This window comes from Gobio gobio, assembly GCF_949357685.1.
Source record: "Gobio gobio genome assembly, chromosome: 5".
NCBI classification, from domain to species: domain Eukaryota; kingdom Metazoa; phylum Chordata; class Actinopteri; order Cypriniformes; family Gobionidae; genus Gobio; species Gobio gobio.
In genome coordinates, this window is record NC_137101.1 from 15,672,580 (window position 1) to 15,744,668 (window position 72,089).

Consider the following 72,089-nt stretch of genomic DNA (forward strand, 5'->3'; position numbering starts at 1 on the left):
TAAATACGTATAAATCCACTTGTATTCCATTTTAATTGATTTGAAGTAGTATTTCACCTAATATTAGTGTGAGCCGTGTATATGTATGCTTGTTAAAACATTGCTTTGTTGCTAAGGCAGATTTGTATGCGTCTTTCACAGATGAAATCCCCAAATTCAATGTAAAATATGTTCATTGAAATGTTTTCATCGAAGAAGGAGAAATTGAATTCATAAAAATGACTATTTTATCTGAAGTGTTTATTTATGCTTGTTTAAAGTATCGTGTTGTTAGCTTAGCAACATGCTAATGTCAAATTGTGTTGGAGTCGGTTGAATCTCGTGTGTGGAAAGCTGTTTTGCAAGTTGCCTCCATTTGAAGTGCTAATAAGGTTTCTAACATTTAATATTCTAACATATTATAAAATTACTTCTTGAAATGAATGTTTCATTGTTTCACAATTGCTAGCACAGTTAGCAAAACTAAGTGTTTTATGTGTGTCCCAATTTACATACTTAAGCATTATTCTATGCCATTTTGTACTATTAATAGTGTGAGTTATACATGCGTTCACATGGCAAATTCCAAAATGTACCTACATAGTGTACTATAGTGCATATAGTGTGTCATTGTGGACACAACTTTTGTAAACAAAACACTACCGTTGTGTGAAATGTTAATCTATAATAAAATAGGCAATGACAGTATTAGTGTTTTGTCGAGGACTGATAATGATCCTAACAAAAGTGCTCGAGTCTGCTGTTGCTGTGGTTACCTTAGCACCTATTTACCTTCAGACGAAAATGAGCCCTGACTAACTTTTGTGGTTACTGAAATGTTAGAAAAACCCAGCTGAAAGATACATAGATGCTTCTACGTGTACTTTTAAGATCCAGCCTTTTGTTTTGACTTTCTCTGAGGGGTTCAAGCCTTAAGTAGGGGATCGAACCCCTGGTATTTTAGTATCGGCAGAACTGAGCTATTGTTTCACATTCTGGGGGCATATTGTCCCCCCTGGAATCTCATTCTCTCACACTCTTCCTTTCCCCTTATCTCTTTCTCTCTCTTTATTTTTAGTGAGCATGACAGTGCTGGAGGTAACAACCTCCTCGCCATTCCACCGTCTCCCCAACAGAGAGAGAAATGCTCCCTGAAACAGTCTTTTGTCTGGCAACAAAGTGTGTATTTTTCACTGACAGCTCCAGAGGAGTCTCCAGAGACAATGCGAAGCTTTATGAAGAATATCCTCGGCTCAAACAGAACACAAAAATAGCAGGAAATCAACCCCTGTGGAAAGATGGTACCTTGGGGACAAGACAGAGGAGGATGAATGTTGTTCAGGATTAGCTAATAAAACACTGTGAGCTTTTTCCAGCTCATATATGTCATTATAGGTTCTTCTGTGTGTTATATGCAACCTCACAGGTTAGCACGGGAACCACTTGCCCTCTACACCATTATGCCCTGTTAATGAGCGTTAAAATGTCGTTTTCCCTGTGGACCCGCCAGCAATTAATGAAATATTCTCACCCGTTTCACTACGAAGAGGGCGAAAACTCCCAAATCTCCCTGCATCTAAGGCTGGATGCATTTTAGGAACACCTGCTCCGCTTGCGGGAAGAATAACGATGTCCTTGAAAGCACAGTAATCTAATGTGCTCCTCAATAACTCATGTTTTTGCAATCTGTAACATTTATTTTTAGCCACAGGCTGCCGAAAGCATTAGATATTCGTCTTAAGTATTCATGGTTGCATAGGCGATTTTTCCAGCCCCGGATCGTCAGTGGAATAGAGATGAATGCGTAAGTGCATGCTGGGATATGTGGATTCTGCTAAGGGCAATGCTATGTTCGGAAAGGAATATTAGTGGAGTGCTAGTGAGTACTATGCAGTATATTTTATAAATATATATATATGCGCCATTATGATCAAATAATGGGTCAAGGAGATGAAATAATAAACATTACAGGTTCATTGCTCACACTGGAAATGGAAGGTCAAGTCAAACACATTGAATTCTGGGATGCACTTTTCTCATTCTATAGTATTACTGCACCTTATCCCAAATATAGCAGCTCATCCCTCATTCCGTGCATACTGAAAATTAGCATATTGTGCCCTAGACACATACTGCAAAAATAGCACAAGTAGCCATTGTATTCTGTACCTCCATACTTGAGTATAAAACAATGTGCTGTACCAAACGGGTTTTAAAACGTACTGAAATGGCCCGTTTGACAGCCACAGTGGAAGAAGACACAATATTCCACCAATGTTTCTGCAACGAAAGTGCAATGGAAATCAAATAATTAAAGCACATTCTATAATTATAGATAAACAATGCAGAAGTCATTTGAGAGAAAATGATTTGTTCCCTTTTCACTGGAAGATAACGGATGTCAACTTCAGTCTATGCTGCTCCTTCATCCAAGAACTTGGAATGGAAAATGGTGGAGTAGATCATTAACCTTAATGGGATGAGTTAATTGAGCTTAATCACTCAGAGAAAATGAGAGCGAGAGACCCCGAGCATAGATGGGAGCCGAGCACTTCCCATTAAACGCGGGCCTCGACTCTATAAAGTGCAAACGCTAAACCATATAGATGTCTGGGTTTATTTGATATATAAATCAGGTTCAAATGTATCTGGTTGCATCCGCTGTACAATTATCACCGCTCTAAACTTCAAAAATAATGTTCGTTATATCTCTGCCATAACTATTTTTATGACGATTTAAAGCTTGCAGTAATATTTTAGATGGTGGCTTGCAAATATGATTTATAATCTCATATAAATACACTTATGAGATTATGATGTGTAAAGTTCTTCTATTTCAAGATTCATTCAGTCAGTCCAGTATTATTAACTGAAATGATAAAAAAAAAAAAAATGTTTTACTAAAAAACAGTATACACCGTTCAGGCATAACATCCAATATTGTGTTGGTCCCCCTTTTGCTGCCAAAAACAGCCCTGACCCGTCGATGCATGGATTCCACTAGACCTCTGAAGGTGTGCTGTGGTATCTGGCACCAAGATGTTAGCAGCAGATCCTTTAAGCCCTGTAAGTTGCAAGGTGGGGCCTCCATTGATCGGACTTGTTTGTTCAGCACATCCCACAGATGCTCGATTGGATTGAGATCTGGGAAATTTGGAGGCCAAGTCAACACCTCAAACTCGTGCTCCTTAAACCATTCCTGAACCATTTTTGCTTTGTGGTAGGGCGCATTATCCTGCTGAAAGAGGACACAGCCACCAGGGAATACCGTTTCCATGTGAATACACGTGTCAAAGTAACATCCACATGGATGGCAGGACCCAAGGTTTCCCAGAAAGAACATTAGTCAAAGCATCACACTGCCTCCACAGGCTTGCCTTCTTCCCATAGTGCATCCTGGTGCCATGTGTTCCCCAGGTAAGCGACGCACACGCACCCGGCCATCCACGTGATGTTAAAGAAACGTGATTCATCAGACCAGGCCACCTTCTTCCATTGCTCTGTTGTCCAGTTCTGATGTTCACGTGCCCATGTTGGCGCTTTCCACGGTGGACAGGGGTCAGCATGGGCACCCTGACTGGTCCGTGGCTATGCAGACACATACGCAATAAACTGCAATGTACATATGTATATATTTATATATATATATATATATATATATATATATATATATATATATATATATATATATATATATATATATATATATATATATATATATATATATATATATATATATATATATATATATAAATATTGTTGCCATGCAAGATACCTGAAAAAATGTTTATTGAAATCAACAAATTGCTAAAACTGAAATTATTTAGCCTGACATTGTCATACTCAATTCTATTAAGAATATGAGTCTGATACTGCTCCATTGGGCTGTGATTATGGGGCGTTATTTCAACCGAACCAGGAAAGATCTCAATTGGATAGACCTACAACCAATCAGAGCAACGGAGCGACGCATAACGTTAGTTGTCAAATGTCAACAGAACTCAACTGCAATGTGTTGCCAAAACCGCGGGTTGTTTTCCATGTCCGCGGGTGGAAATGATCCCAAATATGTGATATATAGACCCAGGAATGCGAATTTTAGCATGCAAACCTTCCAAAATAACACATATTCTACCCCCCAAACGCCATTTTTTTCCGAAGAACCCCATCCGGGAATCTACTGGGCTTGTTTTGGACTAGTTTTGAGTAGCAATTGGGCGGGTTTTGTTGTAAAAACTTGGCAACCCTGTCTGCACGCACACTGGAATAAGTAACGTTAGAAGAAAAAGATGAGTGTAAAAGATCTTTGCCAGTGTTGTAAAAAAGAATTTAGGGATACACAGAGTACTTACCAACACGATCATCATTTTTGAGAGAAATAGTGAAGGTGAATGAATATACGAACAAGTTCTCCGTTTAGGATTAGAGCGAATTCAACCCAAGCGCTCTTTGGTGACGTGGATGATTACGTTACTGTTTATCATCTGTCCATCATCGTATAAAGCCCGCCCTGACAATTTCATTGGTCCGAACAGCTTCTTTTCGGGCATAATTACTCCTCTACGGATCAAGTCCAGACCGAACTGCCCGAGCTCAAATGTTGTGGGCGGGGCTAAGTTCGGCTGGCATCCAGGCTAGAAATTATTATAAATTAAAGCTAATTAGAAATATGACTGAATCAGTTTTATTTTTAGTATTATATATAATAAGTATTTATTAATATTTTTGAAAGTTTATATTTTCAGTTTTCATTTTAATTGTATTTTAGACTAATAAAAATGACAATTTAATTTCAATAAAATGAAAACATAAAATATAAAAATAAAAGTATTAATGACTGCTATAATTGTATATAAATGATACTAAAACAGCAGTGATTCAATAAGAGTGTAGATATCTGAAAAGTCTGGATGTGTCAGATTCCACAAAGTATTAAGGATTTGATGGATTATGCTGTGGTCCGTGTGAACTGTCTCTTTTGTGTCTGAGCCGCACTCAAATTAGCACTAAACACATTCCCCAAGCCACTCCACTCCTCTGGATCATTTTGCTAGATATGCTTATGACATTTGCTGATATGACTTCTTTGGAGAAAGACCAGTGTTGGCAATTAGCTTTACAAAACTCTTAAACGGACACAAGTATCTAAACATTGTTAATTTATGTTGGATGTAAATAGTGCAGCTGCACCTTGTCATAATATTTTTGCTTATTAGCGCTCCACTATAGGACACACCAGGTGCTGGTGACCCCATGGTATTTGGGAGCACTGTGTAGAGGTCACAAGGTCCATGTCAGGCTAATTATGTCAGACAATGATGCATTACAGTGTGCACACTTTAATATAATGCCTATCTATGAGTCGTTGGAGATATATGGGGCCGTTCGTAATAGAGTGTGTGTATAATGTAATTGATTTTATTCATAAGGTTCAGCTTCAGATGTGGTAGGAGCCTGTTAATAAAAAGCTTTATTGCATGTAAATACATGTTTTATAGCTATCGGAGTTTGTTTTAAAAGATATCTATATATCAGCTAACAGATGCTTAAGTCTCATTCCATCTATCCCGTCAAACAACAGCCTCGTACCTAGGCAGATTTTGTGTGTGCGGATTATCAAATGACCTTTGGCCCACGAGTAACCCTGTTGGGATTTAGGGGTGAAGCTGAATCTGTTCCAGAAAGGACGAACAACATCTGGTCCATCCCTCCCATGGCATTCCGAACCCCCGACCATGACAAGGTCAAAATACCATTTTGAGATGACTCATCAGTTTTTCCTCAGTAACTCGTTCTCATTAGAATTGCTCACATTTATCAGCCTTTAATCAGCGTAAACACTTCCTTAGCAAAATTGTGTTTGCTTTGTATGAAAATGATATTGCTGAGTGCCTCAGTGTGTTTAATGAAACCAGATGTCTCTGGCTTAGGCAACATTACACTCCATTAGAGGAAATATCTCTGGAGGAATGAAAGGTCATATTGCCTCCAATAATTTCAGTGCATGTTATGGCTGTTTTTTTAAGTAAACCGATTCTAAATAGTCACAATAAGTTTGTCTGCATTTCATAAACCGCTTAAATGTCAGTATCCGTATAGTATACCAGATATGAATTGGTGCAACCCGAACCCCAGCAGGCTATGTTGGACATCGTATGCCAGAGGTGCCCATATGGTCCACTATTTGTGCTAATACATATCCCAGCATGGCTTTAGTTTAATATTACCCACAAGCCCTTGCATTATGGAAGAGGTGGAGTTTGTAGAATGCTACTGAAGCAAAATAAAATCAAAATTGACCAGTGCAAAACAAAAAACAAAACCCAATAGTTTGCTTGTAGTAACTTGCCTTATATGCGTTTTCACTTAATGAATTTAGCTATATGCTAACATTTGCATGCTAATACAAACAGCATGTAATATTAAAACAAATGTTTATAACACTGAAGTATGTTCCAATAATGTCCCAAAAAGTACTTTTATTGCATAAATACCATTTATGAATTGGTATTTAACTCTATTGTTATCAATGCTAATTGTGCTAACTATCTGATAGCATTATCAGCAATGCAGTTTCCTTCCCATTTTATGTAACTGTAGGACTTTAGGCTCAGTGTGGTCTCAGACATGTGAATTGATTTCCCATCTGTCTATCCTTACCTTTAGCCTAATTGTTAATGTTTGTGTGGTTAAAGCTGTACTTCATTCAGGAGATACTTCATTAGTTGCAAGTTTGTTGTTTGTTCTCAGGAGGCAGTCCAGACAGCTTCTTAGTAAAGACTAGCAGTCAGACTAACCATCTTGGAGGTGCTGTATTGAAAAGCAATGTCTTTCCGTCCAAGATCAATTGTTATCTTGGGTTCACTTTGTGCACATCCAGCTTCATTATTGTGAGTTTGTTGTGTATCCCGTTTTCAGTTAAAGACAAAGTAATTAGCCTATAGTGAAAGAGAAAAGCATCTGTGTTTGTTCTCAATAGCTGTCTTTTCCATTCCTCGTGAAAAATAAGACACCAGGTCCATTTTGAGGCAGGGAAGAGATGGTCTTTATGTTACCAGGACAATTATGCCTTCTGGTTCATGACTGAGTCTTCCTGTGTAAATAAGAGCACACACCTGCAATTACCTCCAGAGCAAAAATACTCAAAAGCCATTAGTGTAGCTGAAATCATGATTGCCTACCTTTCAGAATCTACAGTAAGATGTTTTTATCTGAAGAGAAGGATTCTGGACTCTTTGTTCACACATTTAAAAAAAAAAAATGTATATCTGACAAATAGTTTTATTATTTGTAGTCTGAACAGCCACATATATCTGTCTATCTATCCATCCATCCATCAATCCATACATCGCCCTGTTTGTCTGTCCATCCATCCATCTAACTATCCATCCATCCATCAGCCGGTCTCTCCACTCGTCCGTCCGTCCATCCATCCATCCATCCATCGGCCTGTCTATCTGTCCATTCATCCTTGCATCCAACTATCCATCCATCCATCATCCATCCATCCATCCATCGGCCTGTCCATCTATCTGTCCATCCAGCCTTCCATCCAACTATCCATCCATCCATCAGCCAGTCTCTCCACTCGTCTTTCCATCCATCCATCGATCCATCCATCCATCCATCGGCCTGTCTATCTATCTGTCCATCCATCCTTCCATCCAACTATCCATCCATCATCCATCCATCCTTCCATCCAACTATCCATCCATCATCCATCCATCGGCCTGTCTATCTATCTGTCCATCCATCCTTCCATCCAACTATCCATCCATCCATCAGCCGGTCTCTCCACTCATCCATCCATCCATCCATCCATCGGCCTGTCTATCTGTCTGTCCATCCATCCTTCCATCCAACTATCCATCCATCATCCATCAGCCGGTCTCTACACTCGTCCATCCATCCATCCATCCATCCATCCATCCATCCATCCATCCATTGGCCTGTCTATCTATCTGTCCATCCATCCTTCCATCCAACTATCCATCCATCCATCAGCCGGTCTCTCCACTTATCCATCCGTCCATCCATCCATCTATCCATCCATCAGCCTGTCTATCTATCTATCTGTCCATCCATCCTTCCATCCATCCATCCATCCATCAGCCGGTCTCTCCACTCATCCATCCATCCATCGGCCTGTCTATCTATCTGTCCATCCATCCTTCCATCCAACTATCCATCCATCCATCCACCCATCCGTCCGTCTGTCCATCTTTTTCATGTCTCAGAAATCTGTCAGATCAGATTTCAAGTTTTTTTTCTTTGGGTTCAAAGTGTCTGGTTCAACTGATTCATTAAAAAGATCTTAGTTCACAAACCTGGCATTGTTCTCATCTTCTCTTCTCATGAATGCTCCAAGTAGATGGAGGGTGACTCTTTTCCCTCCATTGACGATATTTTCCATCATTTATGACGGAAATCAAACGTTTCCCTGCCCTTGAGGTTTTCAAAACAACACCTGTTATCCTAATTTTGAGCCCACTGGTATGATTTTTTTGCTGTGTATTTTCTACCAATTGGTTCATCCAAGATTCACTGCTTTTCCAGCAGATAATCAGTGGATAATGCTTGTTGGGAAATAATCCCAAATTGCAGAGAACCAGCAGTCTTCACAATCAAACACAACACAGGCGGCGGTCCAAAGACACTTGCTCGTCTTCAAAGAATTGCGAGATGCCAATGCTTTATGCAAATCGTTTGATTTTGACCAACTTTGTTGACCACATCAAAGTCATGATTCCGAGCTTCTGGGTGACCTTTTTTTTTTTTTGCATCTGTGATTTTTGTTTGCGCTCGATGGGTGGTTACATGTGTCCGTGTGTGTTTGTGGGTTTCAGTGAAATCCAATTTTAGATAATGGAGACAGTAATTGAAATTTATTCTGCCACTGCAATTCAGACCTCCGTAATTTATCAAGCCTTCCGTAATGGATGCTGCTATGCTGTTAGCAAATGTGTCCAGTTAAAATTGCACCGGAAAAGTAACGATATAAAACATGCTTACACCCTTATACCCTCCTGTCTGTTTTTATTTGATGTGCGTTGCAATTATCGTCTTTAATGAGAGAAAAAATAAAACAGGGCTCTGTCGTTTGCCATAATCACCATCTTGCGTATTAAAGCAACTATATATCTGTTTGATATCACTGGAGACCATTGTTCCTGAGTGTCTAATATTTTAATTAGAATACTCTGAGATGGTGTTTTCCTTCCATATCTTAGTAATTAGGTATTGGAACTCTGTGAGTAGCCATAAAAGTTTGCCTCTTTATCATCTGACCAGCAGCAGGACTACAGTGATAGTGCCCTTCGATAACAGACACCCAGCCATAGACATGCACACAAATGGGGGCATTATCACCAAGGCTGAAAATTAAATTTAAAAGCCCAGTGCCTTTTGGAAATCAGGAATACTTTATCATGTACAACAGCTTTTGCTGTGTTGAAGCGGTCAGCTGAGACAAACTACTCAAGCAGACAAGAAGCAATGCCAAAACCAGGCTGGAAATTAAGGAATAAAGTAATTTACATTTCGATTTCAGTGTTTTAAACTGTCCATATACGTTTATTTCTTCATTTTCTGTTTTTAAAGGCACAATATGTAATTTTTTTGAATTCAAATATCCAAAAACCACTAGAACAATGTTATATATTTTGTTGACTTGTGTACTTGCATTATCCCAAATGTTTATATCCAGAGAAATAAGCAATTTTAACCAGGACACAGACAGTCTGTGTCTGTGCGTCGCCTATCAATGACATCACACCCGCGTTACCCTCAATTTCCGTAGAAATGTTTTGTAGAAACCATGGAAACCATATTATATTATGTGTTTTATTAGACAAGGGAACAACTGTTTGGATACATTTATAGACAGAAAACTAATTATTGTGCAGTAATACAGCATTTTCTCTGTCATACAATATGTTTTAAAATGAATTGCATGCCATTTAGCAACACATGCCATCTAGCATTTATTAATATGATATTCTAGTATCGATCTAGCTCACTGCAGTTTGCAACAAGTGTCTCATAGCAGCCGCGGAGCAAATGCACAGAGTAGTGTTATAACATAATTTTCAACACACTCAAATGTATAATGTGACAAATATGCCACCGTTACCACACTGTGGCAAAATAAAAGCTCTGTTGAGCCGTCCAATCGCTTCAGCGACCTCGTTGCGCTCCCACAACACTCGGCCCTGCCCTGCTTCATACTACAGTAACGTTATAGTGATAGTTCACCCTGAAATGAAAATAAAGCCATCTTTTACTCACCCTGCTGTTGTTCTAATGCTCTGTGTCCTTCTGTCTTTCTCGGACCTCAAAAGCCGAGATTTTAAAAATAGACCTGCACGCTCTCCTTCCTATAATGGCAGTGGATAGCGACCAGGCTAAAACATTACAAAAATGATACAAAAGTGTCACGCAATGATACAGTGAGATGCGCGCCATATATGGAAAGTGTTCATGAGGCATACTATCAGGTTTTGCGAGAAAGAAAACGTATTATTCAGTCAAAATACTGAGCTCGGCCGTTACTCTGAGCACGCTCTTGCTGTGCGCACTCCGAGCAGCCTCACGCAATGTTGTCATGACAACGTTACACAATATTCACTTCAGGAGGTTTTATTATTAGTGTTATTGTATTTTTTCTTATCATATACCTTATAGAAAAGACGAGAGTCGCGTTTGATTCTATTGAGCCTGAATTCTCAAAATGGTGCATGTGTGTGCTTATCCTGGGTACCATGACAACGTTTTAGCCTGGTCGCTATCCACTGCCATTATAGGAAGGAGCGTGTGCAGGACTGTTTTTTAAATTTCTGCTTTTGAGGTCCGAAAAAGACAGATGGACATAGGGCATTAGAACAACAGCAGGGTAAAATATGGCTTTATTTTCATTTCAGGGTGAACTATCCCTTTAATAATCTCATCCATGAACATGATTGCTGCTCGAGTCCCATCCCGATTCTTTTCCACCGGCTGTGAGGTGAAGACTACAACTCCCAATGTTCCTCGCTCAATCTCGGCGTCATCAAGCTACGCTTTTGTTTTGAACAGGCAACCTTTAGCGGCAAAAACTGCATAGTGTTTAGTGTGCCTTTAAAATGTGGATAATTTTCAAAATCTGAAATAAAACAATAAAGGAATAAAATTGTATTACTTTTTTTATTAAAACAGAAGATAAACTTTTTAATTTGATATTGTGATATATATATATTGATTTATTATTGAATTCTCTTTTATTGTTTAGTATATTTAAATTTATAGCTACTTACAATTGTCAATAATTTTTATATTTGCAAAATACACTCATTTTCAACAGTAAATATGTAAGATTTGCTTGGAGACACATGGCCAGAGCACGATCATGTCACTCACATGTTGGTTGTGGTAATTGATAAATGAGGGCTGTGTTTGTTACTGACAGCTGGCTTGCATGGCCTTTCTCCCCTTGCTAGCTCAACCTTCACGGCCCTGAAATAGCCAATTACTGCAGCTGCTATTGGACGTAACAGGCCAATGAGCAAATGGCTGTCCGGGGACCAAATCGAGGGGGTGGGCTGCAGGTGCACAAAAACCCATGTACAGTTCAGGCCGAAGCACCTGATCCCACAATTCTTTGTTCCATTACATATGTCATTCCAAGATCAGTGAGGTATTCACTTCCTGCTTGATGGGCGTCTCACTGACCGCCTCTGACCCTGGGACTTATGGTCTGTGAGGTCTCCAGCAATGTTATAAATCAGGTTTTAATTAGACACAAAGAATAGGAAGGCATATAATGCTCTCAAAAGGCAGTGGACTGAGTAAAATGAACCTTCTGGTGAGAGAAATTGATGAAATGGAGTTGCTACTGCATTGTACTTTCAATTGGTATTATCTTTCTTGAAATACGTCGCTGAACACTAAATACTAGTAAATACTATTTTACATTTAAGCCTCTGCTCTAAATGATTCATTTGACAAAGATGTTCATTCTCATTTTGATTAAAAGGTGCCTATAGATATTGAGGCGGCTTTCTCTGAATTGGAGGTTATGTGAAGGTAAAGGATGGCAAAATACCACTAAGCCTCCTACTGTATTTACTTTATCAGTTGCAGAATGGTTAGCAGTGGGCTGTGCATGAATGGGCACAGCTCTTTAGATCAAATGTCTGTTGAACTAGAGTTCTGTAATATGCGTCTGCACTGAGCCGTGTGATAACATGAAGTTGACCTGCTCTTACAGTGACAGCTTTTGTGAGGTTGCATGCCTTGTTGTCCTCCGGGTGATTGCTCGCCAGCTGAAACTCTTCTGAAGGTCTTTACAGGAAGAGCCTTCAATACAGTGAGTGAATAGGTGGTTTATGCTTGGTTAAACATGAACTTGATGGGTCATAAGTGATTCAGTGGCAGCCAGTAGTGGGAGAAATTAAGGTGTTATTTAAGCTATTAAGCAAGTTTTCTCACACTTTCTATGTGTTATAGAAATCGAGGTCACGTATGCTTGGAAGTGATACAAAGAGCATCAGAGGGCTTCTTCCTGTCTAATTATGTAGTTAATGGACTCAATAAACTGTAAAGTGGAACTAGACAAAAGAATAGACTGAAGGCCCATTCACACCAAGGACGATTACTATAAAGATAGCTATAACTATATTAGCATCCACACCATCGGTCATTAATGGTAAATGGACTGCATTTATATAGCGCTTTCAACAGACCCATGGCCATCCAAAGCGCTTTACATATTGCCTCACATTCACCCATTCAAGGCGCCATCCAGCTCGTCGGGAGCAGCTGGGGTTAGATGTCTTGCTCATTGACACCTCGACACTTGGTCAGGTGGAACCGGGGATTGAACCACCAACCTTCCGGTTTGTAGACAACCTACATGAACCACTGAGCCACTGCCGCTCCGTTAATGTTCTGATTATTATAAGCATCTGCTGCAGTTGTCATCTACCACTTTAGATGCTCAAGCTCTTTAAATTAATGTGGATTCTAAATGTGTTTTTGTCGTTCGTCAGCTGAAAAAAAAAATTTCTGAAAGTGATTCCAATGATATCGTTCCTCTGTGCTGTTATTGTTATAGCTGTGGTGTGGACTCTGCTATTCTTTTAAATTTTGAACGATTTTGAAAACTATATTTGTTTTGTTATTGTTGGAGTTGACACCTTGGTGTCAGCCTGTCAGACCATTTGGGGTCATTTCACAACTGAATATAAATATTTTGATTCTCCTGCTCTGAATCCAATACCCTGTAAAACCCCTGAGATGGTTCTTGCTCAAGCGGCAACCTCCCACGGTCTCTCTTGAAACCAACACAGAACTGACTTAAACGGCAATTACTTTACAGCCAAAATATGTTTACAACCTGGTGGTACTGGTTGGTCTATATAGCTAATTTTGCCCTTCATGACAACTGTTAGGGTGGTGAATTTTTTGTATCCATAATCCATCCATCCATCCATTGGCCGGTCTGTCCGCTCGTCCGTCCATCCATCTGTAATTTAATTTTGTTTAAATTATATTAAGCCTTAAAGTTCTGCATAAATAATGGCGTGGCCACTTGACAGTTGGATTGCCACTTTGGTCGAGCTAGGCAGGTGTAGTTTCAGCAGTGAGGCACCTCAGCTCCATCCACGTCCCACTTCTTTGCCCATTTTCAGTTATCCGAGTGATGCAAGCTGCCAAGATGGCAACGGCCCGGCTTTAGGCTTCAAAAATGCTCTTCAGAAACCTGACGTCAGAGACACTACGTCCATATTTTTTTAGTCTATGTTCTTGCTGTTGTTGGGATTCAAAGCACTGAATTCCTATGATATTAAAATATCACTGTACTTTATGTATGTATGTATGCATGTCTGCATGTATGTATGTACCTATGTACAGTATGTGTGTATGCATGAATGTATGTATGTATGTATGCATGTATGTTGGCATTTATGTGTGCATGTATGTATGTATGTATGTATGTATGTACATATATGTGCATGCCAGCATACATACAGTATGTACTGTATGCATGCATGTATACATGTACGTATGTATGTAGGTATGCATATCTGCATGTATGTTGGCATTTATGTATGAATGCATGTATGTATGTATGTATCATTCAAATTATTAAGCTAATAATATAATTATAACTTTTTATTAATAATGATATACCATTTTATTTATCTATAAAATTATGTTTGACGAAGTAGTTCTCATTAAAATTATGAACTTAATAATTTAAAATGTTTTAATATGATTTTATTAATTTATAAAATTATATTTGAAAAAGTAAAGTTCTCATTCAAAATTTTAAGCTAATAATACAATTGTATCTTGTGCTCCACTGTATGTGTGTATGAAAGTATTTATTTATTTAATATATATATATATAAAAGTCATTGGGCATTTTTTATTTTGATAGTGAACTATTTATCTGCGAATGTGATGTATTATATGGACAATAACAAACAAGTGCAGATGCACAGCAAACTTACTATTAAGTGGACTGTTGCTGATGGCACGTGCACAATGACATCTGTCTCGGTGACAATAAAACGAGGAGCAATCGCTACCTCAGAGATAAAACAACTGTCACTTACAGCCTTTATTCTGCTGTCTCTGGATCAGTCAACCTCTATACGCGCTTTTAGAAGGATAAAAGCTGCTCCTTTCATCAAGCGCTCCGTCCATCCATGGCATGTGAAGATGTGGCCATATAAGCATATGTCATCTGTCAGGCCTGTTTTAAATAAACGCATTCATGCTTTATGCAACGACCGCACTCGCAGGAACGCGAGGAGCACCGTTGCGGCTCCACAACCCATTTCTGAGATAAATCTCACCTCTCCACCTCTCTGTCACCAACTCCGTCATACAGCAGAGTTGCTATGACAACCGCAACAAGGCTGGGGGAACAATTTTAAAGAGGGAGAGAGAAAGAAAAATCATAACAGCCAGCACTCCATCAAGTGGATTTCCATGCATGTGTCTTTGCTAGGCCCTACTCGAAAATCGATGTTCAACCTTGGAGATGGGTTCGCTAGTTATAGGCCGTTGCTTATGAGGCATTCTATTTATTTTACAAGGTTCTTAGCGAGACTTCACATTCGTTCGGGTTGAGGGCTCTTGGACTGGTAATAAAGATGTTTTGTTTTATGCTGCGTTTGTTGCTTTTCCAATAAAATGTTTACTGTCGCACTTTACACATCATATATGTGAAGCTATTTGTTGTAAAGTAAATGATTATTGGAGAAGTCAGGGTTGGTTCTCAAAAATATGTTGAGTTGTAATATTTTATATCCAAAGAAGGTTGTAATTTTTAATGTTAAGTGATTCCTGGAAAGTAGGGCTGCACGATTTGGGGAAAATATCTAATTGCGATTATTCTGGTTAAAATTGCGATTGCGATTCGAGACATCAGTGATACAGGCCTTCATTCATAAAAGGATGCCATTACAAATATTTAAAACTTGCTGCTTTTAAATCGTTTCTACATTAATTTGGAGAGTAACTGAAATTAATACAATATAAAAATATTAAAAACTCCCCAAAAATAAAAAAAACGTGTGATTTAACCGCGATCGATTACAGAAAAAAAATTATTAATTCGTAAAAAAATGTATCGATTCCCAGCACTAATATATATTATGACTAATAATAATTAGTATGATTATTATTATTATTATTGCTAATAGTATATATAATAATATTTAACAAATATTTTAAAATCGCAGCCTTTACGCTTAAATAATCGCACATAAGCCAAAATGGGATTGCAGTTCGATTTCGATTAATCATGCTGCCCTACTGGAAAGCATTATCATCGTCCCATATTAGTTCACTTCAAAATGAAAATTTCCTGATACTCACCCCCATCTCATCCAAGATGTTCATGTCTTTCTTTCTTCAGTCGAAAAGAAATTATGTTTTTTGAGGAAAACACTCCTTTGGATTTTGCAACCAAAATGCAACCAATGTTGAAGGTCCAAATCAATGCAGTTTCAAAGCGCTTCAAAGGGCTTCAGAGGCTCTGCGCGATCCCAGACGAGGAATAGGGTCTTATCTAGCGAAACGATCAGTCATAAAAAAAATTTAAAATATATATATACTTTTTAACCTAAATTGCTCATCTTGCGCTGTTCTGTGGCTCGTCAGTGATTGTGCAATCACGTCATAAAGGTCACGTAGGCACAAGGACTTTTTCAAGTCCTGTATTTTCCATGTTTTAAATTGTTTTTTTTTGTTTTTTTTTACTCAGATTTTGAATCTGGGGCTTTTATGACGTTATCTTTAAATGAGGAATAATTCCCCAGGGCCACATTCGCTTTTCCCCCTCGGCTCTTTCCTTTCCCTGCCATTGTTTGCAGCACAAAAACATTTCAATAGGTTCTTTCTCTGCAGAAGTGTCTAGTTTTATTGAATGATTTTGTGTGCTCTCCCTAAGGTTAAGTGTGTATATGTGTGTGTGTGTGTGTGTGTGTGTGTGTGTGTGTGTGTGTGTGTGTGTGTGTGTGTGTGTGTGTGTGTGTGTGTGTGTGTGTGTGTGTGTGTGTGTGTGTGTGTGTGTGCGTGTGCGTGTGCGTGTGCGTGTGTGTGTGTGTGTGTGTGGATGGGCCTGTAAGCTGATAGTGTACCACACCATACTCTATTAGCATATTGAAGAAGGGCATGAGCTCAAACCTCAGGTCAAGCTTCATTCAATGTCACAGCCGAATGGGCAGTTCAAACTGCTCTTTCTTTCTTTTCTTTCTTTCTTTCTTTCTTTCTTTCTTTCTTTCTTTCTTTCTTTCTTTCTTTCTTTCTTTCTTTCTTTCTTTCTTTCTTTCTTTCTTTCTTTCTTTCTTTCTTTCTTTCTTTCTTTCTTTCTTTCTTTCTTCAATTTACATAGCTATTGCATATTGCTATTGTACACACACACCGGCCACTTTATGTACACCCGTTCAACCAGTTCTGCCAAAAATTCAAACTGAGCATCAGAATGGGGAAGACAAGTGATTTAAGTGAATTTGAACATGGCATGGTTGTTGGTGACAGACAGGCTGGTCTGAGTATTTCAGAAACTACTGATCTACTGAGATTTTCACACACAACCATATGGTTTACAGAGAATGGTCCGAAAAAAGATGAGCTACAGTTCTGTTGTTGAAAAGGCCACGTTGATGCCAGAGGTCAGAGGAGAATGACCAGACTGGTTCCGGCTGATAGAAAGGAAACAGTAACTCAAATAACCACTCGTTACAACCGAGGTCTGCAGAAGAGCATCTCTGAACGCATAGAATATTGAGGCAGATGGGCTACAGCTGCAGAAGACACACCAGTGCCACTCCTGTCAAATGAGAACAGGAAACTGAGGCTACAATTCGCACAGGTTCACCAAAATTGGACAATAGAAGACTGGAAAAAGTTGCCTGGTCTGATGAGTCTTGATTCCGCTGCGACATTCAGATGGTTAGAATTTGGCGTGAACAACAAGAAAGCGTGGATCCATCCTGACTTGTATTAACAGTTCAGGCTGCTGGTGGTGTAATGGTGTGGGGGACATTTTCTTGGCACACTTTGGGCTCCTTAGTACCAATTGAGCATAGTTAAACAACAACCTACTTGAGCATTTTTGCTGACATGTGACACAATGTACCCATCTTCTGATGGCTCCTTTTAGCAGGACAATGCGTCATGTCACAAATCTCAAATCCTTTCAAACTGTTGAAATTATGATTTTCACTAATTCATATGGCCTCCACAGCCACCATCTTAGTAGAGCACCTTTGGGATGTGGGGGAACAGGAGATTTGCGTCATGGATGTGCAGTCGATAAATCTAGAGAAAATGAGTGATGCTATCATGTCAATATGGACCAAAATCTCTGAGGATTGTTTCCAGCATCTATGCCACGAAGAATTAAGGCAGTTCTGGCGGCAACCAAGGGACGTCCAACCAAGTACTAGCAAGGTGTACATATATTATTTTATACATATTGTATATAAGTACAGTAATAGCTGTTTTATTCTAATATTTTTGAGCATGGACATTTTCTGTAATAGCTATTTCAATTCTGAACAATCTCCTCAATAAGGAGTTTTAGTGCTAATGGGATGCACTTCAATATATTTCATTTGATTAATGAGGTAAAAAGTGTCCAACTAAATGGTTGCATGAAGGGTCAAAACTAGCTTTGTATTGACCATACAAGGAGGAGTGCTAGCCACAACCATGTTACATGTTCCTCAACAATTACTGTGGCCCATGATGGCAGTAAAATTGGATCACAAATGTGTCAGATAGGTCATTGTATCATTTAGATGCTACATCGCCCTGGGGAACAAGGCCAGTAAAAGTTTTATTGGGCTGTTTACTGCAGCAATGGGCCGCCTGATAGTGTAAAGCGGTATGTTTGGATGTGTTTAGATTGGTCTTATAGATCTGTTTTAGCCAGATCCCCAGGATCCGAAGCCCCTGTTCCATCCAGACTGTTATGTAGAGTATTGATTGGTCCCATGCTAGCTGGCTGGTCAGCTGGTCGGAGTTTCAAATGAATTTAGTGAGCACTACAGCTCCTGTCCAGACCTGAGCTCTTAAAATCCAGCACATCCAGCTTAATGCACCTCCTACTGTTTTACTTTCTCTCAGGAGAGATGCCACACGCCACTTCAAGCCCCTGCTGACTGTGCATATTGTCGCCTTCTGCTTAACTTCAACATAAAGGCCTCTTTTGTATGTAAATCCACAGTGTGATAAAGTTTAGCTTTTAGGGGAAGCTTATGTGTTTGAGCTTATACGGCTGAGTTGTGGATAAAAGAGTGTCCAGGGAGGAAGACAGAGACAATGGAAGTGTCGTCTTATCGCAGGAACAGACACACACCACCCGGCCAGCGAGGAGGAAGAGGAGATCACGACCAGCTGGAACTAGACGGAAGTACATGTGAATATCAGAATATCTCCTTTAAACCCAGAGAGGGGCTTGCTGGAGTGTGACAAATCTGACCCCAAGCCTCCAGCTCTCTCTGTTGGGTAAGCTTAGATTAGGCTGCTTAAATGCAGAGTGGCTTTTAACTACATCTTTGATAAATATCAGATTCACTGCGCTGGACACACAGATCGAAGAAAGAGTTGAGAGGAAGATGAAGAAAGAGAGAAACACTGTCTTGTTTGTTTACTTGAGTGCTAGCTTCAGCCCATCATTTGATCTATGATACATAACAGTAATCAAGTTAAGCTGTGGCATTATTGGAGAACAGCTGGTGTAGACATATGTTTGCTTAGCGATTTATATGAAGATATATACCATTGACTTGTGTTATTTTTTTATATAGGTACTTATAATAAAGCTATTTGTAATTACTATAGACCAAATCTAAATGTAATATCAATTTTTATATTAATGTCCTAATATAAATGATTAATTAGCATTTATTATATATATTTCTCCCCAAAATATGAAGAAATGAGGACAAACACATTTACGAGTAAAACATCCAGAAGAGTACAGTAATAAGATTTAACTGAGACAATATTCTATTTAATACATTAATTATAATATTTATTAGTATTATTAATCAGTAATATAATAGGCTATAATAATAATGGTTGTTGTTACATATATTATATTATATTATATTATATTATTATATTATATTATATTATATTATATTATATTATATTATATTATATTATATTATATTATATTATATTATATTATATTATATTATATTATATTATATTATATTATATTATATTATATTATATTATATTATTCTTTCTTTTAGGATGAAATATGACCAGAACATGTTTTTCGTTGATCAATTCAAAATAATGGCACAGTGCAAAAATGTTGTTACATATTATTATTATATTAATTATATTAATAATTATTATTATATTATATTAAGTATAGCCTACTATATATTAGCCTATTATATTATATCTTTTTCTTTCATTTAGGGTGAAATATGACCAGAACATGTTTTTTGTTGATCAATTCAAAATGATGGCACGGTGCAAAACTAATCTTAAAAGTAGGTAAAAAAATATAAAAGGCCTAAAATTAACATTTTAATACATTAATTCTTATATTTATTAGTATTATTAATCAATAATATAATATGCTATAATAAAATAATTGTTGTTGTTATTATTATTATTATGTTCATTATTATTATATGATATTAAGTATAGCCTACTATATATTAGCCTATTATATATTTTCTTTCATTTAGTGTGAAATATGAGCAGAACATGTTTTTTGTGAGATTGACTCAGACACAATCACTCTGAGCAGGAAGTGTGAAGTGGCTCATTTGAGACAATAAATGTGGGGCAAACGTGAAGCAACAGAAGACAGCTGGCCATGAGCAACCTGACACCAACCGGACGTTCAACTAATCAGAAGAGGGAGACAGAGATGAGTTTAAAGAGACGGCTAGAGAGAAAAGGATGGAGTCAGACACAGAAAGGCATTAGTTTACGGTAGCCCTGCTGTTGAAATGAAACCGTATAGCTATCTCAGCCTTGGCGAGCAGTTTATTTCAGTTCTTAATGGCAGGCATCTCACGTTTGGCACAGATGCTGTTTGGCTGTAAAGGGGCCCTCCAGTGCTGTTTCCAATTCGACCACCTGAGAGTGGAAGCCGGAGGGGGCACCAGGGAAGCCCCATAATGTGTTTTATGAGAAGTGGTCTATTGAGTTAAAACATCAGACATGGAATAGGGCTCCAGCAGCGTATGTGTGTGTTTGTGTTGGCGGGTTATCGTGCCCTAGGGCCACTACCCGGGCGTTCCGTGAGAGCAGGTTAACTCTGAATGTGTGTGGGATTGGGACATTATCTGTGAAGGTCATTCTGACCACAGCATAAAGTGAGACTAACAGGACCTGGGGTCCTCTTGCACCTATGGGACTGTAGGACACATCTTAAGTCAGTGTTTTATTTTTTTGTGCTCCAACTGCTGGATTGCAATACTAATGGCCTTGCTGTTTAAAACTTCCAAATCACTGTTCAAAAAGTCCAAGTATTTATCTATGCTTTTTTTGTATAAACTAAATTATTGACATTTTTAGCACACTGACGCTCTATTCATGATCTCTTTTTTCATTGTGACGTAGAAAATTGACTTTACCTCAGAGTTTGATGTAGAAAATGCACGACTTTCAGCACATCCCACAGATGCTCGATTGGACTGAGATCTGGGGAATTTGGAGGCCAAGTCAACACCTCAAACTCGTTGTGCTCCTTAAACCATTCCTGAACCATTTATGTTTTGTGTCAGGGCGCATTATTCTGCTGAAAGAGCCACAGCCACCAGGGAATACCGTTTCCATGAAAGGGTGTACATGCTCTGCAACAATGCTTAGGTAGGTGGTACTTGTCAAAGTAACATCCACATGGATGGCAGGACCCAAGGTTTCCCAGCAGGCTTGCCTTCTTCCCAAAGTCCATCCTGGTGCCATGTGCTCCCCAGGTAAGCAACGGACACGCACCGGGCCATCCACGTGATGTAAAAGAAAACGTGATTCATCAGACCAGGCCAATTTCTTCCTTTGCTCCGTGGTCCAGTTCTGATGCTCACGTGCCCACTGTTGGTGCTTTTGGCGATGGACAGGGGTCAGCATGAGCACCCTGACTGGTCTGCTGCTATGCAGCCCCATACGCAACAAACTGCGATGCACTGCACTGTGTATTCTGACACCTTTCTGTCAGAACCAGCATTAACTTCTTGAGCAATTTGAGCTACAGTAACTCTTCTGTTTGATCGGACCACACTGGCCAGCCTTCGCTCCCCACATGCATCAATGAGCCTTGGCCGCCCACCACTGTTCTTTCCTTGGACCTCCTTTTGACAGACACTGAGGACAAAATGTTCACTTGCTGCCTAATATATCCCACCCACTAACAGATGCATTGATGAAGAGATAATCAGTGTTATTCACTTCTGCACGGTCATAATGTTATGCCTAATTGGTGTATAACTGAACTATACCTCTCCGAATTTAAAGCAGACACCTGCAGCAAAACATAATAAACTGTATAAAAAATAACATTATTTAATGTATTAAATATTTAATTGTTGCAAATTGAACTCTAGATAATATGCATTGGATCTAAAAGTCTGAGACCACTAGTGCAATACAAAAATCTGGCCTGTCCAGTTTTAAATTAATCTTGAATCCCATCTCTGTGGTAGTCTGAGACTTTTGCACCCTGTTGTATTAATATTTCATAAGTTTATATTGCATATTGTTGTAACAGATAGTCTTGAGTTCTGTGATTTATTTATTTATTTTTTTTATTCATCCCAAACTCTTGCTGCCTGAAGTATTCATACAAGTTGAACATCATCGCTCTTTGAAGCATCTCCATTTGGAGTGTTTTCACGTTCCTACCCCTCAACCTGGGCTCTAACAACAGCTATACTGGTGTTTTTGCTCCAATTAATGATTCATAGGTTTAAATAATTAATGTTTTTTGGGCATTGAGATACACGGCACATTAGCCCTCAGTCATGCTGATATCTCCATCCAAACACCACCTGCTCAGGGTGCATCATTTTAATCTGTTTTCCTGTATGTGTACGGTGTGAACAGTCATCTTAAATTGTTCACATACATCAACATGTGAGGGTCTCAAATAGCCCTTAAATAATATATATCAATTACGTAATGCAGTATTGTCTTCAAAAGTATCCCTAATAATAGGTAAAGACCATCCAGTAGATATTTATGACCTGATTAATGGCTCTAGAGCATAATTAACTTAATTTATTTATCATTTTAACATATGGGACTTTTATGAACAAGTTGTATCATACTCAGAGGAATCAGAGGCCCAGATGGTGATGTCTGCTGGATGTTGTATCTCTAAAGTGATGACTCGTCTTAACTGTGTGAATGGCACTGAAGGGCGTTTCACATCTTCCCCTGCCCTTGCTTGCAAAAGAACAGAAGTGCAGTTCCCAAGGTGCCCGAACGGTGCCTACATGAAAGATCACGCACCCCTGCTGTCTAAATGTCAGATAAAACAAGAGTAGAGGTATGAATGCTAATCTTAACCAATTGGCGGGCAATGGTTTAGCTGTATTTGCTAACTCAGACATACTATTAAGTAGTTTCAGGGCTCTCAGACGGCCAATAGATACATGCGGTCACCGTTTTGTAGCATCTCTAGGCACTTTTATCCCTGATGATGTCACCTTTAGGGGTCATCTTCAGTGACCCGTAGTGTCACAAGCTGATGTTATCTGCTACAGTGCCTTCTGATCCCTGCAGATGACCTTTCCCTTCTTGGTGAATATGGATTAGAACTTTGAATTAGAATGGAAAAGGATAGAATAGAATGGAATGGCATTAAATGAAATGGAATGGGATTAAATGGAAAAGAAACCCTTTGATGGTTAAAGGTTCTGTTTAGTATTGATTTATTACCAGCAGTAGGTGATCTTTTGTGATTGGGTGAACACGGTTTGTTTTATAGCCTTCACCTTTTGAACAGTATTAGTATGTGTTAGCATGATTGTTATTGTTATTAAATTAGTAGTAGTAGTGATTATTTATTTATTAAAACTTGGCTTATTAACCAATTAAGAAAGATTATAGGCTCTTTATAGATTTTTACTCTTTCCCCACCAGTGTTTTTGCAAAAATGCAGTGCCAGCATTTTTTTAAATAATTTTTTTCATAAAACTTTCATGGCCCCCAGAATATTTTGTTGTATGAATATCTGAAACAGAGCCGCTGCTATTAAACAAACAAACAAAAAGTTTTTTTTATTATACTTAACACTTGAATGTGGGTAAGTTTAATAAAAAAAGCAACATTTTGAACAATACGCTGAGAAAATCATGTTTTTTTGTTGTTGTTTTTTTCAAAGACTACAACTTGCACAAGAAATGGTTTTATAGCTTGTTTCTGCTCCTTTTTTTCCTGTGTTTTGATCTGGAGATTCTGTAATTATTCAGAAGATGTGTAATAGCGTCCCCTACCATTTAACAGTGAAAACACGGAAAGCCGAGAAAATTCGGTCAATGGCGGAGAAGCGTTTTCTCATAAATTATTATTCAATGGAGGGAAAAGAGTTAACATTAAAGAAGATAAATGGAGTTAGTAAGCAACTTCCGGTATTCAGTATCTTCTGGCACACGTTGTGGAGGACTGTTGAGAGATGTATTTGGGTGAGAGAAGCTCCTGTTGGGGCAAAGTTGGCTCAGATTCTTTCCAAACCCGCTGAGTGAAATTAAAGCTCTGCGAATCGGATTATTGCTTCCCAAGAGAGCTGTCTCGTTGCCAGTGGACAACTGCCTCTATGGTATACTGTTATCACCACACGTCTCTCTCTTTTACTCTCACTGTGAATCTGGAAACTAATTTGAGGACAATCAATAGTGGTCTGTGTCTCTTCCCGTTTCTTTTGCATATTTACTGGACCGTTGTCTTGCAACATAAATCTAATTTATCAACCACTGACACTTGTGGGTACCATAATTACCATAGAATATGAGTTGCGGATGTCCCCATGCAATATTCAGAATAGTGGTCATCTAATAAGAGTTTTTCAGTAGTTGATTTCTTCCCCTCGTCCAGCATATGTGGCTACATCTAGGGGTCAGTGCCAATATAAAGAACAGGGTGGCTGATGGCCAGTATAATGTGAATTATAATGCAATTGATGACAGTACGACCCAACCAGTTCGAGCTAATTTTCTAGCTTCCTTTTCAATGCTTATGACAAACCATTTTGTGGGATATAGGATTTTCGGATCCAACTTGAGCTTTGAATGTGAGTTCAAGTCCTGCTACTTAAAAAAAAAAAAAGTATGGTTTTGATAAGCAATGGGTAGAAGCTTTTGCCGTCGTTTTGCTTTGCTGGAGACACAAGCCAACATGATTCATGAATACATTGAAAAATCATTACAACTAGCAAGGCAAATTGCAACCGAAGGGTGCAGGCAGAGAAAAGGTGGCAAAAACTTCTACACAAAGTGAAACAGCCACAGCGAAGAAAATATTTATAGGTACACTAGTGAGTGGTGAGGTTTTGGACCAATGATATTTCACAGTTGGCAAGGCTGACCCACATAGCAGACATAGACAAAGGGCCCTATCTTGCACCCAGCGCAATTGACTTTGTACACCGACGCATGTGTCATTCCTATTTTGCACCCGTGCAAAGCGCGCTTTTCCCTCCACAGAAGCACGTCGCTAAACTAGTGAATGCACTTGCGCTCCCTGGGCGGTTCAGCGCAAAAAAGGAGGCGTGTTCCGGCGCAAACAATCCCTGGTGCTATTTTGCTGTTCCATTAAACAATTGCGCCACTGACCAGAAAAAACCAAGTCTAAAGTCAGTGGCGCGTTGCGCGTTGTTCATTATGCTATTTTAAGGGCGCATGCTTGACCATAATGTATAGCGTGCACAACGCGTATACACTTTGCTCATGTAATCTACACAGATGCAACAGTTATTTTTGCAAATCATAAATTGTTACACTAAAAAAATATTAACACATGAGATGACGGAAATCATTGTGGTGTGCCACGAAGATGTGAAAAAATAGGCATAAATCTAGCTTACAAATGATTCAGGCTAATTGTAATAATTAAGGATAAGACCTGTTTGCCCAATAGTGGCAAGACATATATGTATATAAGGACATCTGACAAATTGGTTTGTCCGTCAAGAACCAGGAAAAAAAATCGACTGAAAAACTGAAAAAACTGAAAGACTGAAAAAAAAAAAGACTGTGAAATCACCTTTACCATAATGTACAACATTACAACTTCACTTCTCTGTCTTTCACTGCTCTTACAAGAACATCAGTCTCCTCGGCTGTGAACCGCTCCTGGCGTGCGCCTGGTAAATACGCCATAATAATAGCAATCCATAATGGAACTTGCGCTCCTGCTTTTAAAGGGAATGTTGGATGACGCTCTGATTGGTTTATTCACGTTACGCCCAAACCACACCTATGAATAATGAAGCTACTTCAGACCAACCCATTTTATATTTGCGCCGGGCGCAAGAGCCATTTATCCCGCCGGGAAAATAGCAACAGCGCCGAGACCCGCCCACAAAGTTACTTGCGCTTCGCGCATTGACACTTGCGTTTCAGATCGTTAAAATAGGGCCCAAAATGTCCTGTTGCTTATTGTAATTGCAGCTGGTTAGGACAAACACTTGTTTACATAAAATACATACTTATTGCTATATTGCATCATGTCTGGATTGGACACAGTGTTCACAAAACGGTCCCTTTAGACAACATTAATTCACACTTGACTGAAAATATTGAAAACAGAAAGTATGTATTCTCCATTCACAAGTCCGATCCCTATTCTTGAAATTCCGCATACTCACATACTCACTAATGACTGTGAACAGAACAACATAAATCAATCAATTAGTAAATGAATTATTATCTGAATGTGAGATGTATTTGTAGTTGTTCAGTTGGTGGTCGTTACCACCTTATTTAATGCCTTGAGATAAATACCCAGTTAACACAGTCACAGCACCTTCTACGCATCATCCTTTATGAATATCTAACAGATACTCATTATTATTCATGAGCTAGAGTAGGTGTAGTCATGTGCACTGAGCTTTAGATAGAGATAGAGAGAGAGGAACCTAGAGAGAGATGGGCGAGTGAGAAAAGGGGGGTGTGTCTCTATGAAGAGGGGTTTAGTACAGCGTGCGTGGATGACTGCTAGTCAGCTAGTGTGGATGAGAGAGACACAAGGAGATCGAGGGGGTACGATGCATGCACACACACAGTCATTCACAAGGAATTCTGCTACATCAGGCAGCCTGGTCAATGCGTGATTTCTACACAAAGAAGAACGGGTGAAAGATACCCACTGATGAAAGACGTTACTCAACATTTGAGGGAAATCCCCGGGGTGCCTGTTTGCGTGCACTACTGCCAGAGATCTGTTGGGGGACCCGCGACGGCGAGATGGGCTGTAACCTGTGCACATTGCAGAAGAGAGAGGAGCACTACAAGCTGCTGTACGAGATTGCACAGGTAAGTCAGCTTGTTTAACCTACAGTATTCTGGAATATCCTGAGACCCATGTGAAGTTGCGTTATGAGATCAGATGGGATTTCCATGGGTTAAAACACAAGTTTTCACCTTCTTTAGACATATCTTCGCTATCTCATTTCGGCAAAACTCATTCGGATGAATGACAGGACACTACAAGTACTCTACAAGTAGTAGACGGGAAACATTTTGTGTTTTAAAGATTTATTTTTGGCCTTTTTTGCCTTAATTGGATAACAGTCAGAGGGAAAGCAAGGTGGGCAAGGTTAGGATTCGAACTCGGGTTGCCCTAAGCGTGTCGGAGTGCTTGCCCGTGAGTCTTTAACCTCTCAATTTTAAAAGTGTCTTCTAAGACATTCAGTTTGATTCTGGTAGTCATTCTGCATTTGGACAGTCTTGTGGGAAGAGTTCTTTAGGAGAACTCTTTGTTGTGTAGCGTGATGAATTCCCCCAACCGCATTGGGGACTTACCTGGAAGCATTTGTCAGGGATCAAAGGAAGTTTTCCAACACACTACCTTTACAACTGTGCTAGTATTCTTGTTCATTTGGGTACATCTGTTGTACAAGATGCTCACAGGTAGGAGGATGAGAATGTGGGATTGCACACACTGGTGAAACTTGTCTTTACGGTATGTAGTTGCAAGTGAGAGCTGCAAGAAGGAAGCAAGCAAGGTGCGAGTTCCAGAATTGGATAAAGACCATTTCAAATAGTTGCAAAGGGAACATTGATCATTATATGTCATATTATTATATCAGTGTATACACTATATCAGTTTCAAAACCCTTGTCTTTGTAGTTGGGACCCACTGGACTTCCGCAACGGATTACGCAATAGTACAATACCAGACAGCAACATAGTGTCGGCCCAGATCCGGGCCACGTGTACCAGGTGTGGGACGGATTTGGGCATAGTATGTTCAATATTACAGTGGAAGAACGTTGTGCTTTTTTGGTCATCACTAATGTTCAAGTTTGAGAATTACCCATGTTCCAGTGCTGCACAGGAGGTCAGGAGTCCCCGCTCCTTCCCGAGCATGCAAAGTATTTTCATGTTGCTCTGATCGCCGCCTCATTAAGCTGTTGTACAAAATGTCTTTGGTCCCTAATTAGATGGTAAAACATGCCTTTTGTCTGTTTGGATGCCAATCTGGGAGATTATCCCTGTCGGCGGCTGAACTGAGGTAAAAGAAGTTTGATCTCTACTGGTTCAAAACAGTGGGCTTGTGTTTGGAGTGACTTGCATAGATAGCCTCTTGCTGTCAGCAGTGCCTGTGATTGTGAGTTTTGTACACGCGCTTGCTCTTTTGTGGCACTATAGAGTGAAGAGGGGCTGGCGGTGTTTTTGGAGTGACGTGCTGCCGCTTTGACACCCTAGACATTGTGTGTATGTGTCTGGCGGGTTACGGTTTGCTTTTTTCTTTTTGACAAGAGAAGACTTTTTATATGTCACATGTTGGTCCCTTTGGTGTTTTAGCAGCAGAATGCAACTCTCGATAGAAGAAAACCAGATATGGAAGAGAAAGAAATAATGCAATGTCTCCAGGAAGGATGAAGGTACTAGGGAAGGTTGAAAGGAAAGGGAAATCTGGATCTACTCTCCGTGGAGTAAATCCCCAAAGCTGAAACGAAAGTGTGTCAAGGAAGTGTTGCCTCAGATGTTTCCGTTTCTGGTATTCAGCCATTAAAATGTTTGAGCTTTTATGTTTGCGGGAAGAAATCAAAGAAGATGCACTGTGTTACTCTTGAAGTAACAACAACAAGCGGACATGAATAAACACAAACACACGCCTACACTGCAATTTCACGCCCCTTGACAATTTTGACACTATTCTTGGCAGCACAGCCTCTTTAGCCCTGGTGGTCTGTGAGATTTATGAGTTTAGTGTGAGTGTTCGCCCCTCAACGGGCTCACCATGGAAATGTATTCTTCTTTCTTTGTTAGCCACATTACAAAGACATCCCGTACTCTCTCTCCCTCTCTCTTTTCTTACTCTCAGTCTCAGAGGACTTAGCCGTGTGTTTGTGTTCCGTCAGCAAGATCAGGTTTTGGATTGTAAGATCTGAGCTATTTCACTAGCAGATCTGACTGGCAAAACCTCTGTGATTGGCTGCTGTTTATCCATTATGATGTAGAATGTGATGTCATTTCAAGTCTTATTATAGATGACTTGATTTGAGGGTGAGGTAAACGCTAAATGATATCAGGTAACCTTTCAAAATGACAGCTTTTGGGAAAGAAAGTGTTATTTTCAGCAGTGCTGGGGAAAACAAGACTGCAAATACTCATGAGACAGTTAGATATGGTTATACTATGCTGAGGGGAAAGTATGTGAACCCTTGAATTTACATGGATTTCTGCACAAATTTGTCTTTCATGTCCTTTTTGAACAAACTGTGTAAACATTCTCAGTGCAGGGTGGAAAAAAATTATGTGAATCATTGGATTTAACTTACTCTCATTGGACAGCATTATTTTTGTAAATAAAATAATATATTTCATATAAACTATTTTTTATTATAAATGGTCTTACTCTTTTCTTCATCAGCATTTAAATCCAAAATGGTCAAAAAAGTGCAATAAACTTATCACTTAACATATTATTAACAAATGGTAAATTTGATTTTACTTAAAGGGTACATAACACACACAGTTTCTGCCAATCTCATGTTAATCTTGAGTAGCTATAGTAGTATTGCATCCTTCATATCTCCGAAGAGTCTTTAGTTTTATCATACCATGCAGTGGGCGGAGCTAAAGAGTCATGAGCGCACACACACACACACACACACACACAATACATTATGGCATTATCCCTGGATAACTTTCGATTCACTATACGTTCGTGTTGTTTACATTATTTGCACTTACGCGCCGATTGCCAACAAAATACAGACATTTAATGCAGTTTCACAATCCACCTGCGGTTTCGACTTGTGACTGGGAACAAACAAACACATTTGCAGAACTCTGTTGCTGCTCCGGAAAAGCAAACTGCATCCACTGTTGCCTTAAAGGGTTAGTTCACCCAAAAATGAAAATTCTGTCAGTAATTACTCACCCTCATGTTGTTCCAACCATGTAAGACCTTCGTTCATCTTCGGAACATAATTTAGTATATTTTTGATGAAATCTGAGAGCTGTCTCACTCCTCCATAGGCTTTCAGAGGGAATGAAACTTGATGGCCCAGAATAGTAAGTAAAAACGTCATTTAAGGAGTCCAAATGACTACAGTGGCTCTGTATTAAGTCTATCATGCGAGGAAAATACTTTTTGAGCGGAAAAAACAACAAAAATAACGACTTTATACCACTATTATTGTTGTTCAATTTGAGCCTCTGACGAGAGTTCGCAGGAGTGCCACGACGCATGCGCGAGAACTGAGATTACGGCGTTCTTCTTCTACTACTACTTGTTACTGGCTGCTCACTCTTTCGGAGTAGGGTTAATCTCAGTTTTCGCGCATGCGTCGTGGCACTCCCGCGAACTCTCGTGCGAACGGCGCATGCGCGAGAACTGAGATTACGGCGTTCTTCTTCTACTACTACTTGTTACTGGCTGCTCACTCTTTCGGATTAGGGTTAATCTCAGTTCTCGCGCATGCGTCGTGGCACTCCCGCGAACTCTCGTCAGAGGCTCAAATTGAACAACAATAATAGTGGTATAAAGTCGTTATTTTTGTTGTTTTTTCCGCTCAAAAAGTATTTTCATCGCATGATAGACTTAATACAGAGCCACTGTAGTCATTTGGACTCCTTAAATGACGTTTTTACTTACTATTCTGGGCCATCAAGTTTCATTCCCTCTGAAAGCCTATGGAGGAATGAGACAGCTCTCAGATTTCATCAAAAATATACTAAATTATGTTCCGAAGATGAACGAAGGTCTTACATGGTTGGAACAACATGAGGGTGAGTAATTACTGTCAGAATTTTCATTTTTGGGTGAACTAACCCTTTAACACTGGGTTATTTGGGAAGCTGATCAAGGTTATCTTTCCCTCACAACCAAAAACACACTTCTTTAGTGACATTGTTGAATTTGTGGTCTATTTGTGGAATTTGTGGCTCTGGTAGATGTCCGCACGTGCTCATCTGGGAGAAGTGCCCATACAAATGAATTCTGCCCTTTATGACGTCATACAGGGCCATACTCGAAAAAAACTATCCGAAATGTATACTAATCCTGAAGGAGTGTATTTGGCACAGAAATACTATTTTTTTGACATTTTGGCAATGTTTAACATGAGAATCCACAGTGTAAATAAGTCAGAATGCATGAAATAGCATTAGACACCCCCCCCCCCCCCTTTAAATACTTTGTCTTCTGCTAAGAATTTATATACTGCTTTGCTAAATTCGCAAGGTACAAGAGTCAGTCAACTATTAAAATCGAAACTAGATGTAAATGTATTTATTTCCCCAGTAATCTCTAAAACTAGTAATTGCTGAGCAGCGAATCTGTATTAGCATGAGGCGATATAGAGGCTATTTCACTCAGTCGAGCTGAAACGCTGAGGCTCATGGGAGCAGTGCATTTTACGGCCATGGTCATGAGCCTGTATGGGGACAGATGCTCAGTGTAATTTCCAGTCTGTGGATCAGCATGGGAGAAGAACGAGAGATATCACCTCCCACTCGCTTACTCTCACTCACACATTTGTTTTTAGCATCTATAGATCCAAAAGATTCAGAGATATAATGAAAAAAAGAGTCAAATATCTACAAGAAGAAATCACGTCCCCAGCTTTAATTTGCATTGGCCAAATTTTGAATTATTTGTTTTCACCTTGCTCTAAAAGATCTGTTCCAAACTTTCAATTAAATTAAAATGAGATTTTTAATTTACATGAAAAAGCTGGCACCAGTTTATCTCTGCAGGCCCTGGCCATAGAGGGTCAGATGAAGTGTCGGTCCCGAGAGCGCTAACAGCCATATGGATCTGTGCGAGTGAATTGGCCAGTCAGTGTATCACAGCCTTCAAGTTTAATGGGTCTCCAGATGGAGGACAACCTTTAGAGAGACCTGCCAAAAGGAACTGGCTTTTGTGAAGAGTGTTAGATTGAGTTTCGAGTGTGTATGTGTGTAAGGATGCTTCACACTCCGGCCTGAACCAAGGTCTCTCTTATTGGCATCGTCACTGTTGGGCCACGTCCCCTGTCGCTCTCTCAGAACACTTTCATCCATCTTCCTGTCCCGGAGCCTTTCTCTGAATGATGCTCGTTGCTGATGAAACGCGATGGGTGTGGAGCGAAAGAAGGCAAAGACTGAGAAACATGTAGTTTTGATTGATCTTGTGAGCGTGTTGGATGATAAGCCTGTCAGATAGTACAGGCCCCGAGGTGATCATATCAGCAGACCCTGCCAACTCCAGCCCAGGCGAAGCGTGTGTGTATGTGTGTGTGCATATCATGGAAATCCCATTTAAAACCCATATCATTCTTTTTGGCTCTAGTATGCATGGAATGATTGCATAATTATAGCTAAAAATAGACTTTACTCTCTCAGTGGTCCTGGTGATTTTCTGCTTTCGTGAAATGACAGATGCTGAGTTCATATTTTCATCCTGATCTGGAAAGAAAGCAGATGACCTCATCTAAACCTCTGTCTCATGTCATTTACACAGCCACTGATCTTCCTTACCAGATGCACCGTATTACCTACTACTGTGTGTATGGTTGCACGTTTACTGCATACCATTTTTCACACTTCTTGTGAATATATAGGTAATCTCAAATTTCAAAAGCGTTCATGAACAGATGTATAATAGTTCATTTCATATTTGTTGAAATAATCCAATGAAATTAGTCACTTTTGTTAGAGATTCAACATATTTCGGTACCATATTGGTTATTGGCTGAAATTCTGAATATTTATTTATTTATTCGTTTGTATGGGTTGATATTGGATGATTCATTCTACATGCTTATTCCCTCTTTTAGATGACATTTTAACATTCAAGTTAATCTTTAAAATGCTGATTATTCATTTACACATAACACAGCATAACACAAAATCAATATATATTTTTCATACTGTACAAGTCACAGAAATCCACTGAAGGCAAGTTGATTTGAACCCATGTCAATTTTCATTGAATATAATCCATAGTAAAGTGGACTGGACTGGACGAAAATGACAAACAATACTAGACAAGAGTCGATGGAAACATGTGGCCTTTTCTTGACTATATCTAAGGATTTTGTATAGCATTGTATGTAATAAGAATCCCAACAGAGTCATTTTCATTGCTGTTACTGTCTCTACCGATCAGGTGGATTGAGTTTCATGGGATTTTACACTTCTGTCTGATCTGCTTCCTTTATGACTATGACTCTGTCTCTCAAGTGAAATTATGAGGTGACCTTTTCTTTTTTGTGTTATTTCAATTTAAAAAGTGCAGGATTGACCTTTACATACGTATAGAAAACACACTTCACCAGTCAGACTCTCTGATTGAAGGTCTTCACTATCTGCTATCAATTTATCCCATATAACCACCTGTGGCCACACTAGATATGCTAAAATCTACTTTGCCTCAGCCAGACATTCTGGACGATATTTATTTCATAGGGTATAACTCACAACTCACGACTCATTTGTTAACTCCATTTTAAAACTATGAAGTCCAAACAAACCAAAAATATATGTGTACATTTTGTTCCTTTGTCCCACACTTGTCGGTTTATTTCCTTGAACTGATCCTAGCCTCTCTTTCAGTCTTAAGACAATCATAGTCTAATTTCAGCAGAAGAGATAATATAAAAGTTCTTTGTCTGGAACCACAGAGGAGATGACCTGCTCGTCTGCCCTAGACACACTGGTGTGTAATTAGTGCTGGGATTCAGAGCTGATTGGTAATTATAAGAAGTTATGTAGTTTGTCTTTCCTTTATCATGCAATCCTGTTTGAGTAGGCCCACTTGCCAAGTCAAAAGGGGCTGATTGCACCTCCTTCACACATGGGTGCAACATGAATGAAACACAGGGCATTAAATCTACATATCGCTGTTCACTTGACTTAATGCCTAGAACAAGTGTGATGGATGTAGCATTAAAAAAAACAAATAGGAAAATCTTTCAGTGATGTTTTTTTTTTCTTTTTCGGTTCTTGGATAAAATCACTGATATCGTTAAATTGAGCTAAAACTGTTACTGCCTCATCATGTATTACACAAAAGAAGGCATTCATTTTCCTGGTCTTGTAAATTATTAATCAGATTATGGGCCCTATTTTAACGATCTAAGCGCATGATCTAAAGCATACGGCGCAAGTGCAATTTTGAGAGTTTAACGATGGGAAAAAGTGGTCTAAAAAGGTTGTACTTAGTCTCTTAATGAGTCATGAGTGTGTTTTGGGCATAACGTGCACTAAGTCTTATCTCCCATTCCCTTTAAAAGCCAGTTGCGCTTGCACAATGGTGGATTCCGTATTTACACGGCAGAATTTGCGAGCGGAAAGACTGAACGCTTCTCCAAGAAGGAAATCCTTTTATTTTTAATATTCAAAAATGTTTGTGTCCCTGTGTGTGTAATAAACAGTGTACGCACATTGTGGAGGTGCATATTACTAACGCTCACTTTAAATAACACAAAAAAGATTGCTCTATTGACTTTAGACCAGGTTTTTGTTGGTCAATGGCGCAGTCTATTTCAGTTGCCTCAAAATAGCAACGCACCAACAATGCGCCTGAACACACCTTGTTGTCAGTCCAGCAAACCTATGGGCGAACAGGGCACGAGTGCATTTGCTATTTAAACAATGTGGCACTGGACATGAAAATGATAACTGCGTCAGGCTGTAACTAGCAAAAAACACTTGTCTTCATAATCAGAATGTAATAACTTCCTCTTTTAAACGACATGCCTATTCATTGATGTCACAGCCTTAAGGCATGTTCACACCGGGCCGAATTTCGCGCGCATTTATCACCGACGTTTAACGCCTCGTGACTAAACAAAGGGCTAGGGCTTTTTTATTTTGACGCGGCGCGTTAAAAACTGGCCGACCAATGAGATCATAATATATACATAATATGTCAATGGTTTTGGCAAGCACGTAAATACTGTCTCTCTTCTTCTTCTCTGTGACAAGCGAGTGTCAGAAGCGTAAAGTGCCGCAGAACGGCACTTGTGTACCCGGGAACGCTATCTTCTGTATTTGCACGTTCACTCGGCGCATTGCCAGTGAAAATCGCTTGGGTGTGAACACTCAAGACATACCGAAAAACGTCACGAAAAACGCTGGCGATAAGCGCGCGCGATATTCGTCCCGGTGTGTACAGGCCTTTAAAGTAATAGCATTTTTATATTAGGTTACCTTTGCCACAATTTACTTAAAGTTAATCTTTAAAACGCTATTAATTTAATAACACTGTTAATAATCTTCAGCGTAACACAAATTAAATTTTAATATACTTTCTCCACACCACATTATAATGTTGTGATGCTTAAATTCACAATGATCAAATTATTTAGACAAGGTTGGTGGCATTATCCAATTGATTTCCTATAGATAAAATCAACCAAACATTTTTTTTCCATGCTTAATATTAGATTTCAATCTGAAATACATCACGCTATTGAAATGTGTGAATCAGATGGCAAAACACATTGGCTTTAAATTAGGTTGTTTTGCGTTGATTTGTTCTACATTGATTGGGTCTATATAGCAGGTTTATACTGCACTGGAGGATTGCGGATTGATCCTTTTGTAATTAACATACAATTAGCAGGTACATAAGTCTAGTTGACAATTCCTAATATCCCATCTGGCCCAGGACCCAGGGAGGAAGTACCGTATTCATTGTGCAGCTGCCAGTGTATCGTGGAGAATTACAGTTGAAGAGCTCTTCAGTCAAATTCAGTTAATTTATGGGTTATGTTTGATGTATCTGCAGTATTAAAACAATCTGTGAGCATTGCTGCTCAGCCCAGTAGCACAGTTACTCGATAAGGATCAAACAGGCTAATGAAGCATCCGTGTGTGCAAGGTTACGGCACAGAAATAGATCTCAGTGGCTTTTTGCTTCTGTACGGCACGCGAAATGAGGGATGATACCCCTCCCCCACCTCACTTTCCTTCTCTTCTTTTGTTCTTCCAAAGGTGAGACATTTTTTGAGAGAAAACAGTGAGCTGAAGGTTGAGGACTTATGGGATACTGAAATTGCAATGTTTATCAGAGTCAACCTCACACTGTTACTACACTTGAATGGACTGTTATATGGAGATTGCAGGCATGCTGTCTTACATCTGGCAATAGCATACAGGATTGGATGCATTTCACCTTTCATCAGTCTCACACACACACACACACACACACACACACACACACACACACACACACACACACACACACACACACACACACACACACACACACACACACACACACACACACACACACACACATATACACGGAGGTCACTGCTCCTGTCTGTTCCTCTTGGCTGGCCCCGGCCCCCTGTGTGAGTAACAGTCTGTCAGTGTGAGACACAAACTGGCCCGGGTCATTTCCTTTGAGTCTGACACCATGCACACCATGGCATCCTTTATTCAACAACAATGATAAGCTGATATCAGTCAAACATTCCTTATGAGTGCAAGTGTTGAACTTGTAGTCAGGGGTTTCTTTAACTACAAACTTGCACGACTGAGAGGTTGAGATTTCAAACTTTATCAAACTTTTTTTAATTTAACTGGTAACACTTTATAATAGTTTTATTTGTTTACATTATTTAACAATGAACAATAGCCTATACTTATACAGCATTTACTCATCTAAATTACAGTAATCACAACGATCAGAAGTTGTATCTGTTAACATTTGTAGTAAATCTCTGGAAAGAAACTAACACGAATATTTTTATTAATTAACGTTTTCAATTAAATGCTGTAAAAATATATTGTTCATTGTTGGTTAATGCTTTTGCTAACTTTGTCAATCTATCCAATATTATTACATTCATACTCTGTATTTATAGCATTTTAAAAACTATTCTTAGTAAAGTAAAAAACAATCAAACAAGTGAAATAATCATAACCATAGTAATTTATCATATCCAAGTTTTCTATATTCTTTATACATTACATATTGTACAAACTTCTACAGATTATACATTCTGCATACATTGTGTACAACAGTTGTGGTATCATTTTTATTATGATCATAATTGTTTTCCAAAAAAATCTATTTAAATTTGATCAAAGAATAGTGTACTTTATATTTATGTTTATAATGTGCATCCTTTCCAATTAAGCTGCAGTTTTGTCAATTACAAAAAGTGTGAAAATATTGTTGGGTATTCAGAGTACAAAAACGAAATTAGCTTTAGCAAGATAAAGGAGTCAATATTTACAATGTAAAAATGTAAATGTCCATGCCCATCAGATGTGATACATGCCAAAAGTGACAATTCTAAACTTGTTAGAGTGTGAAAAGTGTGTTTGTTTTATTCTAAATGTCACCCACACTGTAAAAAATATATATATAAGATCAATAAGTTATGACAACATCTGTTTTTACATTGCTTTAACTCGTCAAAATGAACTTTTTTTTAATAAATTATACAAGATTCAACTCAATTTTTTCAAGTCAGTTTAATGTAATTTAAGAAAGGCTTGGATGAGCTGCACGACCATGGAAACCCATTCCATGAAGCTCTCTACACACTTGAGCTACGTTCTTGAGCTCAATGACTTACACATCCAAGTTGAGTGTACTTAATTTATGGCAACAACTTTTTTTACAGTGCAGTCATTAATATCTGTGTTTGGTTGTAATGTGTTGGACTGGTAAATAGTCTGTAATTGTGTATATCATGTAGATCTCATATGTCCTTGATCCCCATTGTCATTGCTTGTCACTCAGGTATTTTTGGTCAATGAGTCCAAACTTGCACATCTTGGACAGGTTCTGTTCATTTGATACTGTGACACTATCAAGCTTGAGTTGGGCTCTCGCGTGCTTGAAGTCATTAGTAGCTCTCTAAGGTCTCTTGCACCGTCCGTTATCGTATTAAGTATCAAGCGGCCCATCTGTGGGGCACACGTTGGTGTCTCCGCTCAGTAACCAGATCTGCTCTTTGTAACATCATAGGGTTCAAGACTTAGAGCGGATCCTTTCTGGGAAATTAGCATTTTTATGTTTATTTTATGTTGTGTGCTTTCATATGCGCTATTGGCCTATTAAAGCATATAGAAGAGACCGGGGCTAGTTGTCACAGGGGCTAAGGATTTTAAGGTTAGAAGTTTATTGAATTATTATTGTTTATTCAAGCAAGTATGTTGGTATCAAACACCAAGTTGTCTTGAATGAGAATCAATGAGAACAATTTCTTTGAACTCCATAAAAATGCTATCTATTTATTTATTTATTTATTTATTTATTTATTTATTTATTTATTTATTTATTTATTTATTTATTTATTTATTTATTTATTTATTTATTTATTTATTTATTTATTTATTATTTTAATTTATATCATATCATTCATATAAGTTAATTATACATTGAGAAATATTGATTGGATTTAAACATTTAATTAATAAATTAATTTGCTTGTTTGTGTCTTTATTTAGAATAAATCTAAAAGTGTGAATATCTCTATTATATTATATTATATTAATATAATATAATATAATATAATACAATAATATAATATAATTATATTATATTAATTATATTATATTATTGTATTATATTATTGTATTATATTATATTATATTATATTATATTATATTATATTAATTATATTATATTATATTATATTATATTATATTATATTATATTATATTATATTATATTATATTATATTATATTATATTAATTATATTATATTATATTATATTAATTATATACATTATATTATATTATATTATATTATATTATATTATATTATATTATATTATATTATATTATATTATATTATATTATATTATATTATATTATATTATATTATATTATATTATATTATATTAATTATATTATATTATAGTAAATATACATTGAGAAATATTGACTGGAGTAAAACAAACATTTATTTATTTATGTATGTATTTATTATGTATTTGCTGTATTAATTTATAATAAATTTAATCAATCCAAATAAATCTACATTAATAAATATTGACAAAAAAGTCAAAAGTGTGACTAATAAACATAATATAATATAATATAATATATTATATTAATTATAAAATAAAATAAAATAAAATAAAATAAAATAAAATAAAATAAAATAAAATAAAATAAAATAAAATAAAATAAAATAAAATAAAATAAAATAAAATAAAATAAAATAAAATAAAATAAAATAAAATGAATAACATAACATAACATAACATAACATTTGGAGAAGTCTACATTGATAAATATGAACTGCCAGTTAGCAAAAAGTGTCACCCTTTTCCTTACACTATCCTAAGAAAAATATTGTTTGGTCTTTGTATCTGCTCATTCAAATTCTTCCATATTCTGATTAGCCAATTACGTCCAATTCATACTCCAAGTCATCCGTAGAGAAACTGTGAAAGCAGGAGCTGACTGACTGCCGACAGGCTGAATGGAGCTAAATTACACTGCAAAACATCCCAGTGTGTTGTGCATTATGTGGCTGCGCGAGTCAGAGACAGTCTTTAAGCAAGTGTGCGTGTTTGGATGTCCATTCGCACACATCTGATGTGCTCTTGAAGACTGTTCAGGTGTGAAGGCGTGCATTATTTTTTTCCCATCTGCCTTCCATAGGAGTGGAATCCAACTTCACACATGAAGAATAATGCTAATTGGCGTGTAACAGGAAGAGTCGGGAATTATATTAAGGGAAAGAAGAAGAAAAAAATCGCATAGCTGGTAGCTCATTAAAAGGTTGACATAATTTGATTTAAATCTGTCGTTCGCACATTAAACTACTCGCACAATGTATCTGGTTTTACTCAGATGGTGCAGGTTTTCACATTAAAATACCTGGTAATTAGATTATTCTTAATATTCAGCTTCAGATTCGATGGGGAGCAGATGTCGGTTTTGGCCGTGTGGTGTGGCGGCCGCCATGTGCCACACCTGTAGTGGTGCATTAACTACATGCAGAGCATGACGACCCGTGCCAACCCACGCTCAACTGCCAGACGCATTCATCAGGCTTTGGATCCGCAAACGTGGGACGCAGGACAAAAGATTCACACACAATCATGTGGATGGAGGGACTTTGATTAGTGTGTTTTTGTTTAGAGATGTGTTTGGATTGGCACAGAAATGTGTTGCAACAGTTTGTGGGTTTTTATGGGGGAAAAGTACAGCGACAGGAGCCTTTCACTCATGTTGATGTGCTAGGCCATACTTATTTAATATATTAACTTCAGAATTCAGAAATGAACCTTATGCTTTGTCAAATACTTGCTATGGTAAAGGCTCTGACCTCCTCTTGAACTCCTGTACATCAGATTAGAAAGCAGTTACTGTATCCCTCCCTTTATTTAATTTGGAAATATTGCCTGGAACATAGTGTGTGTGTGTGTTTATCTATTCAAATGGCTATTGTTTGTGGTGTTCCTGCCTGTAATGATGGCAGATGTAAGGTTAATCTGTGTGTAATGTGTGTAGGAGGAAGTAACAGACAATAAGCCTCTGGCACTGGACGCACCACATCTATTAGAGTTAGTCTGAGAGGGAGTCGCATGAATGAAGTTCACAGTGGAAGACAAGGCACTATTTAGGCTGTTTGTCTTTACTAGAACAATACTACAGTTTTCACTCAAAGGAACATTTGTTGTTCCCTGTTTTAGGAGCTGTGAAAAAGTGTTTTAATTTTTGCAGCATGGAACAATTTGCACAAACAATTAAATCTTTGGCTGAATTTAAGGCCCTTGTAAATAATATTAGTATATCCATAAGTACAGGCATGTTCGAAATTGATGTGATACTTGAATATATATTATTATGTATGTTCAGTGTATTTGTTTTTATTTTTCTAATATGTTGTCATTTGATGCCTTCTTGGCCATGTTACTTTTTCATTTCTTTATTTTTCAGTCTTCATCTTCTGTCTATCCCTTTCTTACCATTTCTTCTTTAAAGGGTTAGTTCACCCAAAAATGAAAATTCTGTCATTAATTACTTACCCTCATGTCGTTCGACACCCGTAAGACCTCCGTTCATCTTCGGAACACAAATGAAGATAATTTAGTTGAAATCTGATGGCTCTGAATGGCCTCCATTGGCACAATGGCACGGTTCACTCTCAAGACCCATAAAAGGTACTAAAGACGTCGTTACAAAGTCCATCTCACTACAGTGGTTCTACAATAACTTTATGGAGTGACGAGAATAGTTTTTGTGCGCAAAAAAACCCTAAATAACGACTTATATAGTGATGACGATTTCAAAACATGGCATCATGAAGCTTCGAAGCGTTATGAATCAGTGAGTTGAATCATGATTTGGATCGTGTGTCAAACCGCCAAACTGCCGAAATTTGGCGATCCAAACTGCTGAATCGACTCACTGATTCTTAACGCTTCGAAGCTTCATGATGGCGTGTTTTGAAATCGTCATCACTATATAAGTTATATATATAAGTTATTGTAGAACCACTGTGAGATGGACTTTGTAACGACGTCTTTAGTACCTTTTATGGGTCTTGAGAGTGAACCGTGCATTGTGCCAATGGAGGCCTTTCAGAGCCATCAGATTTCAACTAAAATATCTTCATTTGTGTTCCGAAGATGAACGGAGGTCTTACGGGTGTCGAACGACATGAGGGTAAGTAATTAATGACAGAATTTTTTATTATTATTATTATTATTATTATTATTATTATTATTATTATTATTATTATTATTATTATTATTAATTTTAATTTTCAGTTCCTCATCCTTTTAAAGTTATTTATTTATTTATGATATTTTTTTATTTTTATGAATAATTTATTTTATTTAGAAATGTTATTATTATTACTACTATTATTAAGATCTGAATTCTAAAGCCGCCGTCACAGACTTTGGGCAAACAAAATGTCGACATACACGGCAATGGTCGCATTACACATCAAAATGCAATCTACTCCACTTTACTGCACTACTGCAGTCCTGCAGTTTGCGTTCTTTTAATTCAGCTAAAAGGTCACTCTGTGGCATATCAGTCTTCTTGGTCAGACATCCTCACATGATACGAATTTGCAGGTCAGAGTTCACCGAACGTGAACTTTGAAACGCAGCGAAATGCGAAAACTTATTCGCTTGAACTTGCATTTCCTGTCTCCTGCCTTCGTATGCGCCAATGAATGGAAGCTAATGGAATGAAAATAATGCGATTGCCCATGAAGGCAACCACAGAATGCATTGTGATGAAAATCAAATGTAGCTAGAGGAATGTAAAAAAAAAAAATTAATACTGAAATGAACTAAAGATTTTATCCAGCAACAAGCTAACAGGAAACTCTATTGAAATCAAATGCTCTTTCATTTGTTTTCGCATGTAGAGTTGCCTAGAGCGTTCCAAATCAGTGACTTATGAGGTTCCATGCCTTTCTTAGAATGCTGCCTATTTAGTGAAGTAGCTCATAGGCTTTGAAACAGAGCTGGTGTCTCTCAAGAGGAGAGTCCTTCATTAAAGTCATTAGTAAGGCATGGTGGGACACTCCTGCCAGAGAAATTAGATAAAATAATGAAGCATACCCACTGAAACCACAAATCACCCTTATATCTGTCGCTCTTGCTCTCTCTCAGCCTGACTGCAGTACCCATAACTCTCCTTGGTACGCTTGACTGATTTCTCAGGCGTTTTAAGGCCAAGACATCGGGTTCATTGTCTTTCAGGAACAATCAAAATTTTTAGCATTAGGTCAAGTGAGAGTCAGCATGTATAAAAAAGAGGCACGTTTAGCCCTGAACCTATAGGTCTCCCTTACTTGTATTGTTGTGTTGCATAGCCTTGTGTTATTGTCGTGGTGGTTATGATTAATGTTGGCTTGTTCCATGGCATTTTCACCATGACATTTAATGGTGAACCTTGAAGTGAACTCGACTGCACAGCAATACCAATAGCTAAATTCAGGCCATGGTCCAGTTTTTTGCTTCAGTAAGGATCAGTGATTTTGAAGGCTGGTAGATTTAAATCTAAAGTGTGTATTCTTTTCAGTGTTAAAATACTTTCTCCTATTAAAACATTTGCTGAATTTGGAATCACATACCTCCATACTACTCTTATTATTTCTGCCATAGAAAGATGGTAAAAAGAGTAGCATGATAGTATGTGGTTCTTAATCCTGAGCTCAACAAAAGAAACATCGGCTCCACCAATGGCATGAGTTTGGGCCGAGATGTTCTGTGCTTCTGTCCAATGGCAGATCGGGAGAGTGTTTGGAAAACCAATTTCTAGTGCCAAAGCAAAGTGACCATGGAAGAGCAACAAGCCTGGACATGTTGTGGCACGTTTGGCCTGGAAGTAGGGCAGGCAACATGTGGACAAAGAGACACAACCAACCCTGCCGAAAATCTGTTCTCAATCTGAGAATATTTCATTTATTCACACTGCTGTAGACTAGTAATGGAAAAACAATTCCCACCATCTAGATTCAGGACAAATGATGTACTCACTGACAGCATGCGGTATGATCGTGCTTGCATCAGGTTATTGTATCGATGTACTGAGGCTAAATAAGCATTTTGTTGATGCAGTTTGTCATAACCCATGTCATCCATGGCTGGGTCCTGCTGAAAGACTCATTAGTTACACATACACAGCTCTCTGTGATATATGTGCCTGTTATTTCAAACGCATTATTTATTTTTGTACCTGAAAATAGAGAAGAATGAGAGGAATTTCTTCAGCTCGGAGGATCATCCCAAGGTTGGTGCTAATGGAGAATTTAATTATGTCGTGAAAGGTAGACGTTTGCCTGCAGGGTGAACTCGGCGTTGTGTTGTGTGTAACTCCGCACTGTCTGATTCCCACAGAATAAGTCAGTGGCATATTGCTGTTGCAAACCTTTTTGAGGAGTAATTCTTTGTCCCTAAAGAGGAAATTTAATTTAACACAAAAGCACACGCATAAGCAATATCAGCATTGAATCTCCGGTTGTATCTCTATGGTGATACTGTGTAATCACAGATACAGATGTGGGAATACTTGCATACGTGATGTATGTTCAAAAATGAGTAAGTGGGGGAAGGGCTGTGCTTGCTTATGGCTTTCTAGATGTTACATCTTATTTATATAGTATAATTAGGTTTAGAATAATCAACAGTTAAGTTTGTAGTAGTGTTTGGTTGTAATAGCATCACCAAATGAATAGTAAAAATAGTTGTTTTCAAACAGGTTTCCCTGATTTTTATCAACACTTGAATGTGGGTAAGTTTCATTAAAAAAGGAAATATTTTGAACAAAAATATATATTTTTTTAAAAACTACGTCTGGATCGGATTTAGAGCGATGATCAAAACAAAGATGGAGTAGATCGCATTCATCAACACCCCCAAAACGTGCACAGTCCTAAACCTCTCTCTGGGTCTACATTTTAATCGGCAATAATGTTATGTAGTTTTGTATGGAAGCTTGTTTCCGCCACAGAATGAAAACATTTTAAATGATAATTGCAAATTTTAAGTTTTATCGCATTTCTGACTTTTTTTCTCAGAATTGTGAGAAAAAGTCAGAATTGCAAGTTATAAACTCGCTATTGCGACTTTATATTACACAATTCTGACTTTATAACTCGCTATAGTGACTTTATATCACACAATTCTGACTTTATAACTCGCTATAGTGACTTTATATCACGCAATTGTGACTTTACAACTCGCAATTGTGACTTTATATCGCACAATTGTGAGAAAAGTTGTCAAAATTGTGAGAATTACCTTTTTTATTTTGTATTCTGTGGTGGAAACAAGCTTCCATAAGTTTTGACTTAAATGCTGTTTAATGTTTGATGATGCTGTTATTTTACAAGTGCATAAGCAATGCTTATATCGCTTGTTTCTGCTACTTCTTCACCTGTGTTTTGATTCTGAGATTCTTTATATATTCTTTCAGAAGATGCGTATAAGCGCCCCTACCGTATAACAGTGAAAACATGGATTGCTGGAATATTTCGTCAATGGCGGGCAAGCATTGTGTCATAAATGACAAAAAAAAAATCCATCAATGGCAGGGAAACAGTGAAGGTTTGTCAAATTGATAATTTTCACACCAAGTTCATAATGGTGAATAATGTGGTTATATGGCATAGAGTCCGATTTTAATTCATTACCCCAAGTTATTATCATAACTGATGTGCTCAATTTGCTTGTTTGTTTACAATCTGTTTAGTATGCTTGGATTACACTTGTAATGAGACACAACTCCATTTTTGGTGCCACACATCAACACTAATTTGCACCAAATTTCACTTACACAGAAAGTCTTTGCACTTTTTCTCTACTGATCTCTCACTCAGTCATGCATTTCGTTAGGGGACTAATTGCCTCTCATTAATTTCTTGCCACATTGATTAATCAGTGCAGAAACGACATGGAAAATAGCATATGCAAATAGTTAATAGTCTCTTTTTGAATATCTGAATAGTTAATGACATGGTGAGTTGGTTATCAGTCTCTGAGTAAATCTAATGAAGAAAATGAATTAGAATAATGTGCGAATGCCGTTTTATAGACTCCTGCAGCTGTGTAGAGAAAGAGAGAGTCTGAGCACTATAAAGCAATATGTTAAATTCTGCTTTTTGAAAGAAATTACAAGTTCTAATGATTGGAAAGTCTTTCTTTTTCGATTAGACTTCCATGTGGCATTGCCATTGAGCACCTGCAGTGAATAGATGGGTGACTGGGTGTTTCTCCATGTGCTTACAATGAAGATAAGATGCTTTTGGGGAGCGTGTGTCAGATATTGTGCTTTTGCACACACATAATACCCTGAAGAATCTTTTTTGATTGCTTGACACATCCCAGGTGGGATTTCACTGTGTGTTATGCTCTCATACTTTTATTCCTTTTGGATGCACAGTGTTGAGAAACTCATAGCGTGACTCCCTTACAAATGTGCCATATAAAAGACTGTAGTCTAGCATTTTCATTGGGATTTAGATCCTTTGTTACCACAGTCAGTTTTCCAAACAACCGTTTGCACTTTTTTGGGGGTTGACGTAATGCTGTTTGTGTGTGCATGTGCCTGTAGCTCTTGCATTTTCCACTGTTTGCTTGTATGGCCAAGAGGTTCTCATCCAATTCTTATCTCACATGCCACATGTGTTTAAACACACGCACACACACATACACATGCAGTCTTATCACCTCTTTGTGCTTATCTCACCTGTGCAAAATCATTCAGCTGGGAGAAAATAAACAAGCCTCTAGATATTTGTCACCTGACGAGAACTGACCCAAATATGACAGCTCTGACAATACACACACACACACACATTGTACCCTCCACCACTGATGTTAGCTGTGATTCTGCTCTCCACTTCAGCATTCAGATGTACTACATGGTCCTCTTGAGGCAGAGCTGGTATTATAAGTCTGAAATCAATATGACTGGTCTGAGGTGACTGTGGTACATTCCAGCTCCAGACCTTGTTATCAAACCCAGTTGGCACCTGACCTTTTAAGAGTCATGTATTGAGGTGGAATGTGGAGGTGGGTTGGTGAAGCTTTGCTGGTGTGCGACGGTCACGTTTCATTGATGTTAATGACCTTTAAATTCATATCGCTGTGGATCAACGTTCACCAACGTGAACTTCAGAGATTCTTCATCCCCTGATCTTTTAGACAAGATGTAAATCTATAAAAATCAATTGTCTGTTTCTCCACCGGTGGCTATTCATTGACTTTGCCAGATTTTTAACCACTTTCTTTGGAAGTAACAAATGTTACGTGAATAAAAGAAGTAGCCAGCCTCGAAAACCAACTACGCTCAAAATAATTAATTGGTTTGAATAGAGCCAACTCAAATTAAACAAATTAGTTCAAATCATGTTAACTTTTATGAGTATTTAGAACTGTCTTTTTCTTTTGAGGTCTCAAAACTGACACATTTTTCTGAATTGTTTCATTGTTTTAAGTTTTATGAAATTCTTTTAATTTTGTCAAACTTACATTTAACTGAACCTGAGCTGGGATTTCTGTTTCCCAGCATGCTTTGCCATGACACTCAAAAGGGAGAGTAAATGCTCAAATTAAGCGTTGTATAATGTTATATATGTATGGTTAAAGTTAAGTGGGAGTTTTAGTATTTAATGTTTTGTTATGTTTAGAAGAGTTTCTGTTATGTTGGTTTTCTGTAGGGTTACCACGAGTGGAGTATGTTTGAGAACTGATATGTTAAATGTTTTATATTTCTGTACTCATTCAAGAAGTATTGAATAAAATCATTGTGTTACCAGTTAGCAAGGTGGCATTTATTGAATTAGCTTAGGGTGACCAAACGTCCTGTTTTCCCAGGACATGTCCTGTTTTCAAATCCTGTCCTGGCCCTAATATAACATTTTCTATCCATACAGAGGGGGCATACTTTACATGTATTGAAATGAATAAGGAATCTTTGAGTAAACTTCGAGTATCATTTGAGTATCTCATTGCCGGGCCGAGTGTCCTGGTTTTCGGTAATCAAAATATGGTCACCCTAAATTAGCTAGTTAAAGCTAGCCAAGTTTCCACTACTCAAAATATTTAAATTGAGATTACATGATAATTTTAAGTTAAATCTATGAATTATAGTTTACACAGATATTTCAAGTTAAGAGCAATTCAAGTACAATGAGTACAAAATAAAAATCTGCAAGTTCTGCTTACTTAAACTTAAAAAAACGATTACTTCAGTACCGAGTTTTGCCAACTTATTCAGGTTTACATCACATCACATGACATGCTTATTTTCGTATATCTTGAGAGGGATATAATTGGTATTGGTATCTCATTTGGTGTATTATTTTTTGTGGGTGTAATGTTTTGGTTTCCTTTATTTCTTCACCAGACCTTTTGGTTGTGTTGTGCCTAGATACATTTAACCAGCTTCAACCAGACACAAGTATAATTCTAAGTGTTGAGGATCACATCTGTTGAGTTTGCACTGTTGGACTGTTCCCTAGTTACCGCTGGATTAATTGGCCCATCTGGTGAGATCCAACCAGCTCTTCAGTCTTCCCATAAGGAACAGTGCAGGAAGCAAGTATGACTTGATGAATGTCTGAGAGCAAAGGTTCCTGTCATGTTGTGTCGAATGTTGAGGTCGTTCAAAAGCAGTTGTACCTGACAGCCCGAGGCGCCAAATGCATGTGCCCCCCTAAAACAAAAGAAGAGATGAAAAGGCCACTCTTTGTTGTTGGCTTTCACGAGCAATGAGAAATGAGGATAAGGAATCTTAAGGAAGCCTTGTATAATTGGGCTAGTTTCCTGTTCTGCCTCACAGGAACCACATAGCTGAATTAAAACTGCTCAGTCTAAAATAAATCATGTGTAAATGGCACTTGCAGTCTCACTGTGGACAATGTGACCTAGTTTGTTTACTGATGAGTCCAAAATAAGTCCACCTGTATGCTCAAATCTGTATTGCATTGCATTGCTGTTTGGAGACCAAATAAAGGTGTGATATTCCTGTCTGTTCACTAAGTTTAAATACATTTGATGTATCTTTTATCTGGTCTTTCTGGTGTCTTTCTGACTCAACTTTTTATTGATTTTTGTTGGGTTTCTGTCTGATTGTGGACCAGTAAAGTTCACACATTGAATCACAAAAATATTTTTCAGCAAAGGCATGTGGGGTATTGACTTATTTATATCGCAGACCTACAGCATGAAGGTAAAGGGGTTTGTGTGTTCCCTCGGGTATGATTCTGTCTTAAATAAATGGCTGAAAGGCTGAGTATACTTTGAGCTTATAACAAGCTCATTTAATTGGTCTGGCAGTGAACCTGCTGATGCGGGTGAGTTAATTCTGATGGGGCGGCTTTGACAGGTGTCAGGTGCAACATGTCAGATGTCACTGAGATTACGCAGTCTGTTTGGTCACTTATGAAATCCATTTATTGGAGCTACATACACACGCATGCGCCCATTTAGGAATTTGGAACCCTCTTAAAACCATTCATTTATATGTCTTTTAAAAGAATAAAAAAGTTAAAAATGGTTTGGAATGGTGAATAAATCTATTGCCATTTGTGGTTCTCTCTTCTCTTTAGGTGAATGGGCGTGAATTTTCCAAGTCTGGACATGAGGGAACGGTGGAGGCCATGCGGAAGGAGCCCATTGTGGTGCAGGTGCTGAGGCGGGGACCCTCTGGCCGGAACCAGAACAGCCTACAGGAAGTGTGTGTGGTGGACGTGTGCACTCAGACGGACATCACCTTTGAGCACATCATGGCTCTGGCTAAGATGAGACCCACTACCCCACCTGTGCCAGACATCTGCCCCTTCCTGCTGTCGGACAGGTACATAGTATGCTGCCAAAACTGTTAATTAAATTGAGGTTTAATTAGATTCAGACCAAATTCTCTTTCAAAGTTTATTGTACTATATATTTGTCATTACTACAAGGCATTATATTATGAATAAATAAATATATAATACAATTAAATAATATATGGTAACACTTTATTTTACAGTGTCACATATGTTACATGTAGTTACTATAGTAATAACTATAAATTATGCATAATTACATGCAACTAACACTAAACCAAACCAAACCCTAATCCTAACCCTATAGTAAGTATACATTACTTAATATTACTCAGTAATGAAATGTACAATTACAGTGTAACACTCCTTAAAATAAAGTGTAACCTTTTTACATATTGTACATTTGTCATGACTATATAGATTTATTATTTATAATAACATTGTAAACATATAAAAATACAGTGTATATATATATATATATATATAAGTTTGTTTACATAATATGTGTGTGTACTGTGTGTATCATTATTATGTATATTTGAATATACACACATACATATATATATTTGAGAAATATTTGCATGTATATACTGTATATATTTAATTTATATTATATATAAATATTAATAATTTATATATAAATAAAAAAAACCGTCTTAAATATGCATGTGTGTGTATTTATATACACAATAATTATACACAGTACACACACAAACTTTTATTTGGGATGTGATTAATCACAAACAATATATATATATATATAATTTATTTACTTCAGAGTTTCAGAATATTTATATTAATATAATATTATTTATTTCAGACTTATTTGTTTATAAAAATGTTTTTGACAAATGCTACCCAGTTATGCTTTCTTATCCAGCTGACTATGCATACTAACATCAGTACGTTATTATCAAGAATTTCTTCATCACCAGGCAACAGCCATAACCCCCTTCCCCCCATGAAATATCCCCCACTGCTGTCATAAAAGTCACGCCAGGGCCTATGTGTAATTATTGTAGTGGCTTCCCTTATCCATTTCCTGTAATGAGTAGTATACAGGGTGATTAAAACCTAATGGAGTGCTAAAATATCAAACATGCTGGCACAGAGGTTTCTCTTTAATGCCCTTTTACAGCTTTTCAACTGCTTGAGTTTGTCCAATAACTGACTTGTGTCTGGAGATGATAGGCCACATCTGATTATTTGGCTCCTTATGTTCACGTGCCTTGTTTGGGTTTATTCCTGCTAATCTGTTTGTCTGGCTACAACTCAGTAAAATCAAAGATTTAGCTCATTTGTGTGTGTGTGTGTGTGTGTGTGTGCTCTGCACAGATTGCTTAGGATCTTGGAATGGTGCATTTACAATTGTACCCCAGCATGATGTGTTAACAGATTAATGAGTATTGTTTGTAATTACATGCTTCTCCTGACTACAAACAAATTCTGTTATCTTCTTAAGCGTAATGCATGGATTCAGGGTCGGTCTGTAGTTCTGCAAATAAAATTGCAGGCATAAAGCTTAGCCTAGAGCATAAAGTTCATTTCTCTTGTTCTTTCTTTCTCTAGTTGTCATTCCATTCAGACAATGGAGCATGAATATTTTGATTGTCCAGAATATGTGGCCAGCACTCAGGCAGAGGTGGACAGGGCAGTTGAGTTCGAGTGTGAGGTAAGTAAAAGAAAAATGCTTTCTTTAGTGACATATACACCTGGTGTTAACATCCATCTCGGGTGACCCGATAACAAATGGTCAGCCGAGCCATTTACATCTGACTTTACATGCATCTCAAATGCAAGGGACTCTGATTACATGATTAAATACATCACTACATTATACATTATTGCTAATGCATGTTAATAAAATGCACAATTTATTTTATTTCTGTCTCTATAGCTATTTTTTTAAATGTATTAGTAAATGTTGAGATTAATTAATATTAAAAAAAACACGCTGACTTTTTGGGACTTTAGCTTATTCACCAGAGTTAGATAAGTCTATACATACCATTCTTATCTCCGTGCGTGCCATAACTCTGTCTGACACACCCACCGCTAGCCTAGCTTAGCACAAAGAATGGAGGTAAATGGCTCCAGCTAGCCTACTGCTTAATAAGTGACAAAATAACGCCAACATTTTCCTATTTACATGTTGTGATGTGTATAGTTACATCGTGTACTTAGACCGACGGAAAATGAAAAGTTGCGATTTTCTAGACCGATATTTGGCTAGGAACTATACTCTCATTCCTGCGTAGTAATCATTCCTTTGTGCCGTACCATGGGTGCAGCGGCGCAGTGATATTACGCAGCACCTGAAAATAGTCCCCAGCACGCTCTCTGCCCAAGTAGGTTGTCACATTGGTTATGTTGACAGAAGTTAGCCTATTTTCAGGCGCTGTGTAATATCAGTGCGCCACTGCACCCATGGTACGGCACAAAGTTCCTTGATCATTACGCAGGAATGAGAGTATAGTTCCTAGCCATATCGGTCTAGAAAAGCGAAACTTTTCCTTTTCCGTCGGTCTTAGTACACGATGTAACTATACACATCGCAACATGTAAATAGGAAAATGTTGGTGTTATTTTGTCACTTATTAAGCAGTCGGCTAGCTGGAGCCATTTAACTCCAGTCTTTGTGCTAAGCTAGGCTAGCGTTGGGTGCATCAGACAGAGTTATGGCACGCATGGAGATGAGAATGGTATGTATGGACTTATCTAACTATGGGGCATACAATATGTATGTATTGTTCATGTTAGTTCATGTTAACTACTGTAGTTATCTAATGTTAACATAAGAATCTATATTGTAAAGTGTTACCTTTTCATCAATAAAAGAATCTGGATTAAATGAAAGAATTATATGGTCAAATGAAGTATTTGGTTCATTTAATTGTGAAACTTCAAAAATAAGAGTTTCAGAAAGCATATTTCTTCACTATTAATGAGTTAATGTGGCATGTTACAGCTGGAGAGCTCTCAAACAATGCCATTTTTCCTAATAAACAGGGGCATTAGACTCCACTGAGGTGTAATTAGTTTTATTTTAGTGACATTAATGTTCTTTCCTACGGAGTCTCTCGCTCATTTTGGAAAACAAATGCATGTGTGTTAATGAATCGTTATTATTATGATTGTTTGATTGTTGAAGGTACCAGCTCGTCACCAGATGTTTCTTCAAAAGAGTGCGATTTTGGGATATTATATGTATGATGATCTTTTTTTAAAAGTGAATTAGTGGCAATTTCCTGCTTGGAAAATCAAAATTGCACAGTGGAGAAGTTGGTATATGATGTGGTCAATGATTCATTATCGGGATGAGCCCCTTCCATGCAAGATAACTTCTGTCAATCACAAACACATTTTTCATATCAGGCCAAGAGCTATAGAACCCGCTCTCTGAAAACGGAACATATCCTTAATACTATAATCTGTCAAATTATCACAATGATTTTCCAGTTCCATCTCTTGCCGCAGTAGGTTAAGGGAGATTGTGTGGATTATTTTGCTCGGCAGGTCGGTTGATCCTCTTTGATGAGCATGTGGTCGGAACAATAGACTTGCAGAAAATATGAAGTATCGCTGAGCTTATGGAGCAGATCAATATGAAGCCGTATTAAAGCTGCTGGTGATGAATTGCATCCATTGTGCGGACTGACAGTAACCCAGATTCAGCTGAAATACGAGAAAGAGTTAGCCTGTTTAGATCACACCACAGACATTGCCTTGAACGTGTTGGCATCGCATTTTTAGAAATGATTTGCCAAATAAGAACACTTGACAGTTCGGTGGATATGTACGTGGAAACTCATATAGATGGAGAGTGGTAAATCTGGTTAATGTGGAGGGTGGAGTGCTTGATGTATGACGCTAGTGCTCGGTCAGGAGCGTCGACCGATAAATGAGCCGTTTTGCTTGACTGAACTGAGACCGGTGTCAGTGCCTGTTGAGATGTGGCTAACCGCGCTCCTTTGACAGATAAATGTCTCTCAAATGCAGCCCTGTCGCTTGCGCCAGGCTTCGGTCTTGACATATAACCCCCTCTGCTTGCTTGATTATATCATATTTCAGGGTGGCCTCATCTTTTTGTAGCCCAAGGAACTGGTCATTGTTTCATTTGAACGTAAAGCCAAATATTTAAGATGACTTTACTACTCTAAAACAATGCTAGTGCTGAGAAGCTAGCAGAGGTGGCTTTTTTAAATAACCTGAACTGAAAAGAAATGTGCTGAGCTATTTTCTTGTTCAGCATAAAGTAGAGCTGAGCTCATTTCTATGTTTCTTTTCATACGACATGTATATTACACTTTCTGGCCCTTGAAATAGAAAAGAAAATTGTAAACTATCCTGCATTTTAATCTCTCTCTCTCTCTCTCTCTCTCTCTCTCTCTCTCTCTCTCTCTCCTCTCTCTCTCTCTCTCTCTCTCTCTCTCTCTCTCTCTCTCTCTCTCTCTGTGTGTGTGTGTGTGTTACAGGAGGTTGAGCTCTGTCGAATGAACAGCCAGGAAAAACTGGGCTTGACTCTTTGTTATCGCACTGATGATGAGGAAGATACGGCCATTTTTGTTAGTCAGGTGGGTACTTGCAATTTTTTTTGTAATTGTAAAATATGTGTTCATCATTTGGACATGTACTTATTTTTTATTTTTGGAAGTTTTATTGCTGGGAAAGAAATCACACAAATTAGGGTTTTTATGTGTCAAAAAGTTTAGTAACCATGTTGTAAAACTGGAGATAGACTAACAATAAAAAAGTTCTGAAGGTTAATCATCTCCTTTCTCAGACCAAGTGTTGAAAAGTCTATTTTGTGGATTTTAATGCAGCAGTTCAATTTAACAGACAAAGATCTACCGAAAATGAACTGAAAAATGCTTTTAGAACAGATGTTATTATGTTAATTTGGTGATCTGTGTTTAATTCATTCGCACATGTTGAAGTCACCTGTAAGATGTGGCACTGAGCATCAAATTTGATGGAGGCAATCAAATTAATCGGACCAAACCCTTTTTTAACATCAATTAAAATTTTGTGAAAAGTAATTAAAAGATAAAAGCTCAGTTTGATCCATTCTCATTGTTCCACATCACTGTATTCCTTCACTGAAATTAAAAGTGTTTAATATGGAAAATGTTCCTGTTTTCCAAAGTTCAAATGGCAGACGAAAGTCTACCAGGACTGAGTGAAGCATGAAGAGAGCAAGTCGAGTTTGGAAAATGATTCTGCATACAGACAGTTCTTTTTTCAGTGTTTTAATTGCTGATTTTAATTAGCAAGAAAATAGCACCCCTCCTGTCTCCTGTGGAGTGTAAAATAGCACTTTATTCGCTCTCACCTCCTTGACACACCCAAAGGAAAACAAAGGCTGAAAACAAGGACTGCATTTCAACAGGGAGAATTCTACTTATTGTACAGATATTGCCTGCTCTTACACCATTTCTCGCTCAGAGATATGTAAATGTGGTGCACCTGACATCAAACAGGAGGGAACTGCTTCTCCTTTTTGTATCATCTCCAGAAAATGTATCATAAACAACCTACAGAAATGTTCTATTAATACGTGTCTGTGAAAGTAAGTTATGCTAATATTAGTCATTAATAATGCATTTATGCGTATAATGCTTGTCAGTGTACGGCAATGATGTTTTCAGCCTCCTTCTTATGTAAATTATTATAATGCATAAAGAATATTGTCGTTTTAATAAGCAATCTTGTAAAATGCTAAATATATGTATTATTTCGAGGGGGAGAAAGAAAAATATTCCCACATCCTTTATTTATTTTGTGCAGTATTCACTTCCAATCCTTATACAATATATTATATGGGGGTAATTAAATTGCCTTCTTTTGTGAATGGTCTGAAAGGAATAGATTTTTCTCATTATAGAACAGATATGCAAATGAATCGGTTACAATAATGAATTCTTTTTGTGATAAGTCATGGAATTATTACTGGTGTGTTGAGATGAATTATGACAATTTGCATATTGATGCCATGCTTGTTGTACTGTTGATAGGTTGAACTCAACAGCATAGCTGCAAGGGATGGACGCATCCGAGAGGGAGACAGAATTTTACAGGTGGGATACATTTAATCTTGTTACACACCTATACACGCTCATTCACGCTTACAACCATCCTATGAATCCAGATAATGTTTTTGATTATTTATTTGGTAGATACAGTGGGTTCAAATGTATAGAAACACACTGAATTGGTTTATTCTTTACTTACTTATAAAATAATGACTATATAATATCTAAAATATAATTTATAATGGATTTTCAATAGTGGTCTGAGACTTTCCACTGTAGATATTTGTATGAGAGTGTGTGTGTGTGTGTGTGTGTGTGTGTGTGTGTGTGTGTGTGTGTGTGTGTGTGTGTGTGTGTGTGTGTGTGTGTGTGTGTGTGTGTGTGTGTGTGTGTGTGTGTGTGTGTGTGTGTGTGTGTGTGTGTGTGTACAAATCTTGAACAAATGAACTCTGAGACTCACTGCAGATATTTGTATGTGTGTGTGTGTGTGTGTGTGTGTGTGTGTGTGTGTGTACAAATCTTGAACAAATGAAGTCTGAGACTTCCCACTGTAGATATTTTAATGTGTGTGTGTGTGTCTGTACAAATCTTGAACAAATTAAGCCTGAGACTTCCCACTGTAGGTGTGTGTGTGTGTGTGTGTGTGTGTATGTGTGTGTGTGTGTGTGTGTGTGTGTGTGTGTGTGTGTGTGTGTGTGTGTGTGTGTGTGTGTGTGTGTGTGTGTGTGTGTGTGTGTGTGTGTGTGTGTGTGTGTGTGTCTGTACAAATCTTGAACAAACAAAGTCAGACACTATTAAATAAACTGGATCATTGTGATAAATTGCACTTAAATAGCAGTTTTAACTGGATCTGCTTTTGCAGAATGTAGACCAAGTTGGTGTGACATTCAGCAAAGACAGTAGGGTTAAAGGTTTGGAGAATTTATGAGCAAAAGAAGATAAAGAAAGAGCGAGAGACAAAGGACACAAGGCATCTGGATGTAACATTGAGGGAGATGAATACAGTGGTTCAGTGCACGTCTGTCTCACTCTCTCCACCCCTATTATCTTCTTTTGACAGTGCCATTACTCCATAGAAGAAAAGATGAACGGCACCTGTCAGAGGCTGCTTAATTGTGTGTCTGGGCGTGTACCGCCACAACGCTTTTTATAAATGCTGTGGCTCCTGCAGCCCAGTCGGCAGTCTTAGTAATCGATTCAAAGTCTGTCCTCCAGTAAATGCATAATTGACTGAAGGCTGTTATCTCACGAGGGGGGCCTAGTTTTGGTGTCTATGAGGAAATGCAATTTTGCTCCACTTCTGTCACTGACGAAGTGTGCTTCCGGTATGAAAATCCTGACACTCTGTCATTATCTTTGTGTGTATGTAATTGTCTCTCTGTGTCCATGTATCTTCCAGATAAATGGTCATGACGTGCAGAACAGGGAAGAGGCTGTCGCTCTCCTTTCAAATGAAAATTCCAGATCCATTGTGTTACTCGTCACCAGACCTGAAGGACAGGTGAGACTAGTAAACATAGTTGCGAAACTTAACCCACATTAGTACCACAGTTTTATTTGAGTCGCATATTTATTTATTTACAATCACCTGAGCCATAAATGCCATGTTCTTTAAGACCATGTGAAAATTCTGATCAGCCGATGGTCAAACCCTTCATTGGTGACTATCCTCCTGTCATGACAACTCTCTGAGTGTTTGGCATTGTAATGCATATGACAATGTTGATATGTTTGGTCTTGGTGGAATAGATCTGCTACGCTGCTGCTGCAGAGCAAGTACGGGACTTGCTACTGCCAATACAACCCAACAACACGACACGCTGCTGTGAAAAAGTAGATGCTGCGGCTGTACAAAATTGCATACATGAATCACCCCTAGCAGATCTATACAGGTGGAGCTGGGGAAGGTGCAGGGTTTCTGAAAGTGCGCTGCACTGCTAAGGCAAATGCTAACCAGTATTTGAAGGTTAAGCATGCAAGCTCATTGGCCACTGATACAGCAGGAACCAATCAGCTGTGCCCTATAGATAAGGATGTGATTGAAAGCAGGTTGAGTTGGACCTATTAGTCTGCGCCATCTAGAGATCATGACAGAACTTTGTATTTGTGATGTCAAAGGCAGCAAACATGCTTTGAAGGACCATCCTAAAAGGCCGTATAAATATCAACCGAAGCATGATGAGATATATCTGATTTATATGTCGCTTGCAAATAAAGTTATTCCATCAGGTTACACACCTATTTTTGAATGGCTGTCAAAGGAGAAAGATGCTTTTTGCAGCCAAATAGTGCTATGGCATCTACCAGCTGACACTAATTGAGTCATGGTAACTAGCCCCTTGGCTAGTCCAGAACTGGTTAACCCTGTTGGGCTTTTCTCTCTTAGATGGATGGAAGCTGGCTAGATGAGGACCATCATGATTTCCTAGAGGAGCTGAAGATGGAGATTTTAGAAGAACAGAAAAAGGACGCAAAGCGGGTAAGTGTGACCATATTTGCCAAAAAGTTCCTTAGACAAATCTTTATGTTCTGACAGGCATTAATGGGTTGTATCTGTTCATGTTTTGCAGTCAAAAAGACATGAGGAAGCCTCCGCAAGTACAGACACAGCAACATGCTCCTCTTCCATTCTGGAGAAGGACAGTGGTGTGAAATGCAGCTTTGAGGAGAGTTCTGAATATGAATTGCTCTCTCATCCCCAAACACAGACTCAAAAACAACTTCGAGACAGGTGGGAAGCGGGCTCGCATTTGGTTCCTATGGACACCGTTAGCTTAGCCAGACAGGAGAAGGGTCAGGAGGGCAGGTTGAGCGAGAATGGGATGGAATGTGACCATTTCCAGCAACTCCTGGAGCTAAAGTGCCAGATCCGTAATGGTGGAGAATGCGGGTTGGTCTACAGGCGAAGTAGTACTATCGAGTGCAGCCTGACAGAGCAGGGTGGAAGTGGAGTTGCACGGGAGCTGCATATGCTCAACGAAGAGCTGCGCAGCATTGAACGTGAGTGCCAGAGCATCATGCAAGCCCACCAGTTGCGCAGGGGCAAGCACGACTCGCCACGAATGGATAAGGACAGTCGACTGCGTCGTGGCAAGCTTGCAGATATTAACGAGCATCCAGAGAGACTACAAAGTGAAAAGCTCGGAGATAAAGACAGCTCTAGTGCCTACAATACAGCCGAAAGTTCCCGCTCAACTCCACTGGGAACAGAAGGATCACCCGACCACTCGCTACAGCGTCGAGTCCACCTGACCAATCAGAGGAACCTGCGGAGTACCCAACACCTGCAGAGTCCCTACAATAGTCCCATCTTGTCTTTACCCAGCCAAAGTAGCCCTGCTTGCAGTCGTGCCCATACATACACCAGCTCAACACCACCCTTACAGACCCCCATCACCAGTCCCGGTTCACAAGGACCCAGCCAGGCCTTCTCCAGCAGTTTGGAACAAAGCCCCAGCAACCCCTCGGAGTCAGACCCAGCACTTCCTGCTGATGACGAGCGCTGTGAGAAAGACAGAAACCGTAATGGGGTTGCAACCGCTCGGCACTACCATTCGCCCTATCACAGCAACACCCCAACAACCCAGCCTCCCAGCACACGCCATTACCAGAGTTACCTACAGCTCCTACAACAACATTCCTCATCCTCTCTGGAATACTCCCAGAGCCAGCTTAGCCTCCTCAGCCTCTGTGGACGGCCTGGACCTTCACAACCTGGCCGAATTGAATGGAAAGTTAAAGTGCGAGCAGACGGAACCAGATATGTGGCACGTCGGCCTGCACGAGACCGCATCCTACGGGAACGAGCCTTACGGATCCGGGAGGAGCGCAGCGGTGGGATGACTACGGATGACGACGCAGTCAGCGAGCTGAAGATGGGGCGGTATTGGAGTAAAGAAGAACGCAAGCAGCAGCTAGCACGGGCAAGAGAACAGCGACGCAGGAGGGAGTTCATGCAGAGGAGCCGGCTTGAGTGCCTCAGGGAGACAATGGGGACGGCAAGTGGGGAAGTCAGCATCCTGGAGCTCAGCCATAAGAAGATGCTGAAGAAACGGAACAAGAAGATCCTTGACAACTGGATGACCATTCAAGAGCTCATGAGCCATGGAGCACGAGCACCTGAGGGCACCAAAGTTCACAACGCCTTCCTTTCAGTCACCACAGTTTAGTGAAGAGCTTGACCCAAGGCGTTCTCGGTTTATGTACTCGCCTCATTCCAAGTGGCCATTTTATAAAGGTGAAGATGCGGATATTTTTCATGTTTTGTGAAACTGAGTAATACTTTGTGAAAACTCATTTCAACTGAACTCAAGACTTCAAGAAATGTGAATGTTCAAAAACTCTTTTGATATACTGACACGTTGACACTACCGTTACAGACCTCGCTGTGTTTTCATACTAGAATGTATAAAAATGGTTTTAATAGGATTTTACACGCTACATTGTCATTTAATGTAGTGTTACTTTCCATGCATTTGTATTTTATAAATGGCAAGTTTTCATGCGATATAAAATACAGTACTTGAATTTCGGCTTTTGCTGCCATTACATCTTTTAAATCTGAAATGTAAATATCTGTAACTGTTCTTATCGAGATCTTCATGGGAAAAGGTCTTCATTGCAGCTTAATGGGTTTACAAGAGTCGTTTGACATACCGCACGATGTTACCATTTTAATGGTATTGTATACAATACGTACAATTTTTGTACTGTTCTATATGAACATTATTTATATTTTTGAGTCTAATAAGTTATCTTATTCCATCTTTATAATGCCAAATGACCCTGTCTGTATCTCAGTCAAGCGCAGTTTCTACCACTCTCATTGTGCCTTGTATAGAGGCTCATTTTTCTACCACAGTTTGTGAAGAGACACCCTGAGTAATCTTGCTGTCATGTTTTTAGTCTCTTTTTGATGTGTAAGACATCTTTGTAGCCGGGTCTACGTGTTCTAGGTGTGCTACATGGGGTAAAAAAGAATAATAAATTATTGTTATATAAGTTAAACATTAACAGTTTTGTTATCATTTCTTCTCATATGGTTTCCAGATTTTCTAGGTTTTCCAGTTTTGTTCAGGATACAAAGATATGTGTAGCTTTCGGCTTCGATTGATTCGTTTTCTAGATTGACAGCTTGAACTAATTAAGCTTGAGATCAAGAACCGCATTTCTGAGATAAACTGTGATTATATCATTAGACATTGGCATTTGTCCCGTTCGCATTTCACCCAAATACCAGACCTGTCATTGTTAAACTGACATCCTGTCAGACAGTAGCATTAAAATCAGATATGTTTGATTATAAATATATGTAACCCTTTGCATGAATATCTAAATGGTTATCTTGCCGTCAACCCTGCAAACACTGCACTGCAAAAAAAAGATTGTGTTCTCAAAAATATCTAAACAAAAGCAAAAATTGATATTTACTTTTCTCACGCAATTAGTCATATAGGCTTAAACCTCACAAAACAATGTTACATTAATGTTTAAATGGCTTTGTTTGCCAGTGGTGGAAAATATATTCTCTGAAAACAAGTCATGCAATTTTGCTCCTCAAGTATATGTATTGTTTTAAGGATATTTCGATAGAAAACCAGGCAAATTTTGATTTATTTTGTGGTATGACTACAAATGTGCTAAAAACCAATAATCAAAATGAATACATAAAAAAGGATCAATTGATATTAGGTGGGTAATATGTGCAGATTAGTTTGTACACAGATTGTTCTGAATGGATGAAAGCTGCCTGAGGCTGTTAGGATGGTTTGTGTGTGTGAGGGAGGTTTGAGGCTTTTTGAAGTCTAATGTTTTTCATCTTTGGTATGAATGTGTGCTGCATGTAAAGACCTGTCTGCCTCTGTTTCAAAGTGATAACACTGCATGAATCTCATGAACGGGTACCATGAATCTGCATTGAGTCACTAGAACTGTTTCATTGAGACCTTTTTGAACGCAGACTAATTGTACTATTGGGGTCTGTCTGTCTACTTAATTTGAGCAAAAAATTACAATATTCTAATTGTAAGAATGTATCCATAATCACCTATGTGATACTCTTTTGTGTGCCTGAAAAATCAGGACGTCCAACAAGATTCATGCCACAGGAGCTCTTGAATATTTCAGCATATACAAGTGTATGGATCCATCTTCTCATCATAAATCATCTCCATGTTTAGTTGTTTAATCATTAGATCCTTCCAATCTTTCATGTTTTCAAACTTCAGCCTAAGCCGAACTCTCAGGTTTATGAAGTTTTCCTAATTACCAGCTACAGAAATTGCTCCCGTCTTGCGTTATGGCCCTAATTTGGAAGGAGACTGAATATGGCGAAAGAACGCTGTATTATGTATGTGTGGCAGTCGTTTACCTCGTTATGGTTCTCTTTCACATTTATTTATTCATAAATGCTCATTATGACTGACAGAGCGGAGACTTGTGAAACGGGAGAAGGGATATCAAAGCAAGTGCATTTTTTTCCTCCTCACTGTCTCTCTAGCTCTCACTACTTTACTACAAAGAATAATGGAGAGCACTGCTGTCAGTTTCTGTGATGTTCACACTTCACCTAGCAGAAGAGCTTTAAAATGTACTTTAAAATAAGTGCACCAAAAGCTGGAAATTCTGTCATCATTTATACTCGTATATACCCTTGCATCATTCAAAACCCATATCATGAGAACATGGGTGTGTGTGTGGATGTATATATATATATAAAATATATGAAAACTCGATCAGGCATAACATTATGACAGGTGAAGTGAACAACGCTAATTATCTCTTCATCACGGCACCTGTTAGTGGGTGGGATATATTAGGCAGCAAGTGAACATTTTGTCCTCAAAGTTGATGTGTTAGAAGCAGGAAAAATGGGCAAGCGTAAGGATTTGAGCGAGTTTGACAAGGGCCAAATTGTGATGGCTAGACAACTGGGTCAGAGCATCCCCAAAACTGCAGCTCTTGTAGGGTGTTCCCGGTCTGCAGTGGTCAGTATCTATCAAAAGTGCTCCAAGGAAGGAAGAGTGGTGAACCGGCAATAAGGTCATGGGCGGCCACGGCTCATTGATGCACATGGGGAGCGAAGGCTGGCCTGTATAGTCCGATCAAACAGACGAGCTACTGTAGCTCAAACTGCTCAAGAAGTTAGCATGGTTCTGATAGAAAGGTGTCAGAATACACTTTCAGAAGGATAATGCGCCCTGCCCCAAAGCAAAAATGGTTCAGGAATGGTTTAAGGAGCACAACGAGTTTGAGGTGTTGACTTGTGCTGCGTCCAAATTCGCCTACTTATACTACGACCTAAAAGTATGTACTCTTTTTGTGAAGAAAAAGTACATACTTTTGAGTGTGTAGCAGAAGAGTATGCTAGCTTTGGGACATACTACTTCGTCATCTTTAACGACTCTGTCACTTAGTCACTTAAACTGCTCTGTCATCATCCTCACAGTTAAAATCCTCCACATTCAATTTAATTTCCTACCGTATCGGAGAGAAGTGTAGCACGTTGATCTGCCATTCGTGGGTCTTTAATGCAGAGACTCCCCTCAAGTGTTTGCAGTTTAAATATAGCAATGCATTTAAAAGTTATGGTCAAACCATATCATTACAAAAGTTCACAATCCTGCTGCAGGTGAAATATAATGTGGATAACATTGAATAAATATATTTTTGTCCGGTTAAATACTCATAATGGATCACTCAAACCCTTTTATCTAAACCTCTCTACTTAACCGTCGGACTCACACATCCGTCATGTTTGTAGTTTTTTAACACTTTTTATCCATGTTTGTAGTTCTAATCGAATCCTCAGTCCAACTCGCAATGGGTTGTGAGTAATATCAGCCATTAGAGTGTGAGTCGATCTGCACTTCGAATTCTGACGGGAAATAGTAGACCATCAGGGTATCTCTGGAATAGTCTTTTCAACATGCGATTTTTGGACATACTAATTCTATTTTCGAATACTATTTAGTACGGATAGTTTGCGAATTGGGACGCAGCATTGTTCTCCAAATTCCCCAGATCTCAATCCAATCGAGCATCTGTGGGATGTGCTGAACAAACAAGTCTGATCCATGGAGACCCCACCTCGCAACTTACAGGACTTAAAGGATCTGCTGCTAACATATTGGTGCCAGAAACCACAGCACACCTTCAGGGGAGTCCATGCCTCAACGGGTCAGGGCTATTTTGGCAGCCAGCAAAAGGGGGACCAACACAATATTAGGATGTCATAATGTTATGCCTGATCGGTGTATGCAGACAACTCTGAATGCTACTGACCAATCATATTCAAGTTTTTCAGAGAGCTGTGTAATAATTATATACTTTTATGTAGATATTGTTTTTAAAAAAAAAGTGTTCCACCGAAAAGAACTGCATACATGCTTGGAACAGCGTGAGTGTGAGAAAATGATGACAGCCATGAACCGGTGAGTCTAGACTGAATACACAGTGTAACTTACCTGACACAACTTCTATCCTGTTATTGTGTAATGACTTTTCACTTCTGGGGCGTAGAGTGTCACATTCCTCTTAAGTTTTTGGTGTACTTGAGCTGAACTCAGCAGTATTTGATAGTTTTTTTTCCCCTGAAACATCCTTTTGCATGCTTTTTGAAGCTTCAGCTCTCAGAGCTCTCTAAGCCCGTTGGGAAAGCAGAGACATGAGAGAGCATGACAGAAATAATGGGGTGAATCCAAAAACGAGGGCAGATGAACAGACAAAAGAACAGAGAGCTGACAGGCTGGGAGAACAGTAGCCTATATGGCCATCTTCTGACTTTGGTGATGGACACACAGGCTATGAAAATGCCCTGTGAACATTTATTTTCTGGCATTTTTTTAACAAGCTGTCAAACACAGCAAATCTGAGTTTGTAAGACATGAGTTGGAAAGGTGATAGAGGAATTAAGGTCAAAGCAGAAAACTAAAACTAACGGAACAATAGAGAGTGTGCACGTGATGTCACCATCGGCCGGAGTGACTGCGGTTACGCCCACTGAGTGGCAGCATTGGTTTTCAGCATGAATGCCGCGAAAAACACACAAAACACATCTAGAATGGGAAAGAGCTTTGAGATTGACTGTATAAATTTGACAAGAAAACTGAGGTATATTTTTGCAGTCTGCAGAAAAGCTACAGAAAAGAGATGCAAATGGATTGCTGCAATTCACATAAACGACTGGACTACATGCAGCAAAACATGGATTATAGTTATCATTTTGTGTCAATATGCTGAATTTTGGGTAAAATCATACCCTATATATTGTATTGTTATGTATTGTATGGACAACTCATCAATTAAATATTTAGAGTATATTCTGCATAATTGGAAGTTTTTAAATAAACACTGACAAAAACTATACAAGTTTTAGGGCTGGACGATATATATAACATTGATATAACTGATCACCCGGATTTAGACCTACCAATTGTATTTATATGATGCGTTCACAGGCAAATTTGCTTTATGTATTTCCCCGGCCTCGAAATCAGGCACATCTAAATGTCAGGAAACAAAATAAAGTCTCACATATCCTCCTGGGACAGAAAAAAAACGTGTTTTATTTTTACATGTCATTACATTGTTTAGAGCATAAACAAAACAAAATAATTTTTGAAAAATTATGTTTTATTAATATGTTATGCTATGTCCTCTTTAGTGTACTCCAGGACTAAAAAAAATACATGAAATGACATGTATAGGCAAAAACAATGGGATTTTTTTCATTCACCAATACATTTTTAGGTTTCAGGATTTTTTTAACCAAAGTTTGTTTAAAGATTATTCTCAGCTACAGTATGTTATGAAAGATATAACGGAATGAATTGATATACCATTTTACTTTATGCAATATGTGGGTAGAATGGCCATACATGGGTTTTCCAATTCAATACAATGTATCTATACAGTTAGTGTTGTTTTCGTCAACGAAAAGTATGACTAAATATCGTCGTCAACGAACCTTTATAACGTGACGAAAACGAGACGAGACGCAACGTAAATGCTGGTCATGTGACGATGACGAATAAAAACGAGACTAAATGTGGTTCACAAAATAAAAACTATGCTAAAATGTCTCTTCATTTTCGTTGACGAAAATGAGACGAGACGAAAAGTCGCGTTTTTATTATTATTTTGCAGTATTTTTGTGCGTCTCATTCAGGGGCTGCATCAGGGCGCACTGCTCAGACGCAGCCCCCCCACTCGCGCGGCGTTTTAGAAGATTTAGCTCCGGTGAGTGAACGAGACCGATGGGCGGGCAATCGGGGTTCGTAAGCACTATTCGGACGGTAATTATTTGTCCAGCGGTTGTAAGGTGTCTTTATCATTTACAGGGGCTAGTCAGTGATTTTATTGTCGTCTTAATCCAGAATATCAGTGTTTTTCTCCCACCACCCGTGTAAAAATCTCCGGCCGAATGACCTAAATTACTGTTTGACAAACACCAAGGTCGCGTGGTGCCTTCTGAATCCACATGTCTGAGTTTTCAATAATATATAACTTCAGAATTCACTGTTTATATCCTTTTTGGCCACTGCAGAGCACCGTGCGGCTGTGCTTCGCTGTTATTTGGATGCATTTGAAAGATCTAGACTTGTATTACTGAAATGCTGACAAGTATTTACAAGAGCAAGATATTTCATCACCGCTCAAAAAAAGAAAGAAAAGCACGTAAACATTTGAAATGGGCCGTTATAACGGCAGCAATTAGATATGTTAAAATAACCGCAGCATTATGATTACCTCATAAGCGAATAAGAGGCTGTATTCACTTATTTCCGCTCATTTCCATGTGGAATAAAATTACATCCTTTATTTTGAGATAAAATACAAGACAGAAAAACATTTTAACTATAATGTGGGTCTAATTTTAAACAGATTTAAAGAATGAAATCATAATTTGGATATTATTTTCCTATTATTAAATTAAATTAAATATGCATTTATTCTTATTAAGACATTTGGAAAAACTTTTATTACATTGAAGTGGAAAATAAAACGGGTGTTGTGGAAAAAGATGGGGAGAAATGTGGCCACAAAAATCACAGGAAAAAACACCACAAACCTTAAGAGACATCTCAATGTTTTTATTTATTTTATTCAAATGTATGTGTGTGTACTTCTAACATGTTTAGTTGGTAAAATAAATATGTTGTAACTTCAAATCAGAGCGTCTTCCGTGTCTGGAATGGATGTATTCTTGAGTCTATAAGGTAACAATAATATAATAAGATAACATGGTTTGAAATGGGTTTGGCTAAAAGAAGATTTTGGTTTTGTCTATAATATGTACTTATACTATATTGACTGGGTTAAATAGAATTGCATTACTAAAAAGAGACTAAAATACAATTTTCATTGACTAAAACTTGACTAAAATGTCATCAGTTATCATCGACTAAAACTAGACGAAAATAGCCATAGATAATTCTGACTAAAATAAGACTAAAATGCTCAGACTTTTAGTCGACTAAAACTTGACTAGACTAAAATAGTATGACTATGACTAAAACTAATAAAAACTAAAATGACAGCTTGGCACAAAGACTAGACTAAAACTAAAATTAAAACAGGCCGCCAAAAACAACACAATATACAGTGTATCCAATTTGCATATTAAGGTGTTCTTTTTATAATAATATCTAATATTTCATAGGAATATTGATGTGTAATTGTCTCCAAGATGCCTGATAAACATGATTTAAGTCCTGGGGCCCGTTTCAGAAAGGAGGTTAAGTGAAAACTCTAAATATGTTAACCCTGAAATTAGGGAAATCGTAATTTCGGAGCTCCATTGATAATGGATTTTCATAGTTGTGGTGCACGCACTTAACTCAGAGTCAATCTACTCAGAGTTGATTGAACTACCTCAATTCAGCTGTTCTGACTTTCCCATCTCAGAGTAAGTCAACTCAGAGTTCAGGTTTAAACTCAGAGTTGGTTGAACCTCCTTATTGAAACGGGCCCCTGGTGTCCACTACAGTGGATATGTATAAAAATCAATACACTGTTTTGAAACAGGAGGATACAAACATTTCAGTATTTTGAAAGTGTAGGGAGATGGACTCATGGGAGTGGGCGGTGCTGAACACCTATTTTGTAGTTTTTTCCGACTCTCTGATTGGTGTAATTTTTTTGTCCAGCATTATGGGTAATGTAGTTTAACCAGGAATTCCACTGATAAACACGATTATTTTAAAAAATAAGCTGAAATAATGCTGACTGATGGCTTCAGCAGAAGCAAATACCATGGATTAAGAACCTTCTAGCTCACGTAGGTCTTTAAAAGTTAAAAGATTATCGTTCAAAATGAATTTCCTTATGGAGAAAATTTATGGAGTTTTTACTTCCGGAACCCAACTGTTGCACTCTACTTCAATAATGTTACATCATGATTTAATTTCGACAACAACTGTTCTCATATGAGTCTTCTGAAACTACCATATTCGAGTCTTGAAACAGACAAAAACAGTGTCTGGCATAATTAAAGGCTTACACTGTGAGACATCAGTGCCCATGTTGAGATTCATTGAACAATGTGTGTTAATCCCACAGTAAGCAGCTGTTTGTGCATGGAGATGGAGTCAACCTGAAACTACGGCAGTGCTCCTCCAAATACGGCAGCGACTCTAATCCTCCATGCGGCATTAGGGATTCATGTTTTATATTCGGGAAAAACACTTGCGCACACTGAGAACAAAAGGAATATTTTTCTGCAGGCAAGAAGGCATAATTTGTATAGACAGAAGACAAAGAAAAAAGAGGCGAGGACAGTTGTGGATCTTGGCAGATTTGGTGACTTTGTGTCACACATGAAGGGTCGTTCACACTGACAGTGTAGGCAGCAGCCAATGAGAGTTGGTGATTTTAGCAACATGAAGGACAGCGACTGATGTCCAATGTCGAAGTTGGGGAAAGTGTATTTTTATGCAAATGAGCAGTGTTGTAATGCAGTGGTATTCGTTTATAACTTTTCATGTAGAGCAAGGCCCATTGAAAATCCATTCAGCCTCCACGCTCAGATCTCAGCAGGTGCAATCAACCCCCTTCCAGCCCCTCAGCTCTCATTGGTTTGTTGAGGTGCAGTTTTTAGCACAGCAAGTTTTGGCAGTCAAAAACGTGAGCGCACAGGAGGAGAAGCACAGTAATAATTAGCTGAGCTGACAACATGCCAGCAGCTCACACACACACACACACACACACACACTTATCATTGTGTCTTCTTTTTATTTGCTTCAAGAGAATGCATCATTCAATGTATTCTTACCTTGACTTTGTTGTATTTCAAATGCCATTTCAAGCAATTATTCAGAGTGGAAATCCGGTGTAACACACTGATATTAATGGGAACTACTAAAAGTTTGGAATTGTGGATCAATGCCGCTGCATTATTATTGTTCTTTTGTTTAGAATAGGTCATGTTTTGAAGAATGCAGTTAGATGGATGTTGTTTCAGAAAGGAAACCGTAATGTTTTATGACAAAAGATAATTTCTCCCTTCCTTCACTGGAGATGCTTGGCTTTCTTCTCTTAAAAAGCTGCTCAGTTCAGCTGTATTGATCCAGCACAGGTGAGATGTTTTCTTGGCACGCCTCACAGATCCTCTCATTGTTGCCTGACTCTTTTGTACCTCGCCAATCCTAAAATCCTGCTCTTCAAAGATTTGCTCAAAACCCCGGCGAGAGCAAACGATGGCAACACGCAGAACATGTTTCTTTCTGATGCTTATGTATCCTACAAATACACAATTTCTTTAGTTAAAGAGGTTTCAATTGATTTAAAGGAGCCTTAATGGCCTTTTTGAGTCCTTTTTATGAACTCAAAGCTGATAAAAACATGCATCCAGGTATTTTGTTATTGTAGATGAATGCATTTGGGTAGTTGACATCCTGTGGTGTGACATGCTGAACTCCATAAGCACAATTTTGATAATTAATTATAATTATTATGCATGCAGCTTTATGAGCTCATATTGAGAGACTTACCCCCGGTTTCACAGACAATGCTTAAGCTAATCCTAGACTAAAATGCATCTTTGAGCTATTTTAACTGAAAGAATCTTGCACTGACAAATCTTAAAATGTGTCAGTGGCATTGTTTTGTCTAAAGATGCACACCAGTAATGTTTTTTTCTTGGGCACGTTTATAAAAGTTACTTAAATGTCCTAATTGAACTAAGGCCTAATCCTGGCTTAGTCTAAGCCCTGTCTGTGAAACCGGGCCTAAATGGAACATTTGTATTTTTGGGACTAATTTGTTACACTGTTGTGTGAAATAAAAAATAGTAAAATATTGGCTGCGTCCAAAAGCTTAGGCTTCTGACTTGTCAGGCAATGACTTTGTAGGCAGTTTTTCCGCACGAAGGCACCTCGCAAAACTGATTTCGGACAGATTTCTGAGACAGCGTAACAGTCTAATGATCTACAACAAAATAGAGTGAGTTTTGGTGATAACTAAGCAAATATTTAATGACTACAATAGTAATTTCTCGCTAGAAATGACATCCAAAGTGGAAAACGATGGTACATTTCAGACTTTCAGACATCTTTATTTTTTACCTCAACTGTCACAGAATGGAAAACACAGGATTGTGGGATATCAAAGGCAGCGAAGGATATCTCAGGAGACAGGAAGTAAAGCTTGCATTGGATTCGGATGTGCCTTGATCCTTTCCTACCTTGGAGTGCATCCTCCAAAGGCAGCATTTTTAGGCTTTCGAATGCAGCCATTGGTAAACGTGTATAAAAATGCATATAACTATATGCTAAAATGTTATGCATTTACAGTTAATGCCATATTTTGATATTGATTTTTAAAAAGAGGGCTGATTTATTCTAGTTTTTCGTTTTAAAATAATTGCATTCGTCCCAATATTCTGAGTGCTGGATCTAATAAGCCTGAAATGGCATGTGCCAATCAGCCATAATAGAGTTTCCTTTCTTCTTCCTTCTCCAACACTACTTTAAGTGTTTTTTTGGTGCAGTAAGTGAGACTCATTTTATAAACATGAATGTGGCTGGTCTTCCACTTCTCTCTCTCTCTCAGTGAAAAACTTTATAGAGGTGTGAGGTCTGACAGCCCACTCCTGTTCCGACTGAGGAGCGCAGATGGCGCCCCTCTCATAGAAATCCTTTTGAAATCCCTTTGAAGCCATGAAAAAATGAAGAGCAAATGAAAATAAATTAAGAGGTCCACTCAAGAAGATTGAACTGGCTGATTCAGACTTTACAGAAGTGTGATCGCCAGACTTTTATTGCAGAAAGCAGATGGATGTTTGATATTTCACATTGTGGCAGTTTATTGATTTATTTTATCTCATTGTTTGATGTGCAATCAACATTTTAGCAGAGCACCGACTTCAGAAAAGAAAATATTAACCCTAATGCCAGTTTCTTCTGAACTAGAAGGAATTGAATTGAAATATGGCACTTTTTTTCTTACAATAAATGCAGTGTTAAATCACTCCAAAAGTGCACAAACTGCAGGATGCATAATGCAAGAGTCAGACATGCACTTCTGTGATCAATAAAAGATTCATTTGAGGAAAGGATGTGAGTGTATAAGTAAACGCCCAGCCACTCTATGTGCGGACTAATCCGATTACCTGACAGAAAGATGAACAGTCCTACATGGAGATATTGATTCAGCTAATTAAACTCAATGAAAGTTCTGTTTGTGATTGGATTCATAACCAAAAGTCAGTCGATGCAAGCGGGTCTGCAAATGAGACTTGTTGCATTGCATCCAATGTATTGAACACACTTTGGCGCCACATTGCTTCGGCTCCAGACTGTTGTGTTAAGTTGAGTGTTCTTGAGTAACTTGCGTTAGGAGTGAAGATGTGATCAGTGCATATATGTCTTGGAAAAGCTTTTATTTTAATGAAAAATAAAAGAGAGTCCATGAGATGTAAGCTAATGGGCAGTTGAGAGGGTCCCAAGTAGCATACTAAAAAGTCTGTACTTAAACAGGATTTATTGAATGAAGAATGCCTTTTAAATTCCAGTTAATTCGAATGAACTGATTCGAATCAACTTAAAGGAAATACAAAAGAAAAAAAAACATATGGCTACTTTAAATGTAGGAATTTTAACGTAATCATGTTAACGTTATGATAAAGGTTATCATACACACATCAAATGGGGTATTTCCAGACACATTTCTTACTAAATTTGACATTTCTTACTAAATTACCTTTCATTTTATGGGCCATAATGGAAGAGCACTTCATTTCCCAGAATGCTCGAATTTACCCTAATGTTGATGACATCGTATCCATGTGATGAGCTACACCTGCGGTTTGTCTGCTATAGGACCTTGTGTGAACTTGAGGAGCACTTTGTAGGCTTTGTGTGTCTTGTTGGTTATAATTGCAAAAAATGGCTGCAATATTAATAATAAGTTAGTTCTGGAACAAAGAGAAAATGTCAAGCGTCATTTGATAAAAAATGCAGAACCAAGTGAAAAGAGAAGGATTTAGGGCACACTTAGAATCGTTTGTTTTTGCACATATAATGGCCACCTGCTCCATCATGGGACTAGTAATGGATTAAAAAATATTTGAGGGGTAGCAGATCTTCCATCATGCATATATATAGTTCGTATATGGGTTAGTTCTCTAGAAAATCTGGTTGTTTTTGTGGATCATGCTACAATCCCCTTCC

General features: G+C 38.3%; 1 protein-coding gene across 1 annotated transcript; it reads left to right on the forward strand.

The window, feature by feature from the left end:
* The first annotated feature begins 26,664 nt into the window (after positions 1 to 26,664).
* On the forward strand, positions 26,665 to 60,430 carry pdzrn4 (PDZ domain containing ring finger 4). Its single transcript, XM_079816354.1, has 8 exons — positions 26,665 to 26,981; positions 49,169 to 49,416; positions 50,957 to 51,059; positions 53,863 to 53,961; positions 55,402 to 55,464; positions 56,819 to 56,920; positions 57,806 to 57,898; positions 57,990 to 60,430. Exons 1-8 carry the CDS (start codon positions 26,913 to 26,915, stop codon positions 59,586 to 59,588), a joined length of 2,376 nt encoding a protein of 791 aa, XP_079672480.1. The 5' UTR covers positions 26,665 to 26,912; the 3' UTR covers positions 59,589 to 60,430.
* The last annotated feature ends 11,659 nt before the right edge of the window (positions 60,431 to 72,089 follow it).

Coding starts and splice junctions, on each gene's coding strand:
- pdzrn4 (XM_079816354.1), top strand. CDS start 26,913: ATGGGCTGTAACCTGTGCACATTGCAGAAGAGAGAGGAGCACTACAAG. Junction 55,465..56,818: donor AGGGAGACAGAATTTTACAG/GTGGGATACATT, acceptor TGTATCTTCCAG/ATAAATGGTCATGACGTGCA. Junction 56,921..57,805: donor TCACCAGACCTGAAGGACAG/GTGAGACTAGTA, acceptor TTTCTCTCTTAG/ATGGATGGAAGCTGGCTAGA.